General features: G+C 41.4%; 1 long non-coding RNA gene across 1 annotated transcript; it reads right to left on the bottom strand.

Annotated features, from left to right (window-relative positions):
- Positions 1-38,300: 38,300 nt before the first annotated feature.
- LOC144583169 (uncharacterized) lies at positions 38,301-54,368 on the bottom strand. The gene is made up of 3 exons (XR_013536817.1): positions 54,295-54,368; positions 44,614-44,684; positions 38,301-42,717 (listed from the first exon to the last, which is right to left on the bottom strand). It is a non-coding gene; the product is annotated as an uncharacterized LOC144583169 (long non-coding RNA).
- Between the last annotated feature and the right edge of the window lie 17,721 nt (positions 54,369-72,089).

Raw genomic sequence — 72,089 nt, 5'->3', positions numbered from 1 at the left:
CACCTGAAAAAAATTAACAACTGCTTCCAGACAAAAGTCATCCCCATATAGTCAAACATTCAGTATTGCATGTGTTAGCCCAGGTCTTCTACAGCAGCTTGATATTAATAAGAACAAATAAGAGCACCCTGCTATACCTCTTCTGCTTCTAAATTGGGATTACAAAAAGGATCAAATGAACTGCGATTATGCCTCAGCAATCCTCTCAAAACAGAGAGGGACATCTTCCCCAGTAGTAACTATAGAGATGAAAACATAATTTTTTTTCCTCACCAAATCATTGCCCCAAAACTGTGATTCAAAAAAAAAACCCATTAAATCAGATGTACAGTAGGTTGGGCTTCTGTTTTGTTCCTTTCTTCTTATAAGCCCATTCAAGGTAGCTGAAAAGTTCTGAAAACCTGTAGAAAGATCAGCTCTTCCTAAGGTAGCTGTGGGCATCTGCGTAAAAGTATATGTACACACAGCACACGTGTGCGCACGAATAAGATAATATCAGATGACCATACTGGTCGCTTGTTTCGGCTATTTTAAATACAACCTTCGCATGTTTAAATGTCATGCTTGGATTTAGTTTGCCAAGGTGGCTGGTTTTTAAAATATAGAATCTATGAAGGCTGAAATTTTCCAAATGTAAGACTGGGAGGGAAAGAGGGAGAGACCAGTCCTATGGCACCTTTTATTTATTTCCTATATAAATATATGCAATTTCTCCCCAAATAGAGGGAGATTAGATGAGTGAGACAGTAGTCAATTCATTTTGCATAGGAATGACTCATTAAAAGAAAAGCCCCACATTTGTAGTATCCTCTGATTGGACAGTGCACAAAATGAATTTACTGTGTCACTCCGAGATGTAGCAGGACTAATGAGGAAGGGAGAGTGTATGGTGGTATGGGTTAAAGCCACTATATATATATATATATTCCCCTCCTCTGGTACCGCTCACAAAACAGAGGTGTCTCTCATTATGTATGTGTCTCAGGAGCTTTCTTTAATATTTTAATAAATAACAACATCAGCCCAACAAGAAATTAATGAATAGTATCATTAATAATGAGCTAGAGTCTTGTAGTGATAGGATAGATATTAAATTGAACCACTGTGGTGCTATCTCTAGAGACTTGGGATTGTTCCAGCAGCAAACAAGGCGGCTGAATGAAGCAGCCATTGCTCTGTGCCAACAGCTTTTACAACAGGTTGAGAGTAATAAAAGAGGATTTTCTGCACGATAAAGTTAAGCCCTAGAAAATCTGCTGGTGTCGATCGGTGTGAAAAGTACTGCCAAACGTGATCCTTAATTAAACTTTAATTAAGATAAAGCTTCCCTTTCTCTCTCTCTCTCTCTCTCTCCCTCCTTTCCCCCCCCCTCTCTCTTTAAAAAGGGTTAGGGACAGCGTGGAGGGTGTCAGCTACTTCCCTGCCAACAAATTCTGCCCTAAAATAATGCTATATTAAACCATGGAAAAGTGTGTTCAAATAACATTAAATCCACTATAGCCTGGAAACTCAGAGTTAAGTCCGATGCTGCATCCTTAATTCACCCCTTTGTCTCTAGGTGTATTACAGCTTGCAATGTGTGAGATCAGCCACAATTTGAAGCCTCTGAAGTGACGGGGAGGGTTAAGGTAGGGGGAGGGGAGAAGGGATAAAAATGCTGAGCGCTCAAGGCTCGATTTCCTCACTTTTGCAAATTTGCACTTTTGCAAATATTATTCTCAATCTCATTTTTCTTCTGCAAGTTTCCTTTTCTGTTTACTCTAAAAGGAGGAGAGGGATGACCCCCCCACACACACACACTTTGCCATGTAAAGAAAGGGTAACAGCCTCTGCTTGGTGGAACTGCAATACCTTACTGTAGAATGTGCTTATTTGTTATATGTAAATCCATTTCTTGGCTGCCTTTCAAGGCCACCATCTTCCCAAGGCAGCTTACAAGATGAAGCAATGCAAACATCTCCATGAAATAATGGTAAATATTTAGGAATTAAACCCTGCAGTCTTGCAATCTAAAGCATTGCTTAAACATAGTAGAAATGTGCATTTTTTTCCCTTTTATGCAGCCATTGCTGTTTCAGTGCTTTTAAGCGTTTAATGCTGCCTACCCTGTGTTATTTTTGCACCAGCGCTTGCCAGAATGAATACAAAGGCATTCTTTTAAAAGCGATTTCATAAAAAATATATATGGTACAACCAAGCTAAATGTACTACATGTATATTACAAGGAGCTGGCTGGATAGTTCAGTGAGTTAGGTATCTGGTTGAGGAACCAGAGGTTGGAAGTTCAAATTCCCACTATGCATCCCAGAAAAGGCAGCCTATGTGGCCTTGGGCAAGCTGCACCATCCCAGGATGCCCCCCAGAAGAAGGGAATGGTAAACCACTTCTGAATACCCAATACCTAGAAAAAGCTGAAAAGGGTTGCCATAACTCAGAATCGACTTGATGGCAAACAGCAATTATTCCTGTGCTGAACTGTGGGAAATAAAGAGGCAGATTCTAGACAGACCAAAAAGTTGGATTAGATTCATATGAAAGAAGAGTGGAAATTGATGGAAGAAAAAATAATGTAAAATATGCAGATGATACCATGTTACTGTCAGAAGGCGGCATGGACTTGAAATGACTCCTGATGAAGGTAAAGAAAAAGTGCAAAAGCAGGACTGCAGCTGAAAATTAAGACAAAAATCATGACTGCAGAAGGAGAACACAACTTAGTATGGTCCTTCTGCAGATTCTTAGACTGTTGTTAATACAACTTGAAATTGGGGGTGCCCAAACACCACCCAACTCAGTTGGCAAATCAATCAGGATTTTTGCACACGATTCTAAAGGGATTTGTAGATGCTGAATGCACACTGGAAAACTCTTAACAGGTTTGTGAACCTTCTATGTCATTGCCGCCCCCACCACCATCACAAGCAAAATGGAGGAAACAGCATGAACAGCTAACATGGCCTTTTTCTCCCATGCCTTCCATATGAACAGGAAAAAAAAACATTGAGATCCTATGAGAGCCTTGAGATGTTAGGGGCTGGAACTGGACATTTTCAGTTTCTCAAAATCATCATGGCTGATGACATCATCAGGCTTACATGGCATAACTTGTGCAACAGGGTTTCAGCCAATAGTTACAGCTATTCCCACCACAGAGTGGATGATGTTGTATGTTTAAGTGTTCAATATGAGGCACCTATCAGAAGAATAAAAATGGCAGTCTAATTTAGCACCACAAATGTGGGTAAATATACAGTAATTCACACCCATTTTTAAGAGTTACAAATTGAAAGCTTGGGGCAAAGATGGGTTAATGAATCTGTCACTTTCTACTTCTCCTTTAGTTTAGTTTGGAGGGGGACCCACAATTTTCTCTTCCAGAAATGAAGATTTTCTGGTTTTGGAAAAATTGGTCCAGCTTGGCCCCTTCAAATACAGATTGCATTTTTATTGTTCTATGCACCCAATTCTATTGTTTTATGCACATGTACACAATTTTGGAATGAGAAGAAGACAGAAAGTGTGTATTAGGGCTGCCCATCAGCTTTGTCCAATTCCCAAATTCTGGACCAAATCAGCCCCAATAGGACTGATTGCTATGAGTTCCAGATTCAAGTGCAGTGGCTAGATTTTTTTCTAGGAGAGAACGGATGGGTCCAGTTTGCTTCAGACCAATCTCGAGATTCGGCCTCTAAAATGGGCAGGGAACAAAGTGCTGTGAGAGGACAGCAGGAACATGCAACCCATAGACAAGAATTTTGACATCCTTCTTCAGTCATAATCTTTGTGGGGACAGATTGTGTGAGGTTGCTAAAGTTATTAATTCAAAATTCTCCTGCAGCTCTTCCTCATTCTTTTACTAAGTTTAGAAGTGTAGCGCTCAGAGCAAAAAACGTCTGAGAACTCAGTTGCTTTGATTGTAGCCTGAACTCAATCTGAATCATCTCCCTACCTTTCGTCTTGTTAATGTAACTCCAATGGACTTTTGACTAATCCTGGGTCTGCCTACTCAGTGTCCAACACTCATTCTGCCATTTTCCCCCAGCATACTACTTGAACCCATTCTCTGAACTCTTTTTTCAAACTGACTCATCCTTGACACAATTCTTCAGTTATAAATGTCGGGATTGTTACAGGTTCTAAGAAAGGTTTCCCAATATTAGAGAGAGAATGTACAGACAGAAGTTTCCTGAATGGGCAAGATTGTGCAGGCTTTTGACAACTGTATCTTGATTTAAAAAAAAAACTGGCAAACCCTTGAAGCTACCTGTCTGAAATTGGGCACCTTCATTCCCCACTTTAGGTTCACTGATGTTCCCAGGTTGTACATACATCCACCGAGAGAGAGAGACCAAAAAGTGTTTGGGCTTTCCAATGCCTTTCAAATGGGAGAGTTGTTAATCTAAATTTCCAAAACTATTCAGATTTGGAGTTTGGACCAAACTTAATGCTTATTTATTGATTGATTTGATTTATATACCACCCCATTAGTGCAAAACACTATTCTGGGCAATTTACAACTGTACATTAAAAATACAGTACTAAACAGTAAATACACAAGAACTACACAAGAATTTCTGTTTTCTGTATGTCTCTTGATCAAACTGGCAGAAAACATGGAATCAGCTTCCAAACTAAATCAGAGAATCCATACACAGCCTTAGTGTACATTACAGTCACTGAGGAGCAGTGTAATCTAAGGGCACATCCAGAAGGGGGAAGTTTGCACTTAAACGTTTCTTATCTTTATTGCAATCTCTTTTATCTCTCACTTGAGTGATCTTTCTGTTCACACGGATTGACATTTTTTCCTTCCATGAGAAGAGTCCAGACAGGTCTTTGGATTGCTCCAATTTCTCCCTGTTTTGATTGATGACACTCCCGTTCCTGCTCCCTTCCTTACTTTTTCCCACAGCCGTCATTCAGCAGACTGCGGTAACTTTCCCTTTTTTTTTTTTTTTTTTTTTTTTACTTCCTCCTGTTAAATAAAGGGAGGGAAAGATTGCTAAAAGTTCCATTGTGGTAGCTCAGTTTGTGAATCAGCTACAGCAGAAGCTGAAATATGTCCCAGAAGTGGTTAGAAAGAGCCTGGTCTTAAGCTCCCAATAATATAGGAAAGTCTATTTGTGGTGAAGAAGAACTTAGTGCTGTGAAGTACGTAACTAAAAATCTGGCACTGGACTTAAGCCAAAAGTTTATCATGCCAATAATTTAAAGCCATATGTGACCAGAAATAAAATGATTCCTGCCTGCTTTACTTGTAAGAAAGGAAGGATGATCCCACTATGGAATCATTCTGATGTGTGAAATATGATGTGTCTTTCAAAATGATTGTTCCTATTGTTTTGTACTCTTAGATTGGTAAGTATCTTTTAATGTTATTTTTTGAAGTTTTTGATAAATGTACTAGGCTCAATTATTAAATTTTAAGTTGTCATAACGGGATTGCATTGTCTTAAATGTGTTTTCATATGCGTTAGAACCATGGAAACTTTTTATATATGATATAGTGAAACTGAGATGCATCTACCTACCATGGTCCAAATAATACCACCTATTAATTAATTAATTAACTAACTAACTAACTAACTAACTAACTAACTAACTAACTAACTAATTAACTAATTAACTAATTAACTAATTAACTAATTAACTAATTAACTAATTAACTAATTAATTAATTAATTAATTAATTAATTTCCCACCTTTCTCCCAAAAAGGACCCAAGGTGGCCTAATCACTAAAAGATAACATTGATATTGTTGCATTAATAGGAAGATATGTTATTTAAAAAGTGAAATTTTAGTGAATGAAAATAGAGGAGGGTGGTTCTCTGCCATCCCTTTCAATGTCACAACCCACAAAATACATCACAGTGTTGTCACCTCAGATAACCCTGGCCATTGCTCTATTTTGGTACAGACTAACCACTCACACAAGTTAAAGAACAGGTTAACTGGGAGCATTCTAAATTGTGCTAAAAACACCTGTAACCTCACCGCTGTGCCAAAAAGGAGTGGGACAGCTCTAAAAAGGGCTGGAGTGGATCACTCTAAGTCAAAACACGTGTGGATGCCATAAATCACCAGCTCTAAAAGTGATCAAAATAGTGAGCTATTCTGCCAGTGTGGATGTTCCCTAAGAGACATAGGCTAGAACTGTCATCCAAAGAACATCTTCTACCCCGGAGCACACCTAGTGTGGCACTGTTAAAATAAGTACACCAATATTGTATATAAGTACAGATAGGGATGTGGTGGTGCTGCGCATTAAGCCGCAGAAGCCTCTGTGCTGCAAAGTCAGAAGACCAAGCAGTCGTGAGATCGAATCCACGCAACAGAGTGAGCTCCCACTGCTTGTCCCAGCTCCTGCCAACCTAGCAGTTCGAAAGCATGTAAATGCGAATAGACAAATAGGTACCACCACGGTGGGAAAGGTAATGGTGTTCCGTGTCTAGTCGCGCTGGCCACGTGACCACAGAAACTGTCTTCGGACAAAACGCTGGCTCTATGGCTTGGAAATGGAGATGAGCACCACCCCTTAGAGTTGGACACCACTGGACTAAATGTTAAGGGGAACCTTTACCTTGACCTTACAGAAGGGCACAAACCATAGTCCAGCATTTTGTGCCAGTTTGGCCCTTGTTCCACAGATGTCCTGGCTTCCCAGCCCTGCCTCCTCTAGCAGGCACCCACTCAGAGGCAGCAGCGCTAGCCATGAAACCATTCATGCCCCCTAGCATGGCAGCCATGTGCACAGATGGCAGCCCTCTTTTGAAATTTTTCTTTTTGAAGGGTTTCCAGACTAAGTTTGATTTCAAGGCAAAGAGCCATAAGGAGAAAGAGCAGGGGCCTTGACGTTGCCTGCCCACCATTACCAGCACCTGGTCAACAGACACACGACAGGCGAATCAGGTTTATTGGTTGGAGTTTTCTCCACTTTGTTGAGATTTACTATATCAGTGCATAAATCACAAAAAAACATGTACAATGCTAAATCTGTATGCCTAAGTTAGCATCTATTCAATTTTCTGCAAATACCTCAATTAGGCCAACTCAAAGGTGACGCAGTCTGTTCAGTTTCCTTGAATTTTCTTGTCCAACCTGGTGGTAAACAAAGCAAGTGTACAAAACACATTTTCTCCTCCTTTAGTTCACCGTCGCCATCACCAAGCACAAAGGCACAGCATGAGCCAGAACTTCAATCATACAATATTCTTCCTCCACCATTTAGTGAGGCCATATCCCTGGAACTTGAAAAGTAAACTAAAACAGGTGCAGTGTACAACAAATAATGCTGTCCTTTGTTAAATTACATTATAATATACTTCAATTATACCTTAAATATTGGGGAAACTAATTGCAAATAACTCGTTTCCCAAGTGAAGTCTCACAGATGTCAGGCCAAACTCAGATTTCAACTCATACATTAAAATTTTTCTAATAATAATATTCAGCATAGAATGGTTAATATCTGGTTTTTCAAAAAATAAACAGTTAAGTATAACTCAAAATGGAGAGTTAAAATGACTGAAGTAAATAATATGATAAATCCCGATTATTAAGTGTGGTGAAGTGATTTGAAACATTATATCATAACTTCTGTGTACAATATAATGCATCAAAACCAATTATTAGGAATGAAATAAGTGAATTGCTAAATTGTTACAGACTGCTTTGATGTCTTAAGCACAGGAAAATACCATTTTCACTTCTCTCATATCCACATTTCCAAAGGTTCCCACATAAATTCTTCAGGCGAAACCTGTTCAATTTGCTATTTATTATACTGTATTTTATTTTGTTCATATTTTTCTTCTGTAACCCAAGAACCCTTCCCATGAAGTTCTTAATTTTCATGCTCCTACACTCAGGATATCATATCATTAATGAACCAGTATATGATAGCAGCCAAGAGATGGGACTATGAACCAGGTTTAACCTTTAAAGGGAATTTGGTGAGTCAACTCTTCCATTAGTTCCACTGATTCAAATAGGCCTACTCCAGTTGCAACTTAACTGTGTTAAATTAAGTCACAACTAGAGTAGCCCACTTCAGTCAATGAAACTTACAGGATTGTTAATTCACCAAATTTTCTTTTATGCAATGGGTTTATTCTAATGCAATCTACTACCCTAAACAACAGGATTTCAGCAACTGATTTACTTTGACATGTGGTTAAAAAAGTAAGCTTGTGGGCTACTTAACACTTGATAGCACTAAATGGCTGAAATCATGTTGGCACAATTACGGCCACCAAAAGCTGGTGACAGAAGGCAATTTTCAGAAATTAGACATTTCCTGTTTCTGTGCTGCAACTCCCAGGGCTTCTGTGTAATCCATTCACTGTGTGGAAGCTGTGGGAACTGCAGGACAGGAGGAGGAAGTCCTTAATTATTGAAACATTTTGTCAGCAGGATGGCATTGCCTCCATTGTCATTTAGTAATTAAAGATTTTAATTTTTGGCAATTAAAGGCTTCCTCTTCTTGTCCCAAAGCTCCCATTGCTCTCTCACAGTGAAAATGACTACAGAGAGTATGAAAGCCATGGCATAGTGGTGGCCAGCATTTGATTTTCAAATATCACCCCCTGCTGACAACTGCATCATCCTTCCATGAGCATAGTTGTGCCAAGAGCACTATGTTCTATAAATATGAAATAACTTTATTAGCAGCTTTGGGTGTCCATGGGTGTGCACACTCACAGATACTGGATGGTTAGTCTTTCCTCCCCTCCCCAAACACTCTTACTTGTAGTGAAACTGCTAAATGATCTACATAAATATTAGGCTCAAAGGAACACTTATTGCCATTCTAAGGCAATGGAGTATGCTGGCAATGGAGTACGCTGTTAATAACATTTTTTAATATAGATTTTAATTTCAGGAATGTCCAAGGACATAATAGGAGAATCTGAATAACACCAGCCTTCACTTTCTAACAGTAGAAATCAGAGGAAAGGATGCTGTATTTCAGAAGAGCTAATATTCAGCAGGAGATCTAGAAAGCTGCTGAATATCATAATGATTGCATTAATATTTTTATTGAAGTGTACTATTAATTAGGACATAATGAAATGGCTGGGTGGCCTTTTCATCTAACATCTAGCAGTTAAAATTTCAACAATTCACTGATGTCAGTTGTTCCAGTCAGAGTACAAAGTCTCAGAAGAAGTTGCTTACAAAGCAGAGGAGCCATATTCTGCTCGAACTGTATGGCTGGAAGAGGCAAAAAGGTCAATAACAGCTGAAGCAGGAAATCCACGGCAGAAGCATCACTGAGAGATGGCTATCCTAACTTTGTTTTAAAACCTGCAAGGAAGGAGAGCACCACCTTCCACAGTAGTCCACTCCACTATCAAAATACTTTGATTTCCCTACTTTTCATCATCTTGGCTGCCATCTTCTGGATATGTTCCAGGTTTCTTAATGTCCTTCTTAAAGGGTGGTGCCCAGAACTGGACACTACAGGAGGACCCCGTATCCATGGGGGAATCCGTTCCGAGCACTCCTGCAGATACTGACAAATGTGGATTACAGCAAACGCTATTTTAATAGCAAACATGATTGAAGATGGGGATATTCATAAACAAATACAGTGGTGCCTCGCTTAACGATGTTAATTTGTTCCAGCGAAATTGTTGTAAAGCAAAAACATCGTAAAGCGAAAATAAAAAACCCATTGAAATGCATTAAAACCCAGTTAATGCATTCCAATGGACTAAAACCTCACTGTCCAGTGAAGATCCTCCATACAGCGGCCATTTTCGGTGCTTGTATAGCAAGGAATCCATCCCTAAGCACAGCAGAGAGCCATTTTGAGCACCTGGTGACCATTTTGAAAACCTGATGATCAGCTGTTTTGATCATCGTAGTGCAAAGTATAGGTTCCCGAAGCAGGGAACCGATCTTCGCAAAGTGAAAAAAACCCATTTAAAACATTGTTTTGCGATCGCAATTGCAATCGCAAAAACATCGTCGTGAAGCGGATTTGTCGTAATGTGGGATAATCATTAAGCGGGGCATGACTGTACAAATATCCACATCCCAGCTGGACCTAATGAGGGTTCCAGCCCCCAGGACCAACCATCCATATGTCCCGGTGCCACAAAGGTCCCGTTCTTTACACCAATTGCACCAGAAGCTTCCTGGTCCTGTCTCCCTGCTCGGCTAGCCACTCAGCAGCCATGCAGGAAGTCTTGCCCTTTTGCCCACTGCCTGAAGTGGCCATCCAAGCAGGGAGATAACAGAACTCCTGGCATCACTGGTAGGAAGAACAGGATCTTCGTGGTGCCAGGACACGAGCGAATGGGCCAGTCCCAGGCGCCAGACCCTCATTAGGTCCAGCTGGGACAGGGATATTTGTATTTGTTTACAAATACAAATATCCCCGTCTCTAAACATTATACATAGCATTGTCTATGGCTTCCTGGAGTGGCCAGTTCTGATAACTTCATCTTTAGAAATATATATTTCTAGGATTTTTCTTTTAATATTTTTAATATTTTCAGACTGTGGATAAGCGAATCAGTGGACATTGATCTCATGGATATGGGGCTCCAACTGTATTTCAAGTCTTACATTAAATTGTTTGGTTTGTTTAGTCACTGCATTACACTGTTGCCTCATGTTTAGCTTGTGGCCTTGATGCTTTTGACACATGCTACTTCAAAGACAGGTGTCCATTGTCCTATACTTCTACATTTGATTTTCATGTTTAAATGTAGAACTTTACTATGAGATATGAAACGTTTTTGTTTTAGCCTAATTTAGTAATTCAGTTCTTTAAAAAAAAACTCTCCAGATTATGAATGTGGGGTATTGTGCTTCTGTACCCACAATTCAAAAAGCCAGGAAATGGCCCAATGTTGCCTCATAGTATCATGCCTGCGTTGCCAGCAGGAAAAAGGATGCCAAGATTTGCACAGTAAAGGGCAGCCTGAATGCTGATAACACCAGTGACAGCAGTCAAAGTGGTCTACAGGATACCCTCTTGCGGTCACTATCATTCACACTTGTTGAAAAACAGCCATGAAAATTGCTTTGTGTTTGTGTGAGAAGTGGATGACGGATGAAAAAAAAAAAGGAGTCAGCTTCTGGGACTTTCCCTTGTGTGGTGTCATTTTGTGAATGGTAGTGGCTCTGGGGGGAACTGTTCAACACCTTGACCTGTGAAGTGTCTCAAGGTTCCATGACTCCCCATACTATTTCACCTATACAAGAAAAACCTGAAAGAGGCTGTCCAAAATTTTGTGGTCTGGGATCACCAGTGCGCTGATGACACCCAACTTCATCTGCTTTTTAAAATATTCCAGGAGGGCCTTCTCTCAGTCCCCAGTGTGTCTCCCCCCCCCCACAAGTTCAGCGTAAAATCTATAAGGGATGAAATATGCCACTTACATGTAATTTTGCCTTCAGTCCCCATTTAATCCAGAGTTAGCCTCTTTTTAGAACCTGGAAGTGACCAATCTGGCGCTTCTTATTTCTGACTAGCCAGGGTGCATGTGTTGCATTTAAATGGCAAATGGTTCTCCCAAGATTTCTGGGAGACATGAAAAATTGAGAGGCTGTGGTGCAGCCCACCAAACACTAGGGGTGGGTGGGAAACAAGAATTCCCAGCCTCTCAGAGGTTGCCTGTTCTGTTATAAAACACATTCAAAGAATCAGAAATTTTGTGTTTCTCAAGGATACCCATAAGCAGATACCATTAATCTTTCTTTGGCATAATAATCAACTACTTCATGTGATTCACGAAGGCTTTCACAGCCGGGATCTAATAGTTGTTGTGGGTTTTGTTGAGTTTCAAACTTTCCTCTTTTTTTCTTGAAGTTCTGCTGGTGCTTGTGGATTTCAATAGCTTCCCTGTGCAGTCTGACGTAATGATTGCTGGTGTTGTCCAGTATTTCAGTATTTTAAAATAGAATTTCATGTCCAGCTTGTTTTAGGGCATGTTCAGCTACTGCAGATTTTTCTGGTTGTTTTAGTCTGCAGTGTCTCTCACGTTCTTTGATTCTGGTGTGGATCCTTTGTTTTGTGGTCCCAATGTATACCTGGCCACAACTGCAAGGTATCCGGTATACTCCTGCAGTGGTGAGGGGGTCCCTTCGATCCTTTGCTGACCGTAACATTTGTTGTATTTTTGTGGTGGCCTTGAATACTGTTTGTAGGTTGTGTTTTTTCAGGTTTCCCCATGCGGTCCGTGACCCCTTTGATGTATGGCAGAAATATTTTATTTGTGTGTGGCTGTTTTTCTTCTTCAATTTGGTATTGTTTTCTTGGTTTGATGGCTCTTGTGATTTCATTTTTGGAGTAGCCATTTGCCTGTAGGGCCCAATTCAGATGGCTGAGTTCAGTGCTGAGAAACTGAGCTTCACAGTTCCGATTTGCATGGTCTACCAGTGTTTTGATTATGCCTCTTTTTTGCTGTGGGTGGTGGTTGGAATTTTTGTGTAGCTACCGGTCTGTGTGGGTGGGTTTTCTGTAGACCTTGTGTCCCAGTCAGAGGTCAGTTTTGCGTAGGACCATGACATCTAGGAACGGGAGTTGGCCCTCTGTTTCTTTTTCCATGGTGAATTGTATATTTGGGTGGATGCTGTTGAGATGGCTCAGAAATTCTTCCAATTCTTCTTCACCGTGGCTCCAAATTGCAAAGGTGTCATTGACATATCGGAACCAGACTGTGGGTGCGAGGGCTGCCGAAGCCAGGTTTTTCGAAATGCTCTATGTAGAAGTTTGCTATAAACAGGCTGAGGGGGCTCCCTGTGGCCACTCCATCTGTTCATAGAATTCATTATCCCACTGGAAATAGCTGGTCGTTAGGCAGTGTTGGAAAAGGGCCTTGATGTCTTCTGGAAATATGTGCTGGATGAGTGTCAGGGTGCCCTTTATCGGTACGTTAGTGAACAGGGATGCTACGTCACAGCTGATCAGTCTGTCCCCAGGGTTGAGTTTTAGGGTGCTGATCTTGCTTATGAAATGTCCTGAGTCTTTGATGTAGGATGAGGTTTGTCCAATGTGGGTCTGTAGGAGGGTCGCTAGGTGTTTGGCTAATTCATATGTTGGGGAGCTGATGGAGAAGATTGCTCGACATTGACCTCAAGTGGGTGAACCACGGTTGTCGTGGCCACCATGGGGTGAGAAGGATCGCATCTGATTGAAACTGTTGAAGCCGAATGATGGTGCGTTGTATCAGTGGGATTGGTGGGAACAGATAGAGGAGTCTGCTGTCCCATCTTATCATGAAGGCATCTCCGAGAGAGCCTCTGCTGATACCGGCGCAGGAAAAATATAGTTAGTACTTGGTATTGTTCTTGGTAGCAAAAACATCGACGGAAAGAGTCCCCCATGAATGGCAAAGAAGGGCAAAGACTTTGTCGTCTAGAGACCACTCAAGTGTCCTCGTGGTCTGCAAACAGATTGTCGTCTGTAGCAATACGGACTGCTACTGGGAAGATATAGTGAAGGTAGCACCATTCCCACAGCTTGACAGCTAGGTACAGTAAGGAAAGGGAATGTGTACCGCCCTGCTTGTTGACATAATAAAGAGTTGTCGTATTGTCCGTTGCAATTTGGACTGTGTGTCCTGCAATGATAGGTAGGAAGGCATGGAAAGTTTTGATGAAAGCTAGGAGCTTTAGGTGGTTGATGTGTAATGACTGCTCTTGTTTTGTCCAGAGTCCATGGATCCTGTGATGCCGACAGTGGGCACCCCATCCCAATGGGCTGGCATCCCTAGTAACCTCTTCTGACAATAAGATGTGGGAGAAATGTCCACCATGTAAGTTGCTGGGCTAGTTTGCTTGTGACTCTGAGGTGTCTAGACGGGTGATGTGTCACAGGGTCGAATAGGGAGAGATACCATGACTGAAGAGACGTCATCTTTAACCTGGGATGCTGGATAACGGCGGTATTGGAACCCATGAGCCCAAAGAGCTTTTGGGCTTGATGAGCTGATACTAAAGCATGAGGTCGGAACGGTTGTATAGCCCATTTGAGTTTGATTATTCTCTCATAAGGGAGAAAGGTCCTGGCTTGTAGGGAATCAAAATATGCCCCTATATAGGTGGCTGTCTGTGATGGTTCGAGATGGGATTTGGCATGTTCCACCTTGAGACCGAGGTCTTGAAGAGTGTTGAGAGTAATTTGGGTAGCTCTGATGGCATCGTGGTAGGAAGCAGAGTGTAGCGTTCCCCTTTATTTTGTCAATGGTTAATATTTTAATATGTTAATTGTACATGCATATTCATGTTGCTGAGAGGTGGAGCCGAGAGAGATCTTATAAGAGGCGGATCCTGAGAGTCAGTAAGAGTCAGAGAGTTGGGGTGGAGTGTGTGTGAGAGAAGGAGTTTGAGTGTGGTGTTTGGGGAATTCTGAGGTGTGATTAAAGTTAGGAGTGTATTATCAAATAGATTGTGGTTAATAATAAATTTTCCTAAAGAAGATATTCATGAATCAATTTCAGTTTCTTTAATCAATAAACAAAAGTTCTATTTAAAAGATCTTGAAGTGTGGACCTGAATCTTTATCTTCCTGAAGTAATGGTGATTTAATGATCACCTGGTGGCAACAGTATAAAAGAGAGGATTGTTTCCTTCGTGTGCTCTGAGTTTTGACAGTCAAGCAAGGAGGCACAAGGGGTGAACACCACACAGAAACTATCAGCCAGTCGTCTATATAAGGAAATATAGTGATTCCCTGAAGGCGGAGGTAGGCAGCAGCTGATGCCATACACTTGGTGAAGGTCCTTGGTGCCGTGGAGAGTCCGAGAACAGAACTGGTATGAGATGCCATCGAATCAGAATTGAAGAAATTTGTGGTGACTCGGATGGATATTGATGTGAAAATACACGTCTTGGAGATTGATGATGACAAACCAGTCTCCCTGTGAAAGGAATGATAGTGTTGAGTGTCAGCATTCTGAAATGTCTAGGCAGAATGAATTTATTGAGGTTTCTAAGGTCGAGGATGGGACGGAGTCCTCCGTCCTTTTTTGGTACAGTGAAGTATCTAGAGTAGAAGCCATCATGCATGGCGGAGGGAGTACTGAAGAGTATGGCTTGTTTTTGAAGAAGGAAATTTCTTCTTGATGTGCCAATGAGTGGGGAGTAGTTTTAATGAATCTGTGGAATTGTCAGCTGGTGAGTAGATTTCGATGATTTCTTAGGCTTTTTTGAAGTACTCTTATCTTTTTCTTTTTAGATGATTCAGTTGATTGAGCTGAGGTCGACTTCGGTCTCGAGGTAGACTTTGACTTCTCTGCTTGATGAGAAGGAGTCATTGGACTAGAGACTGGTCTAGGAGGCTCTTGGTGATCAGGTCAATAATCTGGGGACAGTGTAGAGTCCATGGCAACTGAAGGTGGATTGAGGGATTTTGTTATCACAAGGCACGCACCACTTGAAAGGCCCGGGGGGGGGGCATAAAAGATAAGGCAAAAGAGAAAAAAACTGAATTGAATCGAAGGTAGAACAAATAAATTTAGAGGGGAAACATCCAACATGACTGAAATAACAGAAGAAGCAACTACCGATCGCAGAAACACTCAGTCGCTCTAGCTCTCTCCCAAATAGGTCTAACATAAGTGGCAGCTAAAAGGAACTGAGGGGACCTCTGGTGGACGGAGCATGTGCCCCATGGGGGAATGTCCCACTAATCACATGTATTTCAGTTCTAGAAACTTCTCAGAGGTCCTGCGCAGGCGCAGAACAACCCAATCGTGTGCATTCACAGAGGCCATGAAGAAGAAGCAGAATTTTCACGAGATTATTTCCCAGTTTTTCTGCAGCAGAGGGATACAGAAAGTGATCACTTGAGCAAACAGTGACTTCAAATCTAGCTTCTTAAATCTGAATGCCACCTCTCAGGCTTCATAGATTCCGGTGGCTTAGCAAGACATTAATTTTAGACCTGGTAAATCCTTGAGTTGGATTTTTATAGTTCTCAGCATAAGGATTTAATGATGAACATTCTCTTCATAGTTCTTATTTAGGAATAACTCATTCAGCCACAATTCCAGCCTCATCTCTGAACTCGCCTTCCATCTTTCCCTTTCTTATCCTCAAAAAATACCTTGTTTGGGAGCCACTATGGTGTGGTGAATAGGGGATGACACCACAGCCATAATTAGCTCTCATTTCGGAACAGGCAGGTAAGGGTTCAAAGAAAGCCCAGAGTAATGTGTTTTGCAGGATGACAATCGCCTGCACCGCCTCCCATAAAAGCAGCAAATAATTAAAAGCAGCACGGCGGGCAGCTTACTTTGGGTGGAATGGATTGTGAGTGCTGGCAGCAGCAGCAAACTCCAATGGCATAACTACCCACCCACTCTAGATGAATGTAGGAGCTGGAACAGTAACTTATTTTGGAAGGCAGACAAGTTGGGGGAGCAGTGGGAGTGGGGGAACAGCAGCAGTGAGGCTAAGGGCCAGTAACAGGTAGTGACAGCCAGTTGGAGGCCACCTCTGTCTCCAGAGGCAGAACCAGGAATGCAATACAGTGGTGCCTCACTTAACAAGGATAATCCGTTCCAGCGAAATCGCTGTAGAGCGAAATCCTCGTTAAGCGAAATAAGAAATCCCATGGAAACGCATTGAAAACCCGTTCAATGCGTTCCAATGTGCTGAAAACCCACCGTCCAGTGAAGATCCTCCATAGGGGCGGCCATTTTCGGTGCCTGTATAGTGAAGAATCCGTCCAAAAACACAGCGGGGAGCCATTTTGAGCACCTGGTGACCATTTTGAAAACCCGACAATCAGCTGTTTTGATCATCGGAATGCGAAGAATTGGTTCCCGAAGCAGGGAACCGATCATCGCAAAGTGGATTTTGCCTATTAAAACATCATTTTTTCATCGTATAGTGGTTTCGTCGTTTAACGAAGCAATTGCTAAGCGAGGTACCACTGTAGTTAGCTGACATCGCCACCTAAGATAATCATCATCACTGCCCCTGCCTGCCCGCCCCCAATTTTTCTTTTCCAGGTCACCTACTTTCCAAGCTTTGACCTAGGATGTGAGGGGCAGAGCTTTCCTGCACTCTTAATAGCTGTTACCTTTTACCTTCCTTTGGCGCCTTATAGTTGGGGTCCAGAGAAGTTGTTTAAGGCAGTCACTGTGCCCTTTAACTTTTACACTCTGAGTCACAGCCCTACTCCCCTTACAGCCCTATGCCAAACTAGATGGATCTGGCTTCAAATCCTCACTAGGCCATTAACATTCATTAGGGGTAAAATACTCCTCTCACATAACTTTAAAAAGGAGATGAGGGCCAATATAAGTTGGAAGTAATTTGGTGGCAGCCAGCGATATCTAGTTTTACTTCACAATTTTGCCCTTCTTCACTACCTTGAAAGAGGCACACAAAAAGAGTGGGCTTTCTATGTAACTGCCTGGCTACCCGTAGTGAGGAAGTGCTGCCTTCAGCACTCAAGCAGGTAAGAAGTGTTCTTTGCTAACACAGAGATTAAAACAGTTGCCGTTATTTTTGTTGTTGGGAGTACAAATCACAGACTCTTCTTGGCTGAGAGAGAGTTGCAAGCCCAAAGAAGCAACTTTTAGAGCTCTAGAGCAGCCATTCTCAACTGTTTTTTTTTTTGCCACATCCATAAACACAATATGAAAGAAATATAGGCCAAATCAGGATTGTGTAAGTCGCATAACGAATAGACCTGGGGAGCTTTGTATTCGTATCCCTGGGGATACGAAGCACGGCACAACAGGTGCCATGGAGATCTGTTCCCTTCCCCCCCAGAACCATTTCGTTCCACTCACTGGGCTTCGAGTGGCGCACGTGTCCATTGTTGGTAACATGGTACCAATTGCAGAAGTAGCCCAGCCGGTGCTTCCCCACCTCCCTGCGCTGATGACGAGGTGGGGTGACAAGTCTCCCCGCTCAGCTGCTGAGTAGCCATAGCTAGAGATATGACTTCAATGGTTACCTCAACTGGAACTCTTAAAAGGCCACTGCTCCTCAGGAACCTCTTGTGCCTAATACAGACCTAATGGAAGGGGGCATCCAGTATGACTTCAGCATTTGAATTCACCAGCACAGCACGACAGCAAAAGAGGAAGCAACCTTACTCACTTACTTCAAAACCTCTATCAGGGTCGCTATAAGTCGGTTCCAACTTGACAGCACATGACAGCAGCAACAACAACCACCTCATTACCAGAGCAGATCATTGGACCATCCAGCTCTGTATTTTTTCTACACTGACCTCCTTCAACTATCCCAAGTTTCAGTCAGGGATCTTCTCCAGTCCTATCTGGAAAAACCTGAGGCTGAAACGGGGGCTTTCTGTATGAGAAGCAGGTGTGTTGCCCTCTCGAGCTACTGCCCTTCTCTGTTTATTCTTTCTCTGTGTAAAACCAGAACAAGTGAAGAGGCGGGGGGAATAACTTTTGCAATATTCTCCCCTTCATCAACTCATGTGGGCAGGCTTCACGTCTAAATGTGGGTTCCAATCGTTGAGCAGTCACTCCAAACCAAAACTGTTAACTGCTAAAATGATTAAAACGCTATTGCATTTTTATGTCCCTCTCTTTGCCGTGGAAGAGCAAGCAAAAGCACTGTTTATTAAAAACCAAAAACTGAGCAACGTTCTCTGCTCATGGATATAAATTGCCTCCCCTTGCTCTACATCTGTATTTAATCAGGATACTCCTGCTTAATGAGAAAATGGTTCATTTTAGGCTTTTATATGCAAGATCCTAAGGTTCCCTCCTCAGTGATTACATTTAAGCAACTCCCTCTCGCTGCCTGGAAGCACAAGCAGTTTTTCCATAATAAAAACTGGATTAGCATGTATCAGGAAGCGACACCGCCAGCTGTCACTTTGAAAGCAGACCACTCTATCCTATGTTGGGGATGATAATGGATAAACCAATAAATGACAAGCAGTTTTCCTGTATTTATCTCATAAGTGACTAAAGTAAGCAGGCATGCTTCTTCTCCTCTCTTATAATAAAGCTAAATAAGATGGCTAAAGAAGCGAATGGGAATGTCTTCGGCCGAAGCCACACACAAGAATATTGGCACCAGAAAAAACAGAGCATAGCAAATTGCATTGTTCCTCTTTACTTCTCACCCTTGCCTGCCTTCTGTCTCTATTATGTCTAGACTTATATTTCTTCTTAAGACACAACTCTTCGCAATAAAGAAGAATTTCAGTTCAACAGACTCATATTTAAGGTCTCCGAGAAGCCAGAGCATTTCTATCTCATTTCAGCCCACTTAATTTTTAACCTCTTACTTCTGGCATTTGTAAATGAGTGGACTTCGTTGGCAATTAAAACAATACTTCCGCGCTTGTCAGTACAGCAGCGAGCACCCATGTTATCGAGGGGGGAAAAAAGAAGTGTTCACAAAAGAGCTCTTTCATGTTTCAAGCATTAAATGAACAAAGACCTGTTTCGAAGCCATTGTTTTGTGACACGCTGCACACAGATTGACTATGTTGCTGTGAATGCAGCAGATGCAGCCCCACCATGTAGGAGAAAGGTCCTGGCCTTGAACAGAAAGCCTAAACAGTAGTTTTTATGAAATTTTATGATATTTAAAGATGATTGTTACCATTCAAGAGCCAAGGTGCTTCTCCACGAACCCACTTTCATGGCTGCAGGAGCAGGGGATCTTTGCCCATCCATCTGATTAGGAAACAGGCTGCCCAGGTGCCTAGAGACTGCCCCAGGCTCACCTAATGAGGGCGGCAGGAACACCTTTATAAGGCCATCCCATCCTCCAGCAGGCCTCTTTTTGAGGCAAAGCTTCCCATCTGCCCACCCTGTGGGTGCAGCGAGAGAGACGCTGGTTACTCCAGCATTGGATAGGAATTTTGGACTCACATCACCTGATTCATATATTGATCAAAAGGTGTGCGGCTAATTTTTTTTGTCTGTCCCACACTGAGTGCCCACAGGACAGATAGGGGGCCGATCGGGGGGAGGGATGTTCTAGCTAAACAGGTCACACCAGTGATGGAGAGGTCAATAGCATTGAGTTCCCAAGGGTTACAGCACCTCAGCACTGCAGATCCTGAAATTCAGTTGGGATTGGGGGGGTGCATGGGTGGCAACCATGACTGCAGGCTGCCTAAGGTCCCGAGGCTTGGGTCGCTGGTGGGCAGGAGGGTCATCGGGTTGGTAAGGTAAAGGTAAAGGTTCCCCTTGACAATTTTTGTCCAGTCATGTTTGACTCTAGGGGGTGGTGCTCATCCCCGTTTCCAAGCCATAGAGCCAGAGTTTGTCCGAAGACAATCTTCTGTGGTCATATGGCCAGTGCGACTTAGACACGGAATGCTTTTACCTTCCCACCAAGGTGGTCCCTATTTATCTACTGCATCTGCATGCTTTCTAACCGCTAGGTTGGCAAGAGCTGGGACAAGCGACGGGTGCTCACTCTGTCACGTGGATTCGATCTTACAGCTGCAGATCTATAGACCATACAGCACAGAGGCTTCTGCGGTTTAACCCGCAGCACCACCACATCCCATCGGGTTGGTAGGTGGCCTGAAACAAGCTGTCACATGGACAGCACAGACTTGGGGCTCATAAATCACCAGGTGTGGGGATCAGGGCAGGGATAGGCACCTTCCCCCAAGTATCTGCATTATGGCCGGCCCCTCTGCAGGAAGTGAGAAGTTACCAGTTAATGAGTTAATAAAGCATTATCCCTAGTTAAACCCATCACCTGTGTCTCCTTATTTCAGGGTTGGGCAGCAAAGGGCTGGTTGAAGAGCCACACATTGACTTGAACTTTTAAAACCTCTGTTTCCTCTTAGGATGCCTCTTATTTGGCAAACTCTTGACAACATCATCCAACACAGCATGAGGGGTTACAGCTGGTGACTGGAAATTGGAAACCTTGCCCTCCCCCACCTGTACAACATGCTGGATTCCAGCTGACATTGCTAGTAATGACAGAAATTCAAAAATAATATTTACAACAATCTCAGAATTAGAACTTGTCAGTTCATGAAGGATGGTGTCTGCCCATCAGTCATAGGTAGCTTGTGATCAAATCCAAGAAGGAGAGAAACCCTCCCCAAAGTTGGAGGATGAGCTGTGGTCACTGCTAAGTCCACGTGCTGTCCCTATGACTACATTTTTTGCAGAAGTAGAAAACTTTTATTTTCCCAGTTTCAAGATACTTTGTTTTTTTTTTTTTAAAAAAAACTATTTTGTACTAATTTTATTTCCTATTGCTGATTTTATTCTCATTTTACACTATTGCTGGTTTACTTTTGATTTAGATGTCATGTTTATTAATATTCCTATTTATGATTTTAATTTTTAAACTACCCAAAGAACTTTTATTAATAGGTAGCAAATAAACACTTCTAAAAATGGGTTTATTTTCCAACCAAACAGGTGTTCAGCACTTCCCAGCCCTGCCTCCTCCAGCAGGCACCCACTAAGAGGCATTGCCTAGAGGAGGTGGGGCAGGGAAGCAGGGCTGCTGCCTCTGAATGGGCACCCACCAGAGGAGGCAGGGCTGGTAAGCTCAAAACATCCATTGGGCTGAAAAACAAACCACCAAAACAACAGTTCGTGCCCATTTCTAAATGCTGCTAATTGGAAAGATCTAAATGATAAGAGAACAATTGTTTTACTTTAAACAGGAGGACAAGTAAATTGATACATCTAATGTTTTCAAAATAATGTTTGAAAAGCAATATTTAATGTTACAAGTTGAAGCCTTATTTTCAGAAGATTAAATGCACTAGACAATCTGCATGGTTAATGTCATAGCCTTCTCACTAGTACTTCTCATATAAGCTGGCTGTATGCCTGCATATGGGGCTTCTGAGCTACTCATAGATGCTATTCAGTTTAAAACCTATAGACAGAGCTGTCACATTGTAATGAGCCTAGGATCAGATTTTAAATATTCAAGACATGATATCTGAGTGCCTGAAAAGTTGGAGACATAAGTGAGGGAGATCATCAACATTGATTCCAGATTACTCCACTTCTCAAAAACCCCAATATCTGAGGAGCCCATCTTGTTACCAAGGAGCCCCAGGCTACAGAGATTATTCTGCCAAACACCTCAGAGTCCAAACCTGCAGCTCAAAAATCATGTTCCAGAGATGTGAGTTAGGAAGAACTTTACGACTGACCAGTCATACCTGCAGACAGAGCTTATTCTTACTGCTTAATGACCAATCATAAAAGATATTTGCAAACTATGTGAGATAGGAAAGCATCTTTAATAACCATTAGATGGTTTCAGCATTTAAAGAACTCTTCCTTCTAATGACAAGTAATCTGGAATACATAATTTGCCCCTCAGCCTCAGTCTAAACTTCAATACTGTCACTATAACATTTGGGCTTGCTCATGCAGTAGCCACCAGATTCGGCTCTACTTGGAACTGTCCATAGTGCTGACCAATGCACGCACTCCTGTTGGAACCCTCTGTTTGGGTTGGCTTGAACCACAATATGGCTGTCACTGCTGCTGAGAACAGAGAGCACACTGTATTTCTCTATATGTCAACCATTCGCCTCCTCAAAAGAAGTAGTCCTTACATCTGGGCAAGGAAATAAGACAAGGGATGTAAACATAGACTTTTCAAAAGCACTGCCCTATGTATTTTTCATTTTAAAAAAAAGACTCTCAGCAAGATTTTCAAAACATTACAAACAATTAATTGATTTTGAGTGTATACAAAATGATCAAATATGAAAGTGTGGAGCATGCTGGCAAGTTCATTCATCCAAGGAAACTGGATGAATGAACAGTGAGACCATAACCTTCAAATAAAGTCAGAATAGAGATGCCCCAGAACAGCTTTCTTAAGACAACGAACATAATATGTAGCAAAAACATAACACTGACTTTGAGGATGTTTATTGTACCGTGTTATATATTCTCAGTTCTACCATGTGGCTTGGAATCATGGATTTTAACACAGACAGCTATTTAAGAAAAAGAAATAAGTAATTGAAATATGGATTTATCACAGGATTAGAGATGGGCACGAACTGCGATTCAGTACAGCATCCGCATACGTGTTCCCCAGGCACCGTGTGCTTCCCTCCCTCTGCCTCCTCCAGGTCATTGCCCACACACTGGCAGCAGTCGCTTCCCTCTTCTGCCTCCTCTGGGCGATCAGCCACTCCGAGGCAGCACTGAGGGAGTATCTTGGATCGGGTGTGTGGCCAATAAAGATATGTTGAAGTGAATTATAAAAAGTCCAAGAAGTCATAAACACACTAAAGAACAGAAAGCTAGAATACTTCGGTAACATAAGGTGAAATGAAAACCATAGATTGTTACAACTTATTTAAGATAAAATAAATGGAGAAAGGAGTGCAGGAGGGAAAAGAACATATTGGCTGCAGAAGCCTGGACACTGGTTGGGATGCCAGACAACCTATTTGTTCAGAGTTGCTGCACCCAAACTAAAACAAACCATGGCGACACCCAACCACTGATATGAGAACAACAACGAAGAGATAAAATGTCTCAGTTCCCTTGTTAAGGAGTCCACCAAGTCAGTTTCTCTTCAGAAAATTGGTGCCATAAAGCATTTTGTGGCTTGCAAATGGCCCTCTGGAAACCAACAGAAGTTATGGTTTCAGCTAACAAAATGATGTTGTCAAGGCAGGGCAGGGCAGGATAGAACTGAAAAGAGCGAAGCAAGTCTCAGGACAAAGACTAGGATAATGTTGAGTGGGATGGAGGAGCAGTGTAAACGATTCATTCAATGTCCTATGGCATAGGCAGGCTTTAGCTGTTAGCCCCACTCATAGCAGATACACTGAAGGAGTAAGTAAATCAGCACTGATTTCAGTCCCAGTGATTCAGCATGTCTGTTGTAATTGGTACTAAGATCTGGACTCCATCCAGTAGTTTCGTTATGGCACAACAGAGAAGTTTTATATGCAGAGAGGAAACATCTACTCAAAGGTCTCTGCTCCAATCCTTTTTATTAAAAAGGATGTGGATTTTTAGAAAATCATAACATGCTCTTGAAACAAATAGTGTCCTTGGTTTAAAAACAGGATCAAATGGTTGAACTAAGAAAGAAAACCAGAGCAGTGAATAGGTAATTTTCAGAACAAAGGTAAATGGTGTAAAATGGGCTGCTTTTAAAACCAAATAGATTTCGTGCACTTATTTCTGGCCAAACAGTGCCTTTGCTTCCAAGAAAGGACGCAGACGTTGTCCCTGATCAATGACTAGCCTGCTCTCAGACTTCCAGAGAGCATTTGACAAAGTTCCACATCAGAGATTAAGGTCTTTGTGCAAAGATTGAGGTCTACGAAAAGGAAGGAAGCGGAATAGACATAAATGTAACATAAAATGGATTGAACCTCCACAAAAGGGCATGGGGGGCAGTGATAAATAAAACTCCTCGGCCTCGGAAAAAAGAGAACTCAGGGACATCACTAGGCGATCAAGAGTAGCCTTCCTCTCATTTACAAGCACGCACGCACAAACAAACACACACACACACACACACACACACACACACACAGAGGGGGGGGTTGAATAGAGACACCATCAAGCATTATCCTCTGCTCATATAACGGGATGCTTCAAAAGCAAACCTAATGAATATAAGAGCTTTTATAAAATATAAAATAAGGGAAACTATTCCAGCAAATAATGATCTTACGTATAGGGCCAATGGTAACATTTCAACCACTGGCCCATGCTGTCTAGGCTTAGAGGTTAGAGAAGTTAGTTTTTTTCAACTCTAGTTTGTTGAATATTCCCATCTGTTTGGCTACTAGCCATGCTGGGTGAAAGCCTCTGGGAGTTACAGTCCCCAATTGTGAATGTTTCAGGTTCTGCCCTTGCTTAAAGGAATAGCAGTTCTGAAGAAACAGCCATCAAGGACAGGATTCAATTGTGATGCGCTGGGTATTCTATTGGGCATGTTTTTTCTCTCACTTCTTCCTACATTTTTTTTTTGCACAAAGAATTACAACTTGATATTCCCACTTTCTTGAAAACTACTTGAATTTCTCAGAGAGTTGTTTTTCTTTCTTTTCTTTTTTCTTTTTTTTTTAAACCAGTGATTAATTGTGCCTGGCTTCCTGTTGCCTGTTAATTGTTTTATACAAGAGGATGATAATATAAGCAATAAGGTTTTATTAATGTCCCAATCAAATATATTGAAGCACATATGTGTTAAATACAGGAGCATTAAACAGGTGATTTTTCTTAAAAGAGCATTTGGTTTTAAGCATTGATCCCTTGTTTATTAATCTGGGTTTGGCAAAATGATAAGCATTTATTTAGATTGTAATAAAGAAAAGCTTATTTTCTAAAATACAGACATTATTTATGCAGAGGGAGTTCTGCTCCCTGTAGGCAGTACAATGGACAAAAAAAGGCTTTTGCCTAGATTGGCATGTGTTGTGCTTAATTTTGAATCGCATTTTAAATAAAATAGTCACTCTCAACTGAGCTCAGACAGGACTTTTCTCATCCTGAACATATTCAAAGCTGTTACGAGAAGATGAAAATCAAATGCAAGTGGCAATTTCAATGAAAATCCTTAACCTCTGTGGCAAAATGCCTCTTTTAAGGGGAATTTTTTTTATCAAGAGTGAGATGTGAATATGAATAATTTCAAGGGGAAGCTACTTCTCTATGAACTAGGAGCTCTGTGAACTAGGAGGCCTCCCACTAGTACTGAACTCAGTAGATAATATTAAAGTCTAACAATCCCACCAGGGTTTTAATGTGATCAGATCAAGTCTCTCTCCCTGCAAAAAGTGCCATAAAAATAACACTTTGCACTTCTCTGTGGTATTTTTTTTCTGTCAGGAGATCTGAGAGTGCTTTTCAAATACTGAATAATTAAGTTTCAAATTATCCCATGTCCTAAGTAAGCCTGCTGAAAAATGCAGCACACCAAGTTTTACACTCTGGCACTGAAAAGATCCAGGCTGAGACGCCAAGCATATCAATTGAAAAGATGATGAAAGAGCTACAGCTGCAACTCAGGAAGGCCCGGCCAATGCAGTTCCTGCAGCTATTCTCTCTCTCTCTCTCTCTCTCTCTCTCTCTCTCTCTCTCTCTCTCTCTCTCTCTATCTATCTATCTATCTATCTATCTATCTATCTATCTATCTATCTATCTATCTATCTCTGGTGCTCTCCAAACAACATAAAATGGTGTGAGAGAACACATGGGAGAAAGGGAACACCTCGTCTGTTTTTAACAACATGCCTCAACCGAGGGCAGCAAAAGGCAGATGTGAAGTGGCTCTTCTCTGCCGTCAGAAACGAAGTAACAGGATGAAAGGAAGTATCCTGTTCCCTTCCTAAGGGCACCTACTGAGCATTACGGAGACCCAGGGAAAGAAAGAAAATAACCCCACATTTCTACCAAGAGTACCTGAAAAGAAATTAGTGGGTGCTGCCCTTCCTAGGAAAGTACACACTCTATCGCTCACCTACATGCAAGCACCAAGATTTCCCATGTGTAACGGGGGTGGGGCAGGGGTGGAGATTGCAAATAAAGAGTTTAACATTTATAAAGGAGCTCAAGATTTTGATTTTGCTCCAGTCATCCTTGTCTATTGTCTTTATTCAGCTTAGAGGCATGCGATGAGCTAAAGGAAGAGTGTAACCATCAGCATACATACTATACCCCAGGTTTCCAGAGACCTAAATATGATAAAGCTTGATCCCACTGACAATAAAAACCAACCTTGTATCAGGATGTGCCTTTTTTTAAAAAAATATGACTCAAATTCAGTTGTACTCACAAGGTATGTGCACAAGTGGAGTAGAGTGAGTTTTTCTGCTCTTTTGCCAACGTTACGTTTATTTTGAGGCAAACGTGGAATCGATTCCACATATGTGAACACCCCTGACAGGAGCAGAAAAACTCACTCTTGTTCACCCGCCTCCCTCACTCAAAATTCCCTCCAGCATCTCAATCATTCCCCCTACCAACCCAATCACCCATCTGCACTCTCGCCAGCACAATCACCTGAAACAGAAGAAACATCAATTCCACAATGCATGTCAGGAAACCAAGCAAACAGAGGTATGTCAGGACAGGAACAGGTCTTGTGAATCCATCCTACAAGGTAAAAGTGGTAGTTACCGCTACTGTCACTAGGTTTCAGGGCAGTGGCTGGAGTCTTCAGGACATCACTAAGTTTCTTCAGGCAGGTAGGCAAATCTTGGGGTATCCAGGGCAAAGCAGAGGCTAAAGTCTATAGGCACCTTTGTGTGAAAACTCTTTAAAGCAAGGGTAGGCAACATGTGGCCCTAGAGGGGTTTCAGCACTCAAATACTGTATGATTTCTGCAGCCCCCAGCCCCCCACTATCTTGTCCCCTTGTTTCTAGCAAAAAAAAAAGAGGGGGGATGAATTAAGGCTCTTGGAAGCCTTCAGGAATGGCTGGTTATCTTTACAATAAGTTACAGAGATCCCAAGCTCCATTTAACATTTCCATAATACTGATTTTTCCAAATCAGGCATGAGTTTGTAGCCACTTCCATTTTTGAAGGAGGTGCCTCCTGTGGTCCCCAGATGGTCTATGTACATTTTTATGATCTACAGCTGGCATCATAAGTCAGCATGAAGGTGTCCTTATGAATGTCTGATTTGTGTAGCATAGGCATCCCAAAAAAACAAATCAAAACAGTATTGAGGAAGAGGAATAGGGAAAGTGCTGATAGACGTCACACTCTCGCTTTTTATCTTGAGCAAAGCAGGGAGCGGAGACCAGCACTGCAAATCATGAACCTTCTTACTGCACCAATACGGCCACCACCGGTAGCAGCTCACGTCTTGGGGGGGGCGTGGATTCTTTGTGGATTGATGGCAAGGTTTCCATATCTTTCAGCAATAAGGTAGACCGTGGCAAAACATGTTTTTATGTGCTGTAGACAAGGTACGGTGGGATGGAAGCCGTGGAAGGAGTAGTGGCAGCCACTGCAGTTGCTGGACACATTTAGCCAGTGGGCTAGCTGCTGAAAAACAGTGCCCATCCACCCCCCAGTTCTGGGTTGCCATATGGCCTGGTTAGCTGGGTTTTATCCAGCTTATAGGCCCATTTAGTGTGGATTGCTCTGACACCCATTTCCAAAATCAACTGGGCTATAAACAATTCCAGTCCCTTCTCAATTCTTACCAACCATGTTTCTCTAATGCTACAAGGGTCCACCCCATACTGGTGGCCCTAGTTATCAGGAATACTAACAGTAAGCTTAGGAAGTCAATGTTGGAAACGAATATGTCAGCAGCATATTCAATAGACTTTCTGGATCTGAAAAGGAAATTTAAAAGAAATATTTTAAATGTTTTCAGCGTAGGAAAAAAGTAATGGGAGAAGACCCAACTCAGTGGTCACCAAGAACACATACTAGTTATCAGGAGCCACCGAATGCTGAGTGTGTGTCAAGAAAGAAGATTAGAAAAGTAGGGTTGGAGATTTTTCCCATTTGGGGATTTAAAAATTTACGTTAATCTGGAAAAGAATCATGGCTAGCTGGCTGACCAGAATCCTTAGCAGGAATATCTTCAGATCCTGTTCACTGCAGATCAAACTCACTGGTTCAAAAATGTATGCAGTCTCATAGCAGTCCACTAGGAACAGACCTTACAGCATGTCAGAAAAAATACTGAGAGGCAGCAGCCCTATGTAAGATGATAGGAGTGATCCTGTGCTAGAGCCTCTGGTCTTTCCTTGCCAGCAGGGTGGAAGAGAAGAGAAAGCCAGGCATTGCAGGTTTTGTTCTCCCCCTCCCTTGCAGGGCTTCTGCCCCAAGAACAGCAGGATGTGGGACAGGAGGGACATGGTCAGCAGGAGGAGGAGGAGGACAACAATGAAAACAACAGCAGCAACAAATCCACCTCTCCATGGAAGGAATTCTTAAAGACCAGTTCAAGGACTAGCCTATATGTCCTCCTCCACATTTGACATGGTGCATGTTGGGAGTAGGAAACGTTGTAGATCTACAGCCTCCCCCTCCCTCCAGGCCCACCAACAAAACTTCCAAGGTACCTTTTTCCTCTTCTCCCCAAGCTGGGAAGAAATATAAGCTTTTACAACAGCTAGGAAGGGCTAGGAGAGGGCACAGGAGATCAGATTGCCCATTCCAAGAGCGGCCTTCTGTCTGCATGTCCTCTCTCTGTTCTCTTTTTCTTCTGACTCCAAAGACACTCTCCTGGCATCACAGCCGTGCTCTTGAACAAGCCTGAAAATAGTAGCAGGGGATGTTTGAAGAGGCTGTCAGTTCACTACATCTTCAAACAATCCCAATGAGTACTTACCAGACAGAAAGCTTTATTGAAAGCCCTGACATCTGACAGGTTGTTCCAGCTGCTAAACAGCTTCTCCAAGAAGCTTGCCAATATCACTCTTAGGCTGTGATCACTTTTCCCCCCCAATTTACCTTTCTCTTACTATTCTTCATGGTAATGTAATCAACATCAATCTGAGGTTTAAATCTGGAAGAACAGAACTTCCAAAATTAAACCATCATCCAATATCATTTCCCTAAATATGAAGAAGAATCAACCTACAGCATGGAGAAGTTAAGCCTTCCAGAACATTGTTCGTATGGCATGTTGTTGTTTAGTCGTCAAGTCGTGTCCGACTCTTCGTGACCCCATGGACCAGAGAACACCAGGCCCTCCTGTCTTCCACAGCCTCCCAGAGTTTGGTCAAATTCATATTAGTACTTTAGTGACACTGTCCAACCATCTCGTCCCCTTCTCCTCTTGCCGTCACACTTTCCCAACATCAGGGTCTTTTCCAAGGAGTCTTCTCTTCTCATGAGATGGCCAAAGTAGTGGAGCCTCAGCTTCAGGATCTGTCCTTTCAGTGAGCACTCAGGGTTGATTTCCTTCAGAACGGATAGGTTTGTTCTCCTTGCAGTCCAGGGGACTCTCAAGAGCCTCCTCCAGCACCACAATTCAAAAGCATCAATTCTTCGGCAGTCAGCCTTCTTTATGGTCCAGCTTTTACTTCCATACATCACTACTGGAAAACCATAGCTTTGACTATGCGGACTTTTGTTGGCAAGGTGATGTCTCTACTTTTTAAGATGCTATCTAGGTTTGACATCACTTTCCTCCCAAGAAGCGGGCGTCTTTTAATTTTGTGGCTGCTGTCACCATCCGCAGTGATCAGGGAGCCCAAAAAAGTAAAATCTGTCACTGCCTCCATACCTTGCCCTTCTATTTACCAGGAGGTGTTGGGACCACTGGCCATGATCTTAGTTTTTTTGATGCTCAGCTTCAGACCGTTTTTTGCACTCTGTTCTTTCACCCTCATTAAGAGGTTCTTTAACTCCTCCTCACTTTCTGCCATCAGAGTGGTATGGCATATCCCCTGTGAAAAGATTTCTCCAGGTTTTTATCCTGGTTCAATGAAGTTATATCTTAGAAAACTACATCAAAACTACAAGGTTTGGTTAACAAGGACTATCCTGATTCATGCCACCTTCTGCTGAAATCCTCTCTTTGCTTTAACTTTCATAGCGTGTATCCTCACTATATAGCCTTCAACACCTGAAAAATTAGTAGAAGAATTTGACTGATTATAGTGGCTGTTTTCCTTGTTCCACTACTTGTTCTAAAAGGGATACTCAGCAGAACCTGCATTTTTCCCCTTTCATTTTGTGCTGTCTGCATGAGTAATTACCTTCCTGATTTCTGAGATGCAATTGAGTAGCTTCCACATTAAAAAAAAATCCAAAGATTGATAGAGCCATCTCTCTTAAAGGATTAGTTTGCTCCTGTAATACCACTGAGTAGGTCATAGCAAAATGCTACAAACTGTTAAAATTCTGCTATTTACAAAAAGCAGGTAAAGTTACCTATTTAAAACCATGCAGAAAAGGAAAGAATTCTGTACTGCTTCTAGGAGAGTGAAGAAGAGACCAATTTGGGGAAGATTCTCTAATTCATGGAACATTTCGGAACAGTGTTTGCTATATACCAGGGACAGAAGCCCTACTGAGCCATTCTCACTAAGGTATGCAGCAGACTAGCCCTACCTCCAATCCCCAGCTCGGTTGTCCTCCTACTGATGAAGGGCAAAAAGTGAGAAGCAGAGATCCTCCGTTATCCGTGGACATGCTCCACATTGGGGTGGACAAAAAAAAATAAACAATTCTGTTTTAAAAACTGAATTGAATTAATTTTTTAAAAAATATATATATATTTGAATTTAAATTGTCAAAAAATTAGGATTTAAAAAAATTAAATTGTGATTTCAATGTGATTCAAATTCACCCTGCTGCATATGAATCGAGGTTCTTGATTTTCCAGTCTAAAGCGACAAACCTGAACACATAACTGACTAGAAAGCAAGACCCCCTGAAAACAGCTGGTCTTCTTAGTAAATGTTCATAGGACAGCACTGGAAGTACTACAGCTACTACTGCCCATCCATTAAAATGTAACTAATCTTGTTATTTTTATTAAGTAATCTGAACCAGCCACTTTGGAAATGCTTACTATTGCTCTTTTCTTTTCTCTTCTCATTCCCCACCCCCTCTATTTCTTTCTCCCAGGCACAGCTCCAGTGCCTTTAACAATGATCACTACAAGCGAAAATTAAACAGATGAGTATCCACTCCCAAGCAAACTACACCAGAGCACAGAATACTGTCCTCTGAAGATGCTGGCCACAGAGACTGGCAAAACGTTAGGAAGAACAACCTTCAGAACACGGCCAAAGAGCCCAAAAAAACCTAGAACAACCATTAGATGAGTATTTTCTTTTTGGCATCTATTATTTCAAACATGAAGTAGCATAACTCTTGAATTTCTGCCTCCTACTCTGTAGTAAATGGCACATGCCTTCCAGAAGAAAACTGCAGTGCAAAGGATGCTCTTTGATTATGTCCCTATGGATAAGAAATTAACTCTCTTAAAATAAATGGGGAAAGAAACCACAAATTTAACAAAGACTATGCTCCACTCAGGGCACACAGTCTCCGGGAAGATTTAAACATTCCTGGTATGGTCTATACAGTGAATTAATGTCGTTTCAGTTTCACTGATTTGTGTTTAATTAAGTAGCTGGACTTTACCAAAGGAAAGCCCTAATCAGAGCTCACTTCCCTGAGAGTAAGTCCTATTGGATTCAGTGGGGCTTCTTTCAAAGCACATATAGCCCAGGGTTGTCCTAAAAATTCATTTGAGCACTGTTTGTTCTCTTAAACTTTGCCAGTCCATATAGAATATAGAACATCACATTTATTAAACTGAGTTTTAAAATTTGTTGCAGGTGTTCTATGGGAGGTTTTGCAAACATTTAGTGTCAAGGTGGGGGGGGGTTGTTGTTTTCATAAAAAATCCATTTTCCAAATGTCTGAATAATGACAAAAGACCTTCTAACAGAATATTAAGGCAGGGAATTCATCTAAACATCACAAATGTAATCATAAGTAGAGCAAGCTGTAGCTGCAAAGTCTGATTAATATTGGCTTGGTATAATGTTGTTGGGACGATTACTCTTGACACTCATATATATATGAGGGAAAAGGCTATATGCATGTGGCTACAATACATTAAAATGCATTTTTCCCCCACCATGAAAGCCGAGTTTGGGGTGGGAGCGGGAATTAGAGTAACCTCTTAGGGTTGCCTTAGAGACAATCATATTTAATTGCAAATGGCAAAAGGAGATCTGTCACAGTGTGAAGAATAAAATAGTTTTATTTGCCCTGTTCATCCATACTAAGTAGGCTCAGGTCATGCAAAAAATGATGTGGCCATTTGAAGTCAAGCCTCTTCGTCTCAACACTTCAGTTTTCCCTCCTGAGATCCGGGGTGCTCCTCTTACACGGGAAGAGTCACAGCATGACAAATGTCTTGGCACAGTTAACCTCAACCACAGCAGGAGTTCACACTTGATTTTAATCATAGTTTTGGGGACTACAACTCCCAGGATCCCTCAAGCAGCACTGCCATGGACGGTGATGACTAGGAAGATCCTGGAAGCTGTTCAAGGAATTGAATAAGCGTTGCTTTTAACATGCCAACAATCTATTAAATGTCCCTTACTAAACCAGTGATGGCCAACTCCAGTCCCCAGATAATGATCTGAATGGCATTTTTGCTACAATGCCAAGACGTTCAGTTTGAGGGAAAATCAGCACCCTTTAAACACATACCCATGTTTTCGCCATGGAACTCAACACATTAAGCTTAAACCAACACTGGCCAGTCCCAAGCTTTCTTGGCTTCAGTAAGGTGGCTCTAGCATACCTTCAGGCTATGACTTACAGAGTACTATATTTGAGCCTGGCTGAACAGTAAACATAAAACTCAAGATAGACAAACATTCAAATGTAGAGTGTCTCACAAGGCAACACTCTGAAAACGAAATTTTTTTTCCTTATGTTTGGGCTGGATAAGCAACCTTTACCACTCCTTGATACAATTTATTAGTATTTAATAAGTACTGTACATGTCATCAAATCTATTCTGACTTACAGTGACCATTTCCCAAGGTTTTCTTGGTAGTGAGTACTCAGAAGTGGTTCACTAGCCCCTCCTTTGGGGATGAGCTATCTAGCAGTTCAATCATCCTAGCACAGGACAAACTTCGGAATTCAAAAGTTTACAGTTTCCAGAATGTAATACCACTTCTTTAAATACCTGAGACTAATTTTAAAATGAGAAAATTATAACTGCCTATGTCTCCATACCTGTGCACACATAACTTACGCAGTACATGAATCGTCATCTCAACGCACGGAAAGCAACTACTCAACTTAAGCAGCTTCATCCACATAGATGGCCCTGAGAAAGACATCAAAATGCTGTAACCATCTAGTGTCCTTTCCTTTCCAAGTGGCTGGCAAAAAAAAAGTATAATCTGGAAATTTTGTTTATTTCAGCTGGTGACAAAGTCCCTGTGTCGTTTAAAACTGCCAGGTTCCTACTAGCAATGCAAAAGATCTTAGCAAGCTAGCTGCACATTTAATTAATTGAAATTCAACCTCCCTAGACAAATCACAGATGCTCTCCATATTTAGCATGGTATCTCTTAGACAGCTGTGCTAATCCATGTAGTAATATTACCCTGTAGCTAAACATCTGGACAAAGCTAAGAAAGTGAACAATACCTGATTTTTTTAGCGCATACCCACAGGTTACATTGCAACATGGGGGGCATATTTAGCACCCAGTATGTTGTCAAATCTATTATTTTAAAGACTTCACTTTTGAAGAAGATGGAAGCCATGTCCATTTAAGCAGATGATTATCAAAGAACTAAATGTTTGTGTCCACGTTTCATAGTTTTCTGGCTGGCTGGATAGCTCAGTGAGCTGGGCATCTGGCTGGATAGGCTGGGAGTTCAATTCCCCACTGTGCATCCTAGAAGAACCAATCTGTGTAGCCTTGGGCAAGCTTGGGCAAGTCCCAGGATACCCCTAGAAGAAGGAAGAGGTAAACCACTTCTGAGTATTCTCTACCTGGAAAACTCTGGAAAAGGTCATCATAAAACAGATTTGACAGCACATGATTATTATTTATATCATAATATTTATATATCGTGTGAGAGCCCAAAGTGAAGAGAGGATAAGGCTTGTGCCAGGTGTCCACACTTGTGAAGTCTCCGCCTGTTGAGTTCCCAACATTGCTTTGTGGAGGGGAAAGTTCTGAAAGGGGCTTTTATTCATTATTTTAATGAAATGGTTTTGGAGGAAAAAATCTATCTAAACAGAGTTTTATGGTGACGTGGTGGCGCTGTGGGCTAAACCGCAAAAGCCTGTGCTGCAGGGTCAGAAGACCAGCAGTCGTAAGATCGAATCCACGTGATGGAGTGAGCGCCCATCGCTTGTCCCAGCTCCCGCCAACCTAGCGGTTCAAAAGCATGCAAATGCAAGTAGATAAATAGGGACCACTTTGGTGGGAAGGTAACAGCGTTCCGGGTCTAAGTCGCACTGGTCATGTGACCATGGAAGATTGTCTTTGGACCAACGCTGGCTCTATGGCTTGGAAACAGGGATGAGCACCTCCCCCTAGAGTCGAACACGACTGGACAAAAATTGTCAAGGGGAACCTTTACCTTTTTATAGTTCAAAGGTTATTCGGCATGAAAGTAATGTAGCATGAAGCTGTATATTCATTCAATATCTACATATTTTATAAGAAATTTCAATTAATCCAAGCTATCTGTCACAGTCCAAGATATCCCAGGCAGCCTCTCACCAGGACCCAGTCCACCACACAGAGTATCAAGTCCAAAGACACTCACTGCACAGTTGGTTGTGACCAAACAGAGGAGGGACCACAGGGATGGAGCACAGAGCCGGAACAAGGCACCAAGATGCAGGAGGCCAGCAAAGGCAACAACAGGGGCCACGGCAGGAACACTGGAGTCCAAACACAGAGATGCAGGAGGAAAGCAGAGGGGCCAAGGCAGGAATAGGACCAGATGCCAGAATATTGGAACACAGGGACTCACAGCCAAAGACCTTTGTTGTTGAGGCAAGTTCTGTGAGGGAGAACTACTGCTTAAACAGGCCTTCCCTCCAGGTTTCCAGGTGAGCCTCATGAGTGGCCCAGCAGCTGCTACACCGGCCAGGGCCCGAGCCTGCAAACACCAGGCCATTCCTGGGCCAGGCTGGCCCCGATCCTGAAGTTGCCAGTGCAGTACAGGCCAGATCCTGACATTATCCAAGCTGATAAAACATGCACTTTTTCATAGTAAAATCGTATAAAATGAGCAAAGTTCAGGAAAAGACCTTAATCCCATTGTTGTTCTGCAATCCATGTACAAACAACGAACACATTGATGTTTAAGCAAATACAGGGATATTTATGCTATAAAATGTTATTGTTATGCTATATAATATTAAATAAAACAACATAAGTAGTTATCCAAATATGAAAGATTAATCTATTAAATTAAAATCTGTTCTGATATACAGTATATCACCCCCACACATATCATAAATATTTTATTATATCTTTTCATATGACAACACTGAAGAAATGACACTTGGCTACAATGTAAAGCAGTGAGTATACAGCTTGTATAACAGTGTAAATGTGCTGTCCCCTCCAAATTACGCAACACACAGCCATTAATGTCTAAAGCACTGACAACAAAAGTCAATACACCCTTAAGTGACAATGCCCAAATTGGGCACAAAGTGTCAATATTTTGTATGGCCACAATTATTTTCCAGCACTGCCTTAACCCTCTTGGGCATAGAGTTCACCAGAGCTTCACAGGTTGCCAATGGAGTCCTCTTCCACTCCTCATGACGACATCACAGAGCTGGTGGATGTTAGAGACCTTGCGCACCTCCACCTTCCATTTCAGGGTGCTCCACAGATGCTCAATAGGGTTTAGGTCTGGAGACATGCTTGGCCAGTCCATCCCCTTTACCCTCATCTTCTTTAGCAAGACAGTGGTCATTTTGGAAGTTTGTTTGTGGTCGTTATCATGTTGGGATACTGCCCTGCAGCTCAGTCTCCGAAGGGAGGGGATCATGCTCTGCTTCAGTGTATGTCACAGTGCATGTTGGTATTCATGGTTCCCTCAATGAACTGCAGCTCCCCAGTGCCGGCAGCACTCATGCAGCCCCAGACTCACTCCCACCAAAATGCTTGCCTCTAGCCACAACACACTTGTCTTTGTACTCCTCACCTGGTTGCTGCCACACACGCTTGACACCATCTGAACCAAATAAGTTTGTGTTGGTCTCATCAGACCACAGGACATGTTTCCAGAAATCCATGTCCTTAGTCTGCTACTCTGCAGCAAACTGTATGCGGGCTTTCTTGTGCATCATCTTTCGAAGTGGCTTCCTTCTGGGACTACAGCCCTGGAGACCAATTTGATGCAGTGTGTGGTGCATGGTCTGAGCACTGACAGGGTGACCCCACCCCCACCTCTTCACCTCTGCAGCAATGCTAGCAGCACTCATACGTCTATTTCCCAAAGCCAACCTCTGGATATGACGCTGAGCACGGGCACTCAGCTTCTTTGGTTGACCATGGCAAGGCCTGTTCTGAGTGGAACCTGTCCTGTTAAACCGCTGTACGGTCCACAGTGCTGCAGCTTCAAGTTTTGGCCATCTTCTTATAGCCTAGGCCATCTTTATGTAGAGCAATAATTCATTTTTTCAGATCCTCATATAGTTCATGACCATGAGGTGCCATGTGGAACTTCCAGTGAACAGTCTGAGAGAGTGAGAATGATAACACCTGCTCCCTCTTCACACCTGAGACTTGTGACACTAACGGGTCTCATGACACCAGGGAGGGAAAAACAGCTACTTGGGCCCAATTTGGACATTGTCACTTAAGATTGTACTCACTTTTGTTGCCAAAGGTTTAGACATTAATGGCTGTGTGTTGCGTTATTTTGAGGGGACAGCACATTTACACTGTTATACAAGCTGTATACTCACTGCTTTACATTGTAGACAAATGTCATTTCTTGTTGTCACATGAAAAGATATACTAAAATATTTATGAAATGTGAGGGTTGTACTCACTTCTGTGATATACTGTAGGTGTTTTACTTATTTGACAGGTTATTATTCTACATATCAAATCTTCATCTGGTTGCAAATATTAAAGATTATAACTACCAGCAAGAACAAGTCTTTACATTTTAAAAAATCATGATTTGCGTGATTTTAAATGAAAAATGTTTTTAAACACAGCCACAAGTGTGGAGGGCTGGCACGAGTCTTAATGACTCGTGATTTAAATCATGATTTAAATCAACTTGATTTAAATCAAATCCACCCTATCTACAGGGGTTTCTGGGTGGAGGAGATGTCAATGCTGGGGATGAGACTAGCATGCACAGGTGTTCAGCACTTCCCAGACCCTACACTGCCAATGGGTTCCCACTCATAGAAAGTGCCCTGGATTCCCTGCCCTGCCTCCTCTGGGTGCTGCCTCTGAGTGGTTGCCTGCCAGTGGAGGCAGGGCTGAAAAGCGCCAAACACCTATTCAGCTGCTAAACAAGCCAAGACAAACCACAGAATGCTTCCATGGTGGTCCAAGCAACCTTTTGATCACAATCGTCAGAAAAGTTCATTATTAGTTCTTAGTTATTATAATACAATAATACTTTTAGATCACAAGTCTGGGATTACAAATTTTTATAGCAAAATCCCAGAATCCCCCAGATAGTAATCATGCCAAATGAGAAAATGGTAGCCCACAAAATGAACTTTTCCAAGCTCAAGATTCAATACAATGATGCCACTTCTCTGGAGAAAGCATTAAAACACACACACATATACGTGCACATGCACATCCTTTAAAATAGTCACGGCATAATCATGCTAGCCTGATATTATAAGAGAAAGGGAGCAGGTTCTGCCTGAGAAAGTACTAGGGGGTCAGGCTGTACATAACACACTGTTCTCAGACAGAAGCCCTTTGGGAGCAGTAACCAACAAAGCATTTTTATTACTGCACAAGATTGGTCCAAATAGTTGCTATAAAATACATTTAAATTGCACTTACAGGTTTAGATTGAAAGTGAATGAGATACGTCACATCAGAGGGGAGAAAAAGGAACAGGACAAAATAAATCCTTTTTATACAGGGTTCTCGAGTTAGTTCCTGTAGTGAAGCACTGAGTAATAAAGTGTTTTATAAATGAAAGCTGGCTGAATAGTTCCAATTATCCAGCAAGCATACCTGCAATAGTGACAAATAGGCCTGCTAGATGATTAAAGAATTTTAGTTGCTTAAACAGCTGCCTTTTAACCACTAATTAATTAATTAATTGATCAAATTTAAATAAATGTGCATGTTATCAAACACCACAGTAGCGAGACAAAAATATACAATTTAACAACAACAAAAAAGCAACCACTTCCTTTAGAAAGAAAATCTCTATTTAACATTTAAAAGTTTCTGTCGGTTATTATAGCCATATATGCTGGATTTAATTCCTTGAACAGGATATTATTCTGACAATTGGAGGACTATGTTCCTGCTCTTAGTAAGGCTCAAGTTTCTTGTGAAAATGGGGAACTTGAAACATCTTGTGAGGACTCCAGTAGACATCACCTGTCCGTCACTGCTGAAGCTGTATGTCATCTGCCAATAGCGTGATGGAAGGTGGGACTTAAGGGGTGGAGCTAGTGTATATAAGGGGAGTGAATGGTGTGAGTGCTTTAGATAGGGATTTGAGATAGGGACGAGATAGGGATTTGAGATAGGGATTTGAGATAGGGCTGGTTAGGGACCAGATAGGGTTATGCTAGGAAGGTTAGGGCTTGAAGATATTGTGAAGTAAGAACTGTGCTATCTAGTGAGGGTCTGTGAGAGAGTGTGTGTGAGTGTTACTTTATTATAGTGATTGCCTTATTATTTTTATTTAAGTGATTTACCATTCATTTTGTTGTACACAATAAACACAAGTTCTTTTATTTTAAAATCATACATTGGCCTGAAGTATTATTTGAAGGAATGGTTGGTGGCAGCGTGAATTAAGTGTGAGTGAGTGTGACGTAATAGCCCCTTTGTGACGCATGAGGAGGCTGTTACAGTTACATTTAGCTGTCATATTTTTAAAAACCAGCATTTGAATGCTACAAGTCACAGGGTGTACTAGTCCCTTTTTCTGGGAATGCTCTGCAACAATGCACATCTCATCATTTCCTAAATGGCCATAAAGAAACTGTAGTTTCCAGAAACGTATCAAAAGCAGTCCTACCTAGAAAACATTACAGCAGTTTATATGATATGTAACTAAGGCATATGTTCCAATGACTAGATCAAACTCCCCACAGAAAAGGCACAGTGGGCAGTCACATTAGCTTTAACTATGGACAATCGTTCTTGGCCTTCCCCAAAACACGAGCATCTAGGTAACCCTGTTAAGTTAAAATTACAAGTTAATACAGTTATGCCTTCATAACTGGGGGGGGGGGGGAATTAAAAATAAGTTAGTTCCAAACTCTGTATATTCCTGAACAGACAACTGAATCCGTTTGCAAACCCTGAGGTAAATGATTTTTAAAAATGCATTAGCAGAATCCCATCCCTTGTACTCTTCTGGTGGGTAAGGTGATTCTTGATTGCTAGGGTGGCACCCCCCTCAAAAGGAAACCCCTGCTCACTCCGATGTCTTGCTAGGATCTTTGTTCATATTTGGTCTGGCTTAGGTAACACCATTAGGGAAGAATCTAAATGAGCAGCGTGTCAGAAACAACTGCCTGTCACAATTGCTTGGATCATTTTTTCTCTGTTCTCTGTTAAGAATGCTGACAGGTGGCTTGAGGTTTGTGACAACCACAACACATAAGCTGGGCCCTTGGCCATCTTGACTGACGGCTGCAAGAAAATGGGGCCAGGAGTGTCTAGTGCTTCTTAACGAGGGGAAGGAATTTTCATCAACCCTGAATGAAATAGGGGGAAATGGTTACTTCTGAAAAAGCCATCAGTGGTCAAGAAAGTGGACACCCTCCTCCCTCAGAAGGACTGGGGATACTCCATGGCGGCAGATATCCTTTAAAGACCCACAGCCATGTCTTCCTTCCCTCAGAAAGAACAGACACATGTTTAGCAAAAGGGGGCACTGTGGACAAATATGAAGCCTTTTTGTCGCGTGTGTATATAGCAAGTGCCTTAACCCTAAAACCTTTAGGGGGCTGCTCTTCTGCCCCATCTACATCTTGAAGAATGGTGATCATCTTGCTGACACTCTTTTAAGGGATAAGACCACCTGGGTCATCCATGAAACCACGTGAAGGCCAGTCTTTTCAAATAAATGTACCAAAAGCCCATTTCTCTGTGTGACATATAATACCAGTGCTGTATATTCTGCAGCACATACTCTTCTGTTGCTTTTCTGATCTGAAGAACAGGAAGGAGAGCAGCCGAGGTCAATCTGGCCTGTCCTTCCATTACTATCTTGGCTTCATCTCCCATTTGGGCAGTTCATACGAGGGGGCATTTGCTCTGGATACTGTGGCCACTGCTCTTTCATTCATTTTAACTGTCTGCACACAGCACCTTCCAATGAGCATTAGCGGCAGATTTGGGGAAATAGTGCTATTGCTCCTTATTTTACCAGTAGTATTATGAAAGTCCAAATCAGTTGATTAGTTAAGTTTCCTAATTTTAACAATCCATAATGAACTCTCATTTCTTTCCCCCCTCTACTCTAATTCAAATTGAGATAGATTAACTTAATTTATATATTTTAATATAGTCTGTTTAAGGACAGGTGGCTTTTTTTTATCATGGATCATGCCATCATCTTGGGCTGGCTCCATTGCATGAAAATAGGAGAAGTGTCTTGCAGTGGTTCTGTTCCCACTTGAGAGACTAGTTCCAGAGAATGGCACTGGACGTTTCATTTTCAGCCTCCTACCTGTGTGGTGCTAAAGGGATCCATTCTGTTCCCCATGCTGTTCAAAATCCATAGAACCTGTTGAGAGCAGTCACTCAAATTTTGGGGGTTGGATGCTCTACTTTTTCCTGTCAGTTGAGTCAGATGGGGCTGTGCATGTGCTGAATTGCTATTTAGAAGTTCCAAGGGGCTGGATGAGGGCTAATAAACTGAAGCTGAATCCCTGGCTTGGTTGTCCCATGTCCAAGAGTTAGGGAGACCTCTTATTGATGGAGCTATATTCCCTCTGAAGGAGCAGATATGTAGCCTAGGGGTGCTCCTTTAACCATCTTTGTCACTTGAGGCGGAGGTGGTTCGGAATGCTTGGCATCATCTTTAACTAGCTCACCAGTTGCGATCATTCCTGGACAGGGACAACCTGGCCACAGTACTTCATGCACTGGTAAACTCCCTGTTAGACTTCCATAGTGCACTGTACCTAGGCGTGCCCTTGAAGATGACGTGGATGCTGCAGCAACTGCAATATGCAGCAGCTATACTGCTTAGCAGGAACATCATTCAGAGCCCATGCAATATCAGTTCTCAAAGAATTGCACTGGCTGCCAATATGCTTCTGGTCTGAATTCATGGTGGTGTTGATGACCTATAAAGCCATGAACAGCTTAATACCCGGCTACCTCAGGGGCTGCCACTCACTATGTATATAATCACTAAGATCTCCTGGTAGGGGAGGCTCCTTTAATGACACATGGAGAACAATCTGTTATGTGGAGATGGCGGGGGGGGGGGGGAGAGAGCCCTTGTGGCTGTAACACTTCAGTATGGAATGCCCTCCCATTAGAGGCTTGACTGTCACCCACACGAACTCCATTTTGGCACCAAGTAAAAATACCATTCTTCACCAAGGCCTTTGGGGATTAAGGAATATGGTTTTAACTGTGGAGCTCCTCTACTCCTGTTGTTTTTAATACATACAGTTTTAGACAATTTTAAGGTACTGAGGGGTTTTTTAAATTTTGTTTTTATTGTTATACTCTGCCCCAAGACCTGTTGCAATACATATATAATACAAATATGTGTAGAAAGATCCTATTTCGACATTTTAGTTTAGGTAGAGTGGAAACAATCAAGAGAGCTAGTGAGGTAAAGTGGGTAAGAATATCAGACAAGGACAGAGGAGACCACTGTGACTACAGTAAACTACTGCATAAACCCCTCACTTGCTTTAAAAACCTATTCAGGTTGGAGGCCACTTGACAACACATAGCAAGAACAGCATGGAAATATTCTTTTCACCCTTAACGGCATCAACAATAATATAACAAACGCCTCCTGTAACGCCAAGCAGTCATTTTTTTTGTTGGAGAAGCAGCTGCCTCTACAGTAGTTGCCTTCATTTTATGTGCCCACCTCCATGTTGATCCACTAGGCTAATACTGTCGCAAAGAACAAAAAACAGCCATCAGAAAAGAATGCAAGGCAGGAATGACACCCTATTATACACACCGCATTCCCATGATGCAGCACTCCAGTTATGTACACATACAGACGTTCAAAGATAATTGGAAAACTTGTAATAAGAGTGAATATTTGTCTGAAATTATAATGTTGGATCTATAACTCAGTGAGCAGATTATGAAAATCAATTGATTCTTCACTATGCTCAAATACAGTAAATCTCATTTGAGAACTCTTTTCTTTAAAAAGTGTTCACTGATCAACTTTTCTTTTCATGAATTGTTTCTCTGAAGTAAGGTGGGACAAAAAGGGAACTGCGAGAGGGGCTATGTAATCTAGTGATCAGGAAGGACATAGCTATTGTTGCTCTTACAACCTGGGGAAAAAACAGCTTGTTCTGAATCTGCTCTGGGAATAGGGTCTGGTTAAATAAAATATGTAAATTCCATCATATTTAGGATTATTTTTTCCCCTAGGTAAAAGCATGAGTATATAAACACTACCAGTAGACTGAGGGGAAAAAAAGGCCTGAGAGCATAAAACATCCCAGCTGGGCTTCTTCTTAGGATGTAAAACTAGAGTGAAGTGTTTCTGTGTCTGTGTGTGCGCACCCAAATGTATGTATGTTTGTATGCATTACAGATATTATTTTCCAGACAGCTTTCTTTTCATCTCAGTATGCTGGCAATGTTCCCCGATCCTCTTATTGCACAATAATCTTTTTATGGCATTCCAATTAGTTTCATTGTTTATCTAAGTGCAGGGCAACTTACCGCTTCAGAGTAGTCAATGTAGGAAGGGAAAAGGAGGGAAAACCGTAATGTTATTTGGATAATTGAAACATGGAGTTCTCCTGTATTTGTATTAAAGGCATTTTAAGATGTTTTGATACAGCTGTTCCTGAGACACATACTTTAATGGAGTCCTGTGGTGTCCATTGTGGATAAAAACAACACCACTGTGTGCAAAAGATGAAAAGAGCCTAGCTAAGTAAATAGAAAATCTGTTTGCCATTAAATTGGCCAAAAAAAAGGAAAAGAGATAATTATACAGCTTTATCCTTCTGGCTTTTCAGCTTTGTCTCTACAACATTGGTTAAAACATGTCCAGTATAAGGGTGACTGCAACATGAAACTCAGTTAAATCCTAGACTGCTGGTTGAAGATTAATAATTCAGCATAACTTTGGAGGAGCCACAAAACAATACTGAAATCTTTTTTTAAAAGTTCCTAGAATAGGAAGACATCTCTTTGTAGTTGTTTCATTCATTCCATACTCCAGCTTCTTCCGATTGAAGCCATGTTTATTTTTTTATTCACTTCTTAAACTTTAATCCCACTAAAATATAGAATTCAGGGTGTCTAAAAACAAATTAAAAGCAAATTAGGGAAAATAAAAAAAGACAAAAACATGCAGCACCTTAAAGACTATTATATTTTAATTAAGCTTTCTTTCAAAATTAAAAGCAAGTTCACAATGAGTTAAAAACAAACCACACAATAAAGTAATTTAACATCACAGTAATCAGTGCCATTAAAATAATCACCAAAACAATGTATTCGCAAAGGCTTTCACGGCCGGGATCTAATGCTTGTTGTGGGTTTTTCGGGCTCTTTGGATGGGTTCTGAAGGTTGTTCTTCCTGGCGAAATGTTAGGAAGAACAACCTTCAGAACACGGCCAAAGAGCCCGAAAAACCCACAACAACCAATCACCAAAATAGTTGAAAAGGCCAGACTGAAGAGATATGCCTTTGCTCCCTTCTTAAAAGCTGTGAGAATGAGACGTGACCATAGCTCTGAGAGGCACGTATTCCATAATCTTGGAGCAAGACAGGAGAAATCCCTCTCCTCCTTACCCTTCAAGCAGACTTACACAGGTAATGGTGGAAGTCAAGAGAATGTCTCACCAAACATAACATCCAGACAGCTCCATAAAACATTGCTCTGTGAAGAGAGAAAAAACATTGTCATATAAATGGTTTAGTGAAAAATCCTCCTTTTTAAAACTTGTTTTATTAATACTTACTTCTCTTCTTTCACCTCTTCTCAGAAAGAGGCAAAGAGGCTACTGTTTTTCAACAAAATGCATGTTATCATCAACAGTTGCCCCAAATATGACCCTTTGGGCTGCCTTTCCAGCTATAACAAGGACACGGCTGTATTGGAGGGAGGAGGGAGGGAAGGTTGGCCAACGGGGATGGTGAGGAAGAGGCAAGAAGACAAATTTCAGGGGGAAAGTCCTACACAGTCTGAAACTGTGGTACAGTATATCTGTAAATAAGAGAGGAGAAAAGAATTGGATTGGGCGCCATTTTGAACTGCATAGGTGGTTGTTTTTGTTGTTGTTGGCTCAGAAAGCCATCCATTGTACTCAGTCTCCAAAATGAGACTGTGAACATGTGTAACAACTTGCGTTCTGTGGAGAAAGGGCACTATGACACATGGTGCAAAAAGAAAACTGTAATAAGAAAACTGAGAAAAAAATAAGTGCCACATGGTTCTTATCTCTAATGGCTAACATTTTTGTGGTGGTGGGGATATTTCTGAACATATATTTGAATGTGGGTCCGATGACAATTTTAATATATATTTTAATTGTATTTTAATTGTTCTAAATTTTATTGTATTTTAAATGTTGTAAGCCACCCAGAGACCTTTGGATAGTGTAGGCGGCATATAAATAAATAAATAAATAAATAAATAAATAAATAAATAAATAAATAAATAAATAAATAAATAAATAAAGGGTTGAAAACAGAATTAATACATAAGCAAGGCCTCTTAGAAATGGGCATGGCCTTTCCTCCTTCCCTTTTCTTATTTAAGCGCTTCATTCCCTGCTGCTGCTATTGCCCATTTTTTTTCATCTTCAGCAAAAAAAAGATGCACTGACCATCACCCTTGCCACTCTAGCTCAAACTGGGAAGGCTCCACATTGACGAGGACACATGAATCTTTTGGCAACTTCGGCTGCAGCCCAGGTCAGAGTTGTGCAAGCAACTACAGAGCCCTTGTTTAAAAGGATTTGTCTACAGAATTCCAATAATGCATAATCAACACACACTGATGGGATGACGTGGACAGGGTCTTATTTGGGGTGACTGGATAGCTCAGTGATTTAGGTATCTGGCTGCAGGAGCAGAAATTGGGAGTTTGATTTCCTCATTGTGCCTCCTGTGAGTAGAGAAAGCCTGTGTGGTCTTGGGCAAGCTGCACAGTCCCACAGTGCCCACCCCACCCCGAAGAATGCAAGAAGAAGAAGAACTGCAGAGCTGGAAGGGATCCTTTGGCTCCAGCAAGTTTTAAATATCCATCAAAAAACCCCATATAATAGAATATAACATTTTCTTGAGAAAATAACACATCAGGTTCCAAGTAAGAAGGAAAAACAAAATGCAGATCACATGACATGGTTGCCAATATATTTCATAATCTAGTATCTAAAGTTGCTAATCCTTAATACACATACATGCAATCTTAAATACATGTTGACCCAGCATGCAAGGTTGACTTAGGTTACAAGTGAGTTAGTGCCTGTATTTATTTATTTTCCTTTTGCACAGAGCCCATACCCTCAGAACCTGGACCAGCTTGCAACATTCACTTCCAATCTCTTAATAATACGACTAAAAAAATAAATAAAAATAATAAAATTGATTGCTCTATTGCACAGTAGCCAGAATCCTGTTGGTCCTACACAGCTTAAAGGGGAAATCATGCAGGAGAGTCTACCTGTGCCACTGGCCCATAGTCAAATCCCTCATCATCCTCAGGTCAGGGAAGCAGTTGTTGAGAAACTTGCACACTCAGCCATTAAGAAACAAGGGGGAAACTGCTGCATGACTGCCCCTGCGCAGACTGTTCTTCCCGACATAATACCAATAGCTGAACGGTTCATGGAGGAGAACATTTGCAGCACATGCAAGCGGGAGAGAGGCAGGAACAGAGAGAGAGAGCAACTATTTTGAGAACAGAAGAGTAAGAAAGAAATCAGAAAGGTTATCATACATCGGGGCAGGTTAACTATTATGGAGGATCAAAGGATCCCTTTTCTATCTCTGGATCCTTTGGGGACTGCCTGGACTACCAAACTACAGAAACAAAGTTAAAAATCTGAGACCATACACAGTTCAAAATCCATTTACACTTGTTGAAAAGGAGCATTTTTAAGTAGGAACATGGCAGTCCCCTCCAAATCTGTCTAGAAAGTAGTTTCCAGGAGATTTCCAGGACTGGCAATAACCTTGTTTTGTTTTTGTTTTGTTGTTTATTTGCTTTAGCGTTGTTGAAGAGAGTCATTTTAGTGGGAAGAAGGGTTGGATGGTTTGGGGCAAAAACAGCCTCAAAGGTTGCATGTACTCCCAGGCTGCACTTTGCTCAAAACTTACAAAATGGAGCCCCCAACTGCAATATCACTCCATTCAGATTTACATTGCCAAATGCATTGTTTGAAGTATGAGCCACATGGAGATGGAGCTATTTAATCCTTATCCTGTTTTTTTTTAATTAAACACAACTTAACATGTCAGAGCATTACACCTATCCCATTGTTAACAATTATTTATGTGGTTTGATCCAGAATCTACGTGAGTGGTATTCCACAAGAAAGAGGTGGAGGAAAGAGATTATTTTCATTCATTCCTCCTTTTCCCAGTGCCCCCTTTCCTACTGAAAGGCTGCTCTTAAGAGGACTAGGGATTCTACAGACCAGCACAGAAAGTGGTTGCATTGGAATAAGGCATGGGTTGGTCATACCTCCTCTTTCTCATTTCCTCTAGACGGAGCCTTTGCTGAATCAGGAGTCTTTGCCAGAAATGAAAGGGTAGCTTCCAATTATAGAAAGACATGTCTAGATACAAAGGATCATTGCATGAAAGGATGCTGAGGGTTACTGTTATCATTATCATGATTATTATTGCTGCATGAGAGTGAAGCAATAGATACTGTGTGGCAGCCCAATTCAGTATTCCATAAGCCAACTCAAAAAATAGGGGTGCTCCAAACCAAAAAAATGTAACTTTGAAACTGGAGCTTGGATCAGCACCATAGGTAGCAATCTGCTCTTGCTCAATTCCAATTTTTGGGATGTTTGGGCAAATGGTTTTTGAGTTATGGCTTTTTTAAAAAGAAAAAGAAAAGTGTTTGCCCACTTGTGCAAACATTAAAGACTTCCTGTCTGGAGATTTAAAATACATCAGATACCTTGAAAAGACCAGACTTGCTTATCTTGAAAGAGAATGATCAGTCCCTGCCCCTTTTTTTAATTTGGAAAGAATCCATGCATCCAAGAATCTAATACAGATGTTGAAAAGAGGTACAGTGATGCCCCGCATAGCAACAATAATCTGTGCAGCAAAAATCGTCGCTATACGGATTCATCGCTATGCGAAAAAAAGCCCATAGGAATGCATTAAAACCCGTTTAATGCTTTCGCTTAAAGGTGAGTTTTTTGCCTATGGGCAAAAAACTCACCTTTAAGCGAAAATCCTCCATACGGCTGCCATTTTTGCTGCCCGGTAAGCGAGGAATCCGGGTGAAAACACAGCAGGTGGCCATTTTTTTTACCCGGCGGCCATTTTGGAACCGCTGATCAGCTGTTGGGAAATCATCGCTATGCGAAAATCGGTAAGCGAAACAGCTTACCAATCATCACAAAGTGATATTTTCCCATTAAAAACATTGCAATGTGATCGCAAAAACGATCACAAAAAAATCATCGCTATGCGGATTCGTCGTTAAACGGGGCGCCCGTTAAGCGAGGCACCACTGTATTTGAGAGGCAAAAAACCCCTGCATTTCTGACTTTGATATCAGCATGAACCTTCCAGCAAGTTTGGGCCAGGGGTGGGGGGAGCTGAAATTTTGACCCTGACGGTCAGGACAAAATTAAATGTCTCCCAGAAGAATGTTTAATTCCCTCCTGACCAGATAGACATCAAAAATAGTTTCTATTTTTGGTGTAAAATATTTTAAAAGATATTTTAAAAACAGAGAATAGATATTCAGAAGCTCATTCATTTAAACTTTGAAATTACTCTTAGTTGCTGTGTGGCTGGAAATGATCTCAAAGCAAGGATTGCCTGGGTTTTTTAATGAGTAATTTTACTCACAAGTAAGGAGACAGCCGCAACTGCAGTAACCCCCTTCCACCACCACCACCTCAGCTGGGGTTCTGCAGGGGCCGCGCAGCCTTGTCTGAGCGGAGCCCATGGAGTCAAAACAGGCCCCTTCCCTGCCTTTTCTCTCAGACCTCACTCAAGAGCCTGGGTGACTTCCCTTTTTTGTTTGTTAAAAAAGTAAGTGGCATACTGGAATGCCAAGTCATAGATTGCATGCACTAGCCCTGGGTCAGTTTCCCCACTGCATGTGCTATGCAGTACCTGCTCACAACTTTGCTTCACCACTTCATTAAGTCCAAAACAGACCTTCAACATATTTTGGTACAGAGAGACTATAGATACACCCCAGCTGTTCTCCTTTCACCCTTGTTGCTTAACAGCCCCACCAATGGCTTTGTGTTTAGGTGAGAAGTGGTTAGATGATGGCAAAAAGAGTCAGCTTGTAGGATTTTCTCTTGTATGGTGTCACTTTGTGAATGGTAATGAGCGCAAGAGGGCATCGTGTCAACCCTCTTGACTCCTGCCATTGATATTGGCAAGAGTCAGGCAGACCCTTGCTATGTAAAGCTTGGGCATCCTTTTATTAAGTAATATTCGGCCCTTTCCCGGCTTTGTGAATCATGGGTACAGCAGCACAATATCCCACATTCATAAACCAGAGGGGTTTTTTTTTTAAAAAAGAATTGAATAATAAAAGAATTCCTTTCCCACTCTCCCAAATGCACAATTGGACATAAGAGGACATACATCACCCCTTTCTCACACATCCTCCTGCCCCATCCCCAAATCAGGTCACTAGCACATGTTAATTTTGGATTTTAAAAGTTACATGCCTATTTACAATTGTAGATTATACATATGCCATAACATCGGAAGACCTTTGGCTAAAAAAAAAGAAAAGAAAAGGAAGGAAGGAAGGAAGGAAGGAAGAAAGAAAAAAATAATAAAAGGTCACACTTGTTTTCAAGATGAGTGATGTTTTTTCAAAAGAAGGATTGACAAGTTTTTTTATTTTATTTGATATTAAGAATACTTCTGTTCACACGACATGGCATGTACACAGAACACGTGCAGGGGGGCGGGACTGGGCCTGCTTTCAGTCTCTCCTGCTTCAGGAGAAAATCTGTCTGATTCAGAGCTTTGAAATTGTTGTTTAAAAAGTAACATGCTACTCATTGATCATTACATACTTGTTATTAACATAGGGTATTATTATTGTGATACTGTCTCTATTTTCTCTATATACTATTCAGTCTCATACTCAATTTAAAATAGCACAACAAGAACAAAATCATAAAATAACCATTAAAACATACACATGTTTAAGAAAAAGCAGTCAGTTAAAATTATTGAGTCTTTTTATGAGATCTTGCAACGGAAGCCAAACATTTAGCCACAGACTCTGCAATCATTTGGCTCGTATCTGCCAACAAATACTCCAGATGTCCTGTGAATGGCCTTCCATGACATTTCCTCAAAACAGGACAGAGAAGTCTGTTTATGCTCTTCTCCATGGAGGCTCCATTCAAACAAGGCATGGGCCAAAGATTTGACTACTTCGTCTCTAAGCACATGGCCAATCTGCAATAGCACTCTTTCGATGCTGCTGAAGGGAAACAGTTGAATTTAACCTTGGAAAAAGCATCCCCATATTTGATGACAGTGGGATTATTCAGATACTCAACGTACATAGGAACCTCAAAATTTAAGCCAAACTGTATTGGCAAACAAGATCTGTGGGCATTTGATAGAGAATACAGTATTGTGAATCTGTGTGGTTTTTTATATATATAAACATTTTATTAATATTTCAGTCTACCTACATTTAATCATACTTGTTAAACATTGTGTTACATGGGTTGCTTACAATCATTTGTTCTTTGCATCTCGGTGTCTTCTCAGTTGTCTCTTCACAATCTATACATTTTTAAAACATTTAAACTGTTCATGAATGTTACTGCTTTTATACCAATTTTCTTAATATAATTGTTTAGCCATTTCTATCTCCACATTTTCTACCTATATCAACATTGTATCTACTATATATTCATTAAGTACTATTTGTTTTGCCCCATCTCGATATCAATTTACCTTAAAAACCACCATGTTATGCCTTTACCCTAATTAATGATCCCTTATTTCAGTTTAATTCTCTTTTTAAATGTATAAGACATGCCCCTTTACAATTCCAGAAGTTAAGTATATACATGCTTTCAGCATTGGGGCCACCTTAATATTTTCCCCTTTTTCATCTTTTCTAAGTAATTCCATCCCTTATTTGTATTTTCCCAGTTCTTGTTTCTGTCTCCCTAAATATTCTGCCTTTGTGTAATCTAAAAGCATTTTGTACACTTGACCAATCTCCAACAGATCTTTATGTACTGGATCCATCTCCAATAGGTCCTTCAGTTCATTTTTAATTAATGCTGCTGATTTCCCCCCCTTATCTTCACCCAACACAGCCAAGTTTCTCCTCGGCTCTCCCGAGGCCCCCCCCTCCAATTTCCTCCAGTCCCTCTTCTAATTGGCATACATCATCCTCCACCTTCACATTTCTTGGTTCAATATTTTCTGTCTCGTGTTGAATATAATCCTTCCTAAGTTGTTCCGTGAATGACCGCATGTCTTGGTTCTGGGATCTCACTATTTCGAAGATTGCTTGTAGGGTAGATCTTGCTTCCTCCCAAAATTCCCCTTGTTGTGATATCATGTCCTCGGATGCCAGGCACTTGCACTTCAGATAAAAAATGTCCAGTAACTTAGAGCAGTCAGTCCAGTTCCATCAATAGTTGCCTCAGTAAGTTGATCACCTGTAGGGTTAATTGAATCCCGCCTGTGACGTAGTTTGACAGTCCCGTTCGCTTGATGTTTGTATTAGACTTTCCAAAGTTAATTGTCTGTTTTAGTCAGTTCTCAGAAGAAGAAAACACCGGAAAGACAAAGCAGGGTTTCCAATCAGACTTCTAGGCTTTTTCAAGGTCATGTTTCTAGGCTATTTGCCAACACTGTAGATAGACATTACTTTGAGGGTTGTTTGCAAAAACAAATATAAGAGGAAGTGTGATGTCCACCCTCGTGCCCCTTTGCTTGACCTTCAGGCCTCAGAGCACACAAAGACAAACACTCTCTTCTTTTGCACCTGCTGCCACCAGGTGATCTCTAAATCACCATTACTTCAGAAAGATTCAGGTCCACACTTCAAGTTCTTTAAAATAAAACTTTGGTTTATTGATTAGAGATTGATTCATTGATATCTTCAGTAGCTAATCACGCCTAAATTTCCCAAACTACACCCTCTATTGCTCTGTCTGGCTTTTCTCTCCTGCCTGACTCTTATATTGCTCTAACTCACTGGTTCTTAACCTTTGTTACTCAGATGTTTTTGGACTGCAACTCCCAGAAGCCTTCACCATCAGCTCTGCTGGCAGAGGTTTCTGGGAGTTGCAGTTCAAAAACACCTGAGTAACAAAGGTTAAGAACCACAGTGACTTAAAATGCCTCTCTGACTCCGCCTCTTATAGCATCTCTCTTGGCTCCACCTCTCAGCAACATGAATATTCATAAACCATTACATAATACAACAAGATCTAATAGATCTAATAAATGGAGAACGCTACAGGAAGATTTCTTACGTTTAACACCAAAGTAATATAGAACTTCTTTCCTTGCAGTATAATTTAATGTTTGATTAATGTCCAATTTATTTTCTTTGCTTCTCTTTATGTCTTCTTCCCCTTCTCCAGATCCACCGCTGCTTAATTTAGAGTTGGGACTAAAAGACCCTCTTTTTTTCTGTTAAAGAGATTATTCCATCCAGGGATAGTTGTAAGGTAGTATAATTAAGATTTTGCATCTCACCCAATGTTAACGACGATGTTTAATTTGGCTGGTTTATCGCTTCTTTTGCCAGCTGCCGATGACTTGCAAGCAAACTTATTCAGCTGCTTGTTTCCGTCCGCTGGTTGATTGGGGTGTTTTGTGGATCAAATGTGGATAACCGCCGTCCCCCCCTGTGATCAACAGGCTTCTCCTCCATTTCACCACCTCTTCAGGGTGGTTCTAGCCCCCCGGGGGGGGGGTCCCAAACAGGTCAGAATTCAGCCCAGGAGACGGAGCTCTGTCCTCTTGCTGCTGTCTCGTTGCAGCGTCAAGCTGGAAATCCGTGAATCCGTGTGTTTGATTCATTGTTCTACAATGGGTTTTATAGTATGATGATCCTGTGAATAGAGAAAATCCATAGAAAAACCTAGGAAGTGTAAATTAGTTATAAATCCTTTGAACTAAAAACTGATTAAAAAACCACATTTTTGCAAGAAATAAAGGTAACCTAAAGATGGGTCAGCATACACAATCTTTAACCAATATTGAAATGCAAGAGTCTAAGTTCTGCACTCTACAGAAAAGCAGCCAGCCTCTAGTCCTAGTCCCACAGATGAAGCACACCTAGACATTCCAAAAGACGGAGCACAACAGGCTTGAGAGCACACTTTCAACAGCCTTGAATCCATATTGCAACACATAGAATATTGACCTTAACTACCTGCAATGTAGTAGGGATGAACTGTGCCCCCTGGGTGTGAAAACAACAACAATAAACTACTTTACTGATATTCTGTGTCCCTGCACTGCCGACTGTCCATAGCCAGTCCAAAAAACAGTGGAGGAAAAAACAATGCCCAGGTATTTAAACATCTTAATCTGCTCAATATGCTGTCCATTAGAGATAGGCATGAAACACCCGTTTGGTGGTTTGTGCTGGTAAGGCTAACACCTGAACAGTGTTTCGCGGTTTGGCACCTCTGCTCCAGCAGACATCCACTTGGAAGCAGTGCCCCCCAGCTTCCCTGCCCCACCTCCTCCAGGTGCTGCCTCTGGGGGAGAGCGCTGGAGGAAGCAGGGCACTGAACCACAAAACGTGTTCATCTGTCAGTTGAACCAGCATGGATCAGCAAACCAGTGGGTCATGCCCATCTCTAATGTCCATCAATGATCTACACATTTGCCTGAGCACATCTAGAAAAAATCTTGATCTTGGTTTCCTTAAAATTGATGGTTAGCAAATTATCTTTACAATAGCTCATTAAAACACATAAAAGCCATTTTGGGCCTATTTTAGAGCGCAAGATAAGAACCATGCTGTCTGCATATAACAACAAAGGAACCTTTGTCTCTGCCAATTTTGGTTCATGAAATTCTAATGCCAGGCACTTCTTAATCATGACATTGAGGTCGTGATTAAATAAGGTAGGGGCCGGCATATAGCCCTGGCGGACCCCCTTCATGGTAAGAAAATAATGTGTCACATTATTATGCAGGCCACACCTTACTCAAATGGCTTGTAGGCATGGGGATTTTTTTTTTTTGAACTACAAATTCAAATTATTCTTCCTTTTAGCAATTCCACCTTACAGACAGACATCTACAAACTGTCAAACCTGGAAGAACAGCCAAAGCTGGAAGGCCTTGTGCCCTGCCTAGGCCTAGCTTCCTGTTCAAAAGGGAAGCTCCTATATCACTGAGAGAGCTTTCATTCTAAATAGGAAGCTGGATGGAGCGAGGCCTGTTTGGATGTCACGTAGAAAACCCAGAATGGAGAATCATGGGATTTGTAGTCCAAAAATCCCTAAAGCCCATGCCTACTGGCTCTGTAACTACTACATGCAAACATTTAACCCAGCATGTAGGCAATGCAAAGAACACACAGGGACACAAATCTGGTTTATAAAGATTTTATAAAATGACAAACATCCCAGTATGTAACATTAGCTTCTGTTGTAAACAAGAATACGCTGAGCAAAATCCTGTTGGCATAACGTTATGCCATATAAACCGGATTAGGCGCCATACAAGGTTTAACTTAAACAAATGGAAAGCATCTTATCTGAACCTTTCAGGTGAGGCTCCATAGAGTTTCCTTTTGCCCTGGGGAAGCCTTCAGGAGCCTCAGGAGGGGGTGGGGGAAGATTTTAATTGTTAAAAATCACCACCGATCAGCCCTGGCAGTCCCAATCCCTGGGATTGAAATCTTTGTTTCAGAACCCGAAAGGAGGGAGAGGAAACTTTCAATTCATTTAAGTTAAATTATTTCCAGTGCTAGATCCAGTTTATGCCAGAGTAACTACCGTACATAACAGGATCTTGCCTGCTAACATGCCAGGTTTGTAGCTCAAAAGAAGAAAGAGATGGATTTAGATTATATTTTGCAGCATGGTAAGAAGTTGTTTGGTTGCTTCAGGCACTAGCCCAGCAACAAAACACTCTTACCATGTTCATTCCATTGATGCTTCTATTTTTATTCTACAAAGGCTTCCTGGCATTCTTCTGTCAGTAAGTATGTTAGCCGTGTGCAGCTCTGGTTCCTCACAATTTAAAAGAGATGTCCGTAGTGCATCATCCCTAGAAAATGCCAGCCAAAATGCCAAAGAAACACAGCCCAAAGGACTTCCCATTCAGAGTCTTGGTCTGCAGGAATTTACTGAGAGAGGTAAAGAATGTGATGGCTGTAATTCTTAAGGCACTCACGTTACATGACCCAGGTATTATCATACCCTTCATGCCAACAATTCAGGTATTAAAATGACAAAGCACTGGGGTGCCCATTCGCCTGAAGACACTTCTGTTCTATTATTTAACATCAATTTTTTTAAAAAAATAATCCAGAGATTTCTGTGTGAAAAAATAATGAACTTTTAAAAATGTCACTTTTACTAACAGAAATTACGGCTCAAGTACCTAAATGTGAATATTAATTTCTTTAAAAAAATCTAATAATGTTAAGGTTGTGACACAAGCTGACAACAGGAGAAAAATACAAGTTACAACTGACACTCTCTCCTTAATCAGATCCTTTTTGAGGAGGGAGGAACACAGAACTCTTCAATTTTCCCAGTGTTGGAACATCTGCCTCCTCATTTTACATCCACGGCACACAACATTTTACTAAAGAATGCGACATATGCCGCACATAGCTTTTCTCTTTTTTAAAAGGTATTTCCCATTAGAAACATATCATATTTAAGAGGCCTTACTCACCTTTCAACAAAAGATGATCTACATTTGCCAGGGACTTGTCCAAGCCACTGAGTCACAGCTCTTCCCTAAAAGAGAGGAAGAGATGGAGATGGAGCAGACCAGAAAGAAGAAAGAGGAAAGGTCAAAAGAAGTTGTGCAGACAGACAAATATATGGCCACTAGAAGGTAGGGATGTTGGTAAATCTTCAGGACTGAGTCTCAAGTCCGAGTGCGAGTTTTGGGGCTCTAGTCCTAAGCCCCAAGCCTGAGTCTCTGAGTCTTTGGCCCTGCCACCTAAGGCATGAGACTAGGACTGTGCATGCACCATCCAGCTGACAGGTCAGTGCATGCACAGAGAAAGCAGGCCTATGAGCCTGCCACTCCCTGCCCCCGACCCTGCCATTGGCTGACCTGCCGCTTTCTGCCGCTGCTGCCGCTGCTGCATACAACATCCATCTTCAAAGCAAGCAGACCTGGCTTCCCTTCCATGAGCCACGGGCCTGCTACCTGCCCACACACACACATGCACCAGCAAGCTGATAGGCTGGCACAGGCAGACTCTATGGAACAGAAGGAATGCACTAGCATGCAGAGTCCAAGGCACTTTCATTGTAATGCTGCAGCCTGCCATACTCCGAAGGTGGGTCCTCCAACCTGCCCCTAAAGGAAGGTTTACTGAGAAGCCTGATTGATATTATTTGGTCAGTCTTTGCATTATAATTAGAGATGGGGGCATTTGTATTCATGTATGAATATCCCCACACAGGTGAGGTTAACGAGGATCCGGCCCGATGGGGCCGGACAGTCCACTCACCGATCTACTGCGGATGGCGCAATTCTACCAATGGCTCCACAGCGTGCGACTCACTCGCCACTCCTGGCAGGAGGCGGGAGGACAAGCCTCACTGGAAGATCGAAGAGTGGCGAGCGGCTAGCGCACCACAGAGCCGCTTGTAGAATCGCGCTGTCTGCATCCACAGCAGATCTGTGAGTGGATCAACCAGCCCCATGGGGATGGATCCTCATTAACGCCACCTGTGCGGGGATATTTGTATTCATATAAGAACACCCCCATCTCTAACTATAGTCCCTAACTGCCTATGCTATACCTTGCCTAACTATTAGAGCCACTCTGTTTCTTCTGAGTTTGTGATTTCCAGTATACAACACCTTGTCGTTGTCTGACTGAAAATGCCCAGTCTAGTCTATTTTCATTCATTAACACCAAGTACTAAAATATTTAAATGCTCCATTTCTTGCTTCATGGTTCTCAGTTTACTTTTATTCATACATTTCACATTCCATGTTCCAACTGTATTTGTTGTAAATAGAGGTGGGCACAAACTGAAAAACAAATGGCAAAATTAATTAAAAATTGCTAAGTTGTCAATTCTTATGAATCAATGTCCCTGACAAGTATAAATCAATGAATTTTAGGGATAATTTATTTGTTGGGCTATCAAACAGCCCCAGAGGCACCTAGAGACACCAACTTTGCAGGGAAGCTTCTTCTGGCTCTCCTCTATAATCCCTCCAAATTTGGTGAAGATCGGGTTTTGAATGTCCAAGTTATAAATCCACAAAGAAAAGCCCTCCAGGAATGATCCCTGCAGACACCTAGAGACACCAACATCACAGAGAAGCTTCCCATGCTTCTCCTCTATACCCTGTTTCCTTGAAAATAAGACCTAACCTGAAAATAAGCCCTAGTAGGATTTTTCAAGATGCTTGTCATATAAGCCCTACTCTAAAAATAAGCACTCTACCATTGTGCAGCAACCAGAAGAAGATGACATGACTGTGTTTGAATAACGTAGATTGTTGTACATAAAAAAAAATAAAACAGCCCCTGAAAATAAGCCCTAATGAATTTGGGAGCAAAAATTAACAAAGGACCCTGTCTTATTTTCAGGGAAACACGGTAATATATCCAAGTTTGGTGAAGCCGTGATGGGGAAGCTTCTCTGCAATGTTGATGTCTCTAGGTGCCTGGGAGGATGTTTCCTGGGGGGGGGGAACACTCTTTGTGGGTACATAATCTGGACATCCAAAACCCAAACTTCACCAAACTTGCAGGACTTGTAGAGAAGAGTCAGGGGAAGCTTCTCTTCCATTTTGGTGTCTCGAGGTGTTTGGGTGGCCATTTTATAGTGTTTTAAAGGCAAAAACAAATCATTAAAAGAGAATGTAATAGTTTAACAGCCAGGCATTCTCCCAGCATGTATCTGAGCAATCAGAATTGCAAATCAAGCTAGTGTTCAACAGCAAAGCAAAGGATTGCAGTTCTTTACGGGATTGCAACCATATGGCTTTTAACACTTTGACAAGGTGTTACTTCTAACAACAGGCTCTTTACAACATATAGTCCAGCCCTGATAACCTTCAACCAAACAATATTGATGAAAGTAGGATCAAAGCACTTCTAAAGGATATCAGCAACTTCATGGAATCAGCTCCCACCTTCAGATTATCAGAAATTCCATTCAATGTATTCAAAATCATTGCTCACTACAGATGCATATCAAGATTATTACAGTTCTACACTATTTAAGAAAAACTATAGCAGATCTTTCTTGTTACCTTTGCTGCTCAGTTTTATCAATGGCAATCACAGTAATCCCTACCACATGCATTATTTCGTTATACACGCACACACTGCTTTCAGATTTTTCAGAGCCAGAGCCACTCTGCCCATACCTATATGCTTACACACACACAAAGGGGATTTGATGAGAGAAACTAGCTGCACTTCAAGGAATGAGTGAAGTAGTAGTATTGTTCAGCATCCAGGTGTAGCCATACTCTGTGTTCACCACTTAGAGAAACTATACAAGCCACCATGTCTGAATAAAAGAGGCCTTTGTACTTCTGGGTAGGAGTCTGCTATCTTTTCCCATTCAACACATGCCCACTCATTTTACATACAGAAAGCCCCATTTACAGTGCCTATATTATATTCAACAACAGTGTTGTGTCTAGTGGTCATAACAGAAGCTGTGATGTGAAATGACTCTCCATGGGTTTTAATTAGAGATGGGCACAGACTGCCAGCTTGTCAGTTCATACCAATTTGTCCCTCCTCTGTCAGGCACCCACTCAGAGGCAGCACCCAGAGGAGGCAGGGCAGGGAAGCTGGGGCGCTGCCTCTGAGTGGGCACTCAATGGAGGAGGTGGGGCTGGGAGCCACTGAACACGATGTGTTCTTCTGAAGGATGAATGGGCACAAATTGTCAAACCACACAGTGTTCTGAAAACTGTTATATAGGGAAATACATACACAATGCAAGCACGCACACCAAAATATAAAAATATGTCAACCCAATTGAGAGAGGCAGTCTAATGAAAGCAGATACAAACCACCTAGTACAGGTTCCACCCCCCACCCCATCTCTGGTCCTCATTCATCCATTCATTCCATGGGTATCTACACTAAAAAGCCCTTTAACCAACCTCTACCACTTTTCCTGACAGGCTGGATGGGACTGGATTGAGTAATAAGGAGCAGTTGGATATGTGGTGGGTCGTGGATAAGAAGGCTTCAAAGTTAAATGAAAAATCAATATAACCCTTATTAAAGGTGTTAACAACTGGTTGGATAGCTCAGTGGTTTAGATCTCTGGCTACAGAGCTAGAGGTTAAGACTTTAATTGTGCCACATTGTGCCTCCTGCGAGTAGAGCCAGTCTGTGTGGCTTTGGGGCAATCTGCACAATCTCAGTGCAGGAAAAAAATCAGCTATCTGAGAGAAGTGAAGCCACCAGTGAGGATGGATACCATTAGGTATGCCATGTGTTGAAAATAGGCATACATTTGGAAGTGAGCACTGCTCAGAGTGCATTGATTATGTGATGCACTAAGTACAGTGGTGCCTCGCAAGACAAAATTAATCCTTTCCAAGGTTAATGCCATCTAGCAAAAAGTTCGTCTTGTGAGGTGCAGTTTCCCATAGGAATGCATTGAAATTTAATTAATGCATTCCTATGGGGGGGAGTCAGAAACAAAAAAAGTCAGAAAAAAGTCACTTACCAGGTACAGTAGACTGAGCCCCGCTCCTCACAGTGCCTTGGTAGCCCCGGAACAGCTGGACTCTGTGTGAGCAGAGCGCCAAACAGCAGAGAGGTGGCAGCCATTTTGGAGAGGCGGCAGCCAAGGCGACTTGCTGGTTGCCAACTCTCATTTCAATGCATTTCTGTGGGATACCCTCCTCACAAGAAAATATCCAAGATGGCCTGTCTTGTGAAGCACCAAAAAACTCACAAGACCCGTTCATCTTGTGAGTTTTTCTTCCCGCGAGGCATTCATCTTGTGAGGCACCACTGTACATGTTTTAATGCTGATATTGGTCAAATGTATATGGCGTGAACCAATCAATGGAGAGTTAATATGTAGGGACATGCCATCTGCTCCCCTCCTCCAGGAGCAAAGTAGGAAGAAGAGCCTTGGGTTTTAGTGTACCTAGAAGCTCTCCTAAAGGAGACAATTAAGCAGTTCAGTTAGACAGACAACACACATAACATCAAATAGACTGCAGCAAAATCAGACAACATCTCAGCTACTTCTGAGCATTGGAGAACAAGGGAGGGCTATGGCTTAAACATTCCTGAATCCAGTTCCTACATCACTAATATAAACATTTCTCTTGTTAATTTCACCTTACTTTTCAACACAATAGCATGGTAATAGGGTCACTTTGTATACCCAAATGTCAAATAACCATTATCCATACAAACAAAATATCTTGTGGCCTTTATGGTGAAGGTTAAAAGGGTTTAAGCACATTTAGTCAAAGTAAATGAAAGCAGAGAGAAAGTGTTTGGGGGAAGGAGTGGGGAAGCTTTATTTGTAGCCAATTTTTCTTAAAGACTCTAATCTAGCTTTACAAGCTAAGGGAGTCTGCAGGAGCATATACAATGCTTGTGAAAGGGGAGGGGGTAATATTAAAGAAAAAATAGGAGGAAAATTATACACAGGGTAACAAGTGTTAATATGGGACCACCACTTCAGTGTTATAAAATATGGTTTTAGATTCATGCAGAATCTAGTGTCTGAAGTGAATGCTCCAGTGACATATATTTTTCTCTCATGCTTTTACAGCATCTTAAGTACTGAAAATGAAATGAAATGATCAAGAAAGCCATAATTCTACAAATCATTAGCCTCAAATTTAGAAGCCTTACTTGAGCATCATTCCACTGACCTTAAATTATTTTTACTCTGCATGGACCAGGGATGTCGGTGACTTAAAAGAGGGAGAAAATTCCAGTTTACTCCAGCTATATTTGTGTCTTGCAGCAGACAGAACTAGCAAACTGTGTCATCCTATGAAAGCTAAAAATCCGTAGTAGGATTTTTCAGGATGCTCGTAATATAAGCCCTACCCCAAATATAAGCCCTAGTTAAGAGAAACCCTGCCCTCCACCATTGTGCAGCAACCAGAAGAAGATGACCTGACTGTATTTGAATAAATATAGATTGTTGTACATGAAAAAAAATCCCCTGAAAATAAACCCTAATGCATTTTTGAAGGAAAAATTAATATAAGACTAGAATAAGCATCTGTGAGCCAGGGTATCGCTTCAGAACCACGAAGGAAAAGGTTAAAGAATAAGCTGTGGCTTCATGGTAGCTCCTTAATCTTTGCATGTAGAAGACACTGGGATCAATCTCAAAGGGGAGCCGAGACGGAAGTAAACTCCCATCTGAGACCCTACAGAGCCACGGCTACTGGAATGGATCACTGTTCTGGCTTGAATATATATATACATAAAGTAATTTTCTAAACTGGTATAATTAAATATAACCTGGGGATAGAGTGAAGGAAAAACTGTACAGCTTTTTTTGTTTTGTTTTTACAAACAAGCCCAACGATCAGGAGAAACGAGCAGAATACAAACACAGAATCCAGCTAAATGAAGAAGATCCAATTAGTAATGGTTTAACTTCAAAACGCTACTGGTGTAATTCTCCTTGTTTTATTCACAGGTAAAAAAATATAACAACACATGGCGTTGTCTCTTTCTCTCTTTCTCTCTCTCTTTTGGCCAGCTGTGCAGGTGGTGTTCTCTGGTTTGCGTAGCTGCAAGTCTGAAATTGGAAACATAGTGTTCCACCCGCAGAGTCGTCAGATCCCATGTTTGCTAACAGGATTCTGGCCCAAATGTTTTTCCAGGATCACTGGTGGGGGGGGGGATATTTTGGTCTTTTAGTACAGTTCTTTTTAACTGCTTTGAAAGCCATTCCAAATAATGTGTCCATGTTGTGTCACTAATAAGTAATGTGTTACTGGCATGTTACACATGAGGAATGAACAGCTAATTAGGTCAAACTGCAAGCTGTGATCTTAATCACTGCATGGAGATTGGGGAGGAGGCTGGTGGATCTGATCTACGGTAGTTCCCTGCTAGTGCCCCCTCCACCACCACTTGACTATGTGCATGGAGCTTTAGAAACATCTATGTTAGGGGAGCTCTACACAGAGAAGAAATAGATATTATAAAATAATCAGATGAGATAGTGAGAAGATTCATTCTTATTTCTTTCCACTGCTTCTCTGCATGGGTAATAAATCCACATTAGTGAGACTGTTAACTTTGGAGCAGAAAATACCAAGATGTACTTTTCCACCATCGGTTTCAAAACACAGCAAAAAATAAAAGGTCCTACCTAGCATTTGTATTAATCACACTGCGTACATTGCCAAACAATTAGTTACAGACATTTCTGGGATGGATCATTTAAATATTGCAGCTAACAAGATGCAACAATCAGTCCTCAATTATGTATATTCTTCCTCACCGCTTTGGTCATTCAATGAATCTATGAGAAAAAGTGGGAGAAATGCATTGCTCAATTTTATTTCCCATCTAACAAGGAGTTAGATACTCCAGAGTGGATAAAAACTCTGTCTACAAGGAGCAAAAACAGATACAATGAGCAAAAGGAAGAGGAGGAGGGGGAAACTACTATGCTATCTTTTAAAAAATCAGGATTAAGTTGTTAAAGAGTTTTATCAACAAGCTGAGAAATGACATACTGTAGTTTTTTTTATATGATGCCCCAGTTGTAGGGTGCAAAATTTAAAACTGCTGTATTTACAGTTTATTTTATCCAGCAACTCTTAAGAGTTCATCTGCTATGCAAATCACAGAGCAAAATTACTAGAATGGGTTGTTTCAGAAAGAAAGAGAAGAGGAAGAGGTTGCCACCCTTGTCAACCAACAAATGGACAGCCATTGCATCAACCTGCTGATAATGGAAAGATAACAGGTAAGAGAGAAAAACAGAAAGAGAGGGTAATCTTGTTAGTTCAATATTAGCCAGAAGAGATTTAGAGGCTTTCACTGAAAGCATGGTAACACATCCATTTCCAACAGAATGAAAATAAAGCTCTATCGTAACTCCCCACCTCTCAGGTCTTACACACTAACACTGTCAAAATATTTGAAATATTTTCCAGGTAAATCCATCCAAACAACAATAGAGGCCAGCAGTCAATTAGAAATTTTAAAGACACTCATTCCAATGATCTCTGCTCTGCCTCTCTGTTAGGAGCAATTTATCTTGAACTCTGCTCCATGGGATCGGATTAGGGTTAGGTGAGGGACAGTGCTCCCTGCTCCCGACAGTCAAATACACTGTTTTGTCAATAGTCATTGTTACTCTTAATGGATCCCCATTCAAAATTACCTGTGTAACATAAGGATGTGGGGGGGGGGATTCCATCGCCTTGATTTTAGTTGATTTGGGGGCAGTCTGTGGAGAGATCCTCATGCCCTGCAAGAGATATCACCATGAAAACCATGAAGACCTTTTTTTCAACATGTTTTCCACAGTTTATACAGTACAACATGTCTCTGTGTGATATATGTATGTTTTCCCATGGTAAAGCTAATTGAACAAGCATCAAGCATGAACTGACTGATCACAAAGATGTTAATGTTCTCTGATCCATGCAACTGGTGGTATCGCTCCATGTGCCAAAGCAATAGTTACCACAGTTTTTCAATGTTGTACACTCTACAGAAATCTTCACAATTAGTCTTGAAAGTCTGAATAGTCTCTCTGAGACTACCTCCACTCCCCCCGCAAAAAATACCTCACCATCACACATGGGGGGGTGCAAAATTCCCACGCAGTTGTAATTACTGTGAGAGGAAGACCTGAGTCAGGATTTACATCCCTAGCACAGAAAAAAAGATTTAAAAATTAAGTCACAAACATGGAAACCACTGCAGTAGCAGACAATGAAGATGGAGGCCAAAATAGGTTAGTTAAAAAAAAAGAGCCAAAAGACTTGCAGAAGCACAACAAATGTTTTAAAAAATTGATTAATTCTCTCACACACAAAAATTCAGCTATATAGGGTTTAGAAAGATAGTGGAAGAGGAAAATGGCATGGAGAATGTCTGGCTTCAGTTCTAAACACCGTAGCATCCTGGGGAACATCCTGGTTGACTGCCAGGAACCTCAAACAGGCCTGTTCTGTGAGGAGATGAAGATGCACTACCTTTTGTGACAGACACCCCTTGTCCACTTCTGTTTCTTATTTCCATTTTTTAAATTTTCCTCTGTCTCCTTAAGAAAGGGTGTCTCCTGTTTTTGCCACTCCCTCCCTCATGGCATAAGCCGTTCTAAAAGATGAGTGTTTGTTTGAGGAAATCCAGGCACCATTTGAATACTCAGGAAAGTACGGCACACAAAAAAAGCTGTTTTCATCAGCGGCAGCATTAAACTGCAGAGCTAGAAGGGACCACAGGGGCTTTAGGGATCATCAAGCCCAGCCCCTTGAACTCCTAACCTTTGACTCCACAGCCAGATACCTAAACCAGTCAGCTATCTAGTACAGTGGTGCCTCAATTTACGAACTTAATCCGTATTGGAATGAATTTCTTAATTCAAAACGTCCGTAAGTCAAATCAGCATTTCCCATAGGAATGCACTGAAAACCGATTAATCCGTTCCAGCTGTTTTTGGTTCTTAGGTCGAGGCACGGTTTGTAAGTCAAAGTATCGTTCACGTAGGAACTAATGCAAAAGCATTTAATCTGTATTCCACCACTAGGGGGAGAATTTTTTTTAACCTAAAATGACCTAAGGTTAAAAAAAAAGGGTGGGAAAGGAGAGAGAGAACGAACAGCTTTTAAACAAAACACCTTTAAAACCAAGCAGCTTTAAACCAAGCACCTTTTAAACCAATTTTTGCATTTTAAAATTACAGTACCAGGCAGTACCGGTGGCAGTCCCAAGTGCATTTCCTGCTTTTTCCGCTTTTTTGTTCGTAAGTCGAAGTGCCGTTCGCAAGTAGAAGCAAAATTATGTGAACGGAGCTGTTCATAAGTTGAATTGTTCGCATGTGTAAGTCGAGGCACCACTTTAGCTTCACTCAAAATAACAGAACTCTAGCTTTTTTAAAGGGTACAATCTAATTTGCAATTACACTGAAAACATAGGTATGAAAAAAACATGTGGTCTTCCTTTTCCACTAAACATTAAAAAAAAGTTTTTCATAAGATTTCAAAAGTGGGGGGGGTCGACATGATTTGCACCAGCTTGCCCCGTGAGAAGGTCTTACATATTCCTCCCAAGTTTCCATAGAAATGCATTGATTAGAGCCATAATTTCAGTTAATATTTTCTCCTTTCTGTGGGTTATGCTTGCTTACACTAAATGTGCACCTTCCCCTTGCAGTCGTTTGCTTCTTTTGTTCGGCTCAGTAGGTTTCCTAACTGGTGGATTTTATTGAGTTAAATCAAGCTGTCACTTCATCTGCCTGAAGGATGACTCAAATACAACACATAATAATAAAAGAAAAGTAGGATAAAATAATCTTGTCAAGCCAGAAAAAACTGATTGCTTGAAGTTGTAGCCTTCAATCAATACACTAATTCCACAATTTATGCCTCTTTCAATTGGAGAGGAAAGAAACCCTGATATGGTATTTCTTGGCTCACTGACCAACTTTGACCTTCTATCTATGTGAACGCGGGATTAGCAAGGGCTTCTGCTTAGTGAAATCACCTATGAAAATAGGAAAGCAAATAATTGACATTTGAGGCTCCAACTTTATTAATTTCAGAAATGCAAGGGGTACCTATTGCTTAAAGAGTGAGCCTCTCAAATAGGTGCCTGCTGTGAAGTTAAGGACTTATATATATCTGCTTATTAGGGACATAAAAGAGGGGTCCCTGATGTTGGCATTAACATCTTCAGGAGTTTTGAAAGTAAATCTCTCTCTCTCTCTCTCTCTCTCTCTCTCTCTCTCTCTCTCTCTCTCTGTGTGTGTGTGTTTTTGTGTTTGTGTGTGTGTGTGTGTGTGTGTGTGTGTGTGTGTGTTTCACACACACACACACAAACATACATGACTTCCTATGAAATACAACTACAAAAAAAGAGAGGGAAACAGGATCATTTCCACATGATTCAGTTTCCAGAATTTGTATAATGAATACAACCAGTATCCAAATATTTCATGCTTTATATCTGGAAAAACAGAAAACGAACCAGAATTCTGCTATAAAAATGTGATCCAACCTAACTTCCCGTAAGTTATACTAAGCTTTTATTTTTTTTAAATTTAAGATAAACAAAACACCACTGTTACTAATTATGTTTGGAAATTTCCTCTGTTTGCAATGAGCTCTTTTTATCTGCAAAGTGATTACAATTTGCATAGCTTTAAAAAATAACAATAGACCACTTCATTTAAAAATCCTGGACGCTCTTTGGCTGTCAGTTTTTTGCTTTGCTTTCATAATTTCTCCCCTGCAGGCACAAGCCAGGAAATAAAAATTCTTTGTCTAGTAATCCTTTTATATTTCACCCTGCCACCTGCTTAACTTGAGTTGTGGCATGTTATCAAACAGGCCGGGATATCAGAGTTGTCTTTCTGCCCTACACCTTTAAAAAAATGTCTATGTGGATTATCATATTAGCTGTGAAGTTAAAGTGCCAGTCCATATTGTCTAGAAAAAGTACAGTCCAGTATTATTTGTCTCAAACTCAGAAACAAATTACTTGGTTAACTTAGTGTGATAGCATTTAAGAATCTGGATGTCTGCATCTTGGAGCATCAAAAAGCTGGAAGTATTCATTATGGAAGAAAAATTAGTTCCACAATGCAAGAAGCAGTTTTACAGGAAGGAAAGGACAAACGGACAGACCATCAGCCTATGAATTTCCATGAGCTCTTTGCACATAAAGGAGTCCTGATCAGAAGCAAGGCATTAAAGTGAGAGGCAACCATGCGTAAAAGTCCTGTTGATACAGAGAGAAAAAGGGGGAGCATCCAGGGACCTAAATATGGCTCAACTTGGATAAAGGCCTCAACTAAATGGCACTGAGGCTTAGCTAGACTGAGTTCTGCCTACTTTCCTGCTCAGAGAGAAAGTTCCAAGTTAGCATCAGTCCAGGAGCAGGAAGCTTGACTAGAGCTAGGTTTAGCTAAGCCTCAGTGCCTTCCAACTGAGGTCTTTCTCCCAGGTGAGCCACCTTTAGGGGTCTGCAAAGCATACGTAAGTCAGGTGGAACTCTCAGAACGGAGAATTATAGAATTTCAGGTTCAAGCAATCAAAAAAAATTCCACCTCTAGTCAACCAGCAAAATTCAATAGGAGGAGATTCAGGACCAACAGAAGAAAATACTTCTTCATACATCCTATAGTAATAATTATGGAGCTTGACATCAAAGGCTGGGATGGCCAGTGATGCTGATGGCTTTAAAAGGTGGGTAGACAAAATCTCATTGAAGAAAGCTCCGAAGGCTTCTAAATACAATGGCTGTATATATTACCATGATTTGAGAAACATGCTGTATATTACCAGGATTGCGTCCCAACAAGTGCTGATGAACACCAGGAGGCTACAGTCTCCTTGTTCTGGTCATGGGCTTCCCATGGTTTATCACTGCAGGAACCGAATGCCAGACTATACAGGAATTTGGCCTGATTTAGCAGAACCTCTTTTCTGTTCTTATGGACAATATTCGTCAGCATCTGGCATATCTGATATATAACACAGTAACACTCAATAGAACAAAACTAGAGTCCATAAGAAATGCCATTAGCTAGTAGAACTCACATCATGAATCAAAACAATGTATTTGGGTGCCTGGAAAAAAATAATTTCATCTACCCCCTAAACGCCTCAGAGACTGTGAGGACAACAGGGCTATACAGTACTTTTAAGTAAGAACATTTCTCCTAATTTTCTGGATGTTACATGAACAGAACACGTATGTCACAGTGATATTTCTATTGTCTTTATGAGCTATGAATACCTTCTTAAAAGGCTGGAAGAGCTAGCGGAAAAGCTTTATTAGAACACCTGGATATTGTAGTAATCACTACAGTCCTACTTTGCATCTGATCAGATTTAGGCAACAATGACTGTCCTACACCCTCCCTCTGCTGATGAGCCTTCATCTGTTGATTACCAGATTTCATTTGAAAAACATGTCTAGCCCTTACAGAAGCTGAGACACAAGAAAATGGGCAGATTAATTTGACCATTTGTTTTTCAAACAATTCACCTCCTCTCGCAGTGATTAGGTGTTTCTAGACAATGAATTAAGCCACGACGATTGGTGCCTCTCTCCACCCCCCACCTATGTCTCATTTTAAGCCACTGTTTTGCACCTTCTGGGAAGAAATAAATCATTGCTCCACGTGGAAAAAAAAGACTCAAATATCTTCCTTCTTCAATTCATTTGTCCATGCAAACCTCAACTTTCAACTCATTTTCCCCCTTTGCTCTACCCCAAGAGCAAACAAGAGCAACTAGGACTTGGTTCCCCAAAAACCAAGGATACTCATCTTTGTCTCCTGTGCACCATTGGCTCTGCCCCAATTCTGCCATATTGCTCATCCCCATATGCAGTTTCATCCTTGGGGGTGACCCTGCTCCTCCACCCAATATAGAGAGACTGTGTGGTCTTCAAAGTTTGCATAACTCTACTTCCTAGGCTTCAACTGATTTTTTTTAACCTAGTGCAAAGCTTACATTTAATACCCAGCTTTTCTGATGAAAAGCTGACATGTTAACTCCTCTGTCTATGCTAAAAGGAGCTTAATCCTGAGTATCCTGTTGCTTCTTTTAAAGGTGCATCTTGTAGACTTAACATTTGGCCATACTTTTAAATCCTATGAATATATGTAGTTGCTAAGAAACTATTCTCTCCATTCAGAATTTTGGAAACATTAATGTATCTCAGGGGTCAAACTAAAGGACACAGTTCTAGGAACAGCTGCTTTCTCTTCTATCCAGGGATTTAAAAGACATTAAAGATAGACCTGCTTAAAGGAGAAAATTCTTAATTTATAAAAGTGCCTGATTGTCAAACAAGAACTTATCTCACCATCAGGAGCATGGAACCTTATTTATTTGGTGATAAGTCTTCAGGATTTAAGCTTGAGATTCTTCTGAAGTCTGATTTTTAAAACTGATACATTGATACTCTTTCAGTTTTCTCTGTGACATTTGTTTCTGGAATCAAGACATTATGACCAATCTGTGTTCACTGGCAGACATCCTATCACTTAGTGTGGTAAAGTGCACTAGAGCAGTCCCATGGAGTCAGGAGGGATTTGGTGAGTCAACTTCTCTGTAAATTCCATTGATTCCAGTGGGCCTATTCTAGTTGTGCCTTACTTTGCAAAGCAACAGGATTTCAGCCATCAGTGTTATGAGACGTAGCCCCCCCCCATGCTGCGATCCCATGCAAATACCAAAACTTGACAGACAGGTGGCTAAAGAGCACTTTCCTGGGGGGCTCAAACATGGCCATTTCAAATCCAATCTTCTCCAAACTCTTGGAGAGGGTGGGGAGGAAGATCAGTTGAACGCTTCCTGTGAGTTTGATGTCTCTAACCCACAATGGGGGGGGGGCATTCTACCATTCCTGAAGTCCCAAACTGCCCAAACCAAGAAGCATACAAATTGCCAACATCAATAATAGTTCAGCATTCCATTTCATTCCGGGAAAGCCCATTTCCCCGAAGTGCCCCAAAGCAAACCCTAACATGCCCCAATCCATTGGGGGTGTTTACTTCATGGTTCATTTTGTGTCCAGCTTTATTCTCAGACCTAAACATATGAGCGAGCAAATGCAGGCTATTGGACACCCAGGTAAAATCAAAGGTAAAATAATCAACCTGCATGCTTTTCTCCCGTGCTTGATTGTACTTTTGTGGTTCCAAAAAACATCTTCATCCTTTGCTCCCATCTCCTTCCAGATATATAGAGATATGCATGCAGAGAAAGAGGAGGGGGAGAAAGACAGAGAGAGAGAGAGAGAAAATGGGCAAATGTTTGTTGTGGAGGAGAAAGGGACAATTATCTAAAATGTAATCTTAATGTGTCTTATTAAAAACAGATTACATTATAAATGTGCAATGCAATTTACACATTACAGCATACCCTGTATACAATACATGCCGCTTCTGCTGTGCAACAACCTGCAGAAGTGAAGATACAGAGAGGGAGGGGCGGGGGAGCAGGAAAATGCTGCTATCTTCCTCTAAATGGATGTATTTGCTGTTGATAGTCAGATACAGCTCTCACCTTTATCCCAGCTTGTTTCTGACCCACTGAGTTAGTGTTAATCACCCCTGTAGGCACCAATAATTTCCCATATGTGGATTTTGATAAGTTAGAGCACCCACTTCATTTCAAGAAGATTCCAGCTGACTATCCAGTTATCGCTATGGACAGCTTCAAGCACTTCTATGCCGGTCCTTGTATTCTTAGCTTTATCAAGTGCTTTGCACTTTTTTTTGGTCTTTTATCTCTTAATTGAGACCCGACTGCAAGAAAAGCCTATCTCTTAAACTGTGTTGCATTACATATTAACTTTAACTGTGGCTTCGGCTACTTGAGGTACAGAAAGTCTTAAGAAAGGCGGCTGGAGGGAAGTGGAAAATCTTTCTAAATCTCTATTTAGAAAGGGGGAGATGGGAAATGTGTAAATGCTACGATGTAATAAAAAATTCCCTCCTTTTCTCCACCAGGTCTCCTGAAGTTGATTTTTAAATCTGTTTGTGTATTATAGAACAGAGGAAAGACTTTATACTGTTTCCTGACAACAAATTACAATACAATGATTCTGGGAAAATAAAAGAGATACAATATTAGGAAATCAACAGAGCAGAAGCCAGGAAATCATTTTGTAATTAAAGGTGATAAACAATTCCTCAGTTGCTTTGCTGCAATGGTCTGTTAGTTCATTCACTTGTAAATACAGTCTGTGGATGTTGCTTATTAAATACCTTTATATACCAGCTCTGCGGTAAAACACTACCCTTCACAAATTCTACTAATTAAGTGTCTCCCTTCAGACACTACAGAAAACACAGTGGGTGGACATTTATGGCATGTAAATGGGCAAACAGACTCAGGTTTGGCATTTACTTATTTTAAAAAGTATACCCACATTTATTGTACCAGTAAGAAAAAAATGCAAGTGAAAGATGAGGATTAGATGATAGGGAACACAGAGATTGATGAATGTAATAAAGAAATATGGTCTCTCCACTGATTTTCGATTTGTACCCTGAGAAAATATTTAGAGAAGCACTTGCTGACTCAAATAACAGCATCACTGTCAATAGAGACGTCACCAACAACTTTCAATAGGCAGACAGTATTACTAGCTAATAATGCAGATTGTTTGCAAAGATTACTTATAAACAATGAAGCACATGCAGTAATTAATATGGTCTTAAAATGAATGTTAAGAAGATCACGTTTGTGGTAACCAGTTAAATGCAAGCAGCATAAGATATGCAGTGTAAAATCCAATATGAATGTGTGGAGCAGGTTGGCAAATATAAGGTCCATGGCATTTGACTGGATGAACAGTGCAATCACAGTTATGCAACAGAAGCTGAAATTGGAATTCCTGGATGGTAAAATGCAATGAAAACATAAACTTGACTTTGAGGATGCGCTTTGTACCACATTGAATATAACTGGTTTTGCTGTGTGGTATGCAAACAGAGGTACGTGGTGGTGCTGCGGGTTAAACCACAGAAGCCTCTGTGCTGCAGGGTCAGAAGATCAGCAGTTGTAAGATCAAATCCACGCGACGGAGTGAGCTCCCATCGCTTGTCCCAGCTCCTGCCAACCTAGCAGTTCGAAATCATGTAAAAATGCGAATAGATAAATAGGTGCCACCTCGGTGGGAAGGTAACGGCGTTTCATGTCTAGTCGCACTGGCCACGTGACCATG

This window comes from Pogona vitticeps, chromosome 1 (genome assembly GCF_051106095.1).
Source record: "Pogona vitticeps strain Pit_001003342236 chromosome 1, PviZW2.1, whole genome shotgun sequence".
Classification (NCBI taxonomy): Eukaryota; Metazoa; Chordata; class Lepidosauria; order Squamata; family Agamidae; genus Pogona; species Pogona vitticeps.
This window is presented reverse-complemented; position numbering and strand designations above follow the sequence as displayed.